At 39.9% G+C, this 61,052-nt stretch overlaps 9 protein-coding genes across 17 annotated transcripts in view; 3 read left to right on the top strand and 6 right to left on the bottom strand.

The window, feature by feature from the left end:
* Positions 1-3,835: 3,835 nt before the first annotated feature.
* ift46 (intraflagellar transport 46 homolog (Chlamydomonas)) lies at positions 3,836-7,756 on the bottom strand. Of its 2 annotated transcripts, none has more exons than XM_030793066.1 (12): positions 7,730-7,756; positions 7,142-7,238; positions 6,986-7,062; positions 6,648-6,784; positions 6,116-6,190; positions 5,828-5,921; positions 5,583-5,711; positions 5,305-5,423; positions 5,126-5,192; positions 4,290-4,350; positions 4,119-4,204; positions 3,836-3,928 (listed from the first exon to the last, which is right to left on the bottom strand). In XM_030793066.1, the coding sequence occupies exons 1-12, from the start codon at positions 7,751-7,753 to the stop codon at positions 3,836-3,838; spliced, it is 1,059 nt and encodes a 352-aa protein (XP_030648926.1). In that variant the 5' UTR covers positions 7,754-7,756. The 2 variants fall into 2 exon arrangements, with proteins under 2 accessions (XP_030648926.1, XP_030648925.1); XM_030793065.1 differs by having other exon boundaries at positions 6,648-6,787; positions 7,730-7,753.
* Positions 7,757-8,155: 399 nt separating this feature from the next.
* vps11 (VPS11 core subunit of CORVET and HOPS complexes) lies at positions 8,156-15,420 on the bottom strand. Its single transcript, XM_030792480.1, has 16 exons — positions 15,279-15,420; positions 14,756-14,904; positions 14,501-14,636; positions 14,176-14,339; positions 13,826-14,073; positions 13,509-13,710; positions 13,263-13,414; positions 12,645-12,831; positions 12,400-12,543; positions 11,573-11,758; positions 11,285-11,446; positions 10,841-10,974; positions 10,129-10,331; positions 9,292-9,463; positions 8,782-9,004; positions 8,156-8,650 (listed from the first exon to the last, which is right to left on the bottom strand). The coding sequence occupies exons 1-16, from the start codon at positions 15,418-15,420 to the stop codon at positions 8,483-8,485; spliced, it is 2,772 nt and encodes a 923-aa protein (XP_030648340.1). The 3' UTR covers positions 8,156-8,482.
* Positions 15,421-16,120: 700 nt separating this feature from the next.
* hyou1 (hypoxia up-regulated 1) lies at positions 16,121-25,788 on the top strand. The gene is made up of 24 exons (XM_030792830.1): positions 16,121-16,355; positions 17,421-17,493; positions 17,800-17,893; positions 18,196-18,274; positions 18,470-18,624; positions 18,749-18,825; positions 18,924-19,105; positions 19,263-19,378; positions 19,586-19,772; positions 20,070-20,204; positions 20,320-20,402; positions 20,788-20,920; positions 21,021-21,208; positions 21,305-21,443; positions 21,574-21,631; positions 21,830-21,906; positions 22,073-22,222; positions 22,356-22,555; positions 22,658-22,745; positions 22,827-23,083; positions 23,654-23,738; positions 23,864-24,128; positions 24,239-24,343; positions 24,640-25,788. The coding sequence occupies exons 2-24, from the start codon at positions 17,427-17,429 to the stop codon at positions 24,687-24,689; spliced, it is 2,970 nt and encodes a 989-aa protein (XP_030648690.1). The 5' UTR covers positions 16,121-16,355; positions 17,421-17,426; the 3' UTR covers positions 24,690-25,788.
* Positions 25,789-26,694: 906 nt separating this feature from the next.
* Positions 26,695-30,593, bottom strand: LOC115829001 (zona pellucida-like domain-containing protein 1). Its single transcript, XM_030793113.1, has 9 exons — positions 30,500-30,593; positions 29,902-30,128; positions 29,518-29,702; positions 29,092-29,164; positions 28,802-28,899; positions 28,544-28,624; positions 28,228-28,399; positions 27,451-27,592; positions 26,695-26,852 (listed from the first exon to the last, which is right to left on the bottom strand). The coding sequence occupies exons 1-9, from the start codon at positions 30,591-30,593 to the stop codon at positions 26,695-26,697; spliced, it is 1,230 nt and encodes a 409-aa protein (XP_030648973.1).
* A 2,674-nt stretch (positions 30,594-33,267) lies between these two features.
* Positions 33,268-34,306, bottom strand: hist2h2l (histone 2, H2, like). The gene has a single exon (XM_030792092.1). It carries the CDS (start codon positions 34,269-34,271, stop codon positions 33,891-33,893), a length of 381 nt encoding a protein of 126 aa, XP_030647952.1. The 5' UTR covers positions 34,272-34,306; the 3' UTR covers positions 33,268-33,890.
* Positions 34,307-34,543: 237 nt separating this feature from the next.
* Positions 34,544-35,414, top strand: h2ax1 (H2A.X variant histone family member 1). The gene has a single exon (XM_030792091.1). The coding sequence runs from the start codon at positions 34,590-34,592 to the stop codon at positions 34,974-34,976; it is 387 nt and encodes a 128-aa protein (XP_030647951.1). The 5' UTR covers positions 34,544-34,589; the 3' UTR covers positions 34,977-35,414.
* Positions 35,415-35,684: 270 nt separating this feature from the next.
* zpr1 (ZPR1 zinc finger) lies at positions 35,685-41,151 on the bottom strand. 2 transcript variants are annotated; one of them, XM_030792089.1, is made up of 14 exons: positions 40,965-41,151; positions 40,623-40,784; positions 40,310-40,400; positions 39,870-39,940; positions 39,140-39,226; positions 38,695-38,817; positions 38,107-38,172; positions 37,953-38,019; positions 37,769-37,839; positions 37,532-37,621; positions 36,788-36,898; positions 36,598-36,687; positions 36,155-36,220; positions 35,685-36,044 (listed from the first exon to the last, which is right to left on the bottom strand). In XM_030792089.1, the coding sequence occupies exons 1-14, from the start codon at positions 41,082-41,084 to the stop codon at positions 35,925-35,927; spliced, it is 1,335 nt and encodes a 444-aa protein (XP_030647949.1). In that variant the 5' UTR covers positions 41,085-41,151; the 3' UTR covers positions 35,685-35,924. The 2 variants fall into 2 exon arrangements, with proteins under 2 accessions (XP_030647949.1, XP_030647950.1); XM_030792090.1 differs by having other exon boundaries at positions 38,107-38,163.
* A 1,155-nt stretch (positions 41,152-42,306) lies between these two features.
* On the bottom strand, positions 42,307-45,258 carry LOC115828176 (heat shock cognate 71 kDa protein-like). Of its 7 annotated transcripts, none has more exons than XM_030792111.1 (9): positions 45,051-45,255; positions 44,607-44,812; positions 44,367-44,519; positions 43,728-44,283; positions 43,348-43,550; positions 42,991-43,189; positions 42,634-42,866; positions 42,405-42,504; positions 42,307-42,365 (listed from the first exon to the last, which is right to left on the bottom strand). In XM_030792111.1, exons 1-9 carry the CDS (start codon positions 45,253-45,255, stop codon positions 42,307-42,309), a joined length of 1,914 nt encoding a protein of 637 aa, XP_030647971.1. The 7 variants fall into 7 exon arrangements, with proteins under 7 accessions (XP_030647971.1, XP_030647973.1, XP_030647972.1 ...); XM_030792113.1 differs by having other exon boundaries at positions 42,414-42,504; XM_030792112.1 differs by having other exon boundaries at positions 42,307-42,380; positions 42,423-42,504.
* A 15,102-nt stretch (positions 45,259-60,360) lies between these two features.
* Positions 60,361-61,052, top strand: part of LOC115828163 (heat shock cognate 71 kDa protein) — a 4,692-nt gene continuing 4,000 nt past the window's right edge. Inside the window, exon 1 of the mRNA XM_030792093.1 lies at positions 60,361-60,444. The gene's annotated coding sequence lies outside the window, so the exon portion shown is untranslated. The remainder of the gene's footprint in view (positions 60,445-61,052) is intronic.

Here is a 61,052-nt window from a genome sequence, read left to right as displayed (position 1 = left end):
GTCTGTGAAACAAAGCAAAAGAAGTAGTTATGTTACATGAAGAAACTTTAACTGCAAATCACAGTTAGTTTGCATATTAAATATGTGAGGGTACCCTGATCGATTACTCTATTGGTTTTCTTCTGTGACCCTAACAAAACAAGGAAAGACTAAAACAGGACTTTGGTCATGAGTTAACAGATCATTGTAGGCTGTACTGCATTGTTATTAAAAGAGAATAGGGTATCTACAGACCCGAGTAAAGGTCTAACACATGTACTTGGATATTAATAAGTGACCAGATGTGATCAGGTCATTGAATGCACTGCACTGTACTGTTTGAGACTGAGACTGGGAGACCGAAGTAAGGGTGTCACGCATCCACACAAATAGGAACAAGTTTCTGTGCATTGTCACAATCACAAACGTCACTGGTCAGTTTATCTCATCCCTATTTCAGAGTAACATGTGCTGTGGTAATGTCTGCTAACATCTTTATGCCAGTGATGTGTTTAGACTCCTGCTCCAGTCTGGAGAGAGCAGGTATTACTGTACCTCTCCTTCCCCTCACAGGTATTACTGTACCTCTCCTTCCTCTCACAGGCTGTCTCTTTCTGCACACACCTGTCAACACTGATGAGACACACATGAGGATGATAAGTCCTTTTCAAGTTATTTTATATCAGATTTGCTATTATTCTAAGAGACACAATGACATACTCAGTATCACAAGAAATGATTCAAATCCTACCTCTTAGGCACTGCTGTGAAGAATGCAGTTTACAGCACAGAGACAGTGTGATCCACTGAAACCAACCACTACTGAGTTATGAACTGATTCAGTGTGATCTATTGATACCTGTAGATGATCTTTCCTCGGTAGTGTTTGCTAATACACACTATTATAATACATAATCCCAAGACACAGAGAGCAGCAACTGCTATGAAGAGAGAGGCTCTCTTGTCCAACAGAAGGGGGTTTTCTGAAGAAGTATTGCTGGAGACACATGCAGCGCTGACATTACCTGACAAGGCCACAGATGACAGATTCTGTTAGACTGTTATATAATTGAACTCCAAACTGGCTCTTCAACAAAATAGAAATTTGTCCCGTGACTTCCTGGTCAATCAAAACAATTGACAAACGCTTTAACTTCTATAATATCACTAAAATAATTAATAAGTTTGACATTTTAAGTGGTACATTTTCCCAGATATAATTCTTATGAATAAAGTAATGCAAATTCATCTTTTAGCCAGAAATTTGTCTGGATTGAAATTACAAGAGTCCGTCACTTACATAAAGAAGTACTAACATGACATGAAGAATTTCAATGATTTCAAAAGAGTATAACTAGTCAAATTGTTGTAATGCTTTAATGAAACTCTCAGGACCAAATCTCTTACCATCAATATATCTATGTGCTTGTGATGTCCCGTGTTGATTTGATACTGAACACATGTAATTGACACAGTCTGCCTCTGTTAGATTGTGCAATGTAAAAGTCTGGTTTCTCTTTCTGAAAGACAGTCTGTCATGTCCTGACATTGAGATGCCATTTCTCAGCCATTCAAAGTGCAGATTAAACCCACTGGCCTCACAGTCCAGAGTCAGCACACTGTGGGAGTAGTTGACTCGTATATTTGATGCAACTGGAAGAGCTACAGGGAGACTTTATTTTCATTTTTTTCAACATTATTTCACATGTGTACGTGTGTGTGTGTGTGTGTGTGTGTGTATGTATGTGTGTTTATTGGAATCAACCAATATATCTGAATAATGTTTATGTAAATGAAACAGAATATGAATGCTTGGAGGTGCAAAACATACTTGAAAAATTAATATTATTGTCATTGCTGTTTTTACCTAGGATATGAAATAGAAATTGTCTGCCTGTATTGAATGATTATACTTACATACAATGCTTAGAGTAATGCTGGACCTGTTGATTGACTTATTTGTAAAAGTAATTTCCTCTTCATATAAACCTTCAAACTCTGCTGTAAGATTCTCCAAAATGAGGGTGTTATTAACCAGGTTGAATAATGCCTTTCCACAACATGGTGGGAAACATTTTGTTTTACTGGGTGTGATGAATTCCAAGCATGTTTTTGCCGAATTTTCATCTGAATATTTTGTCCATTGCACTTTCTTCACTTGTTGAATATGATGCTTATCAAGGCTGATCCCTGGCAGCTCCACCTGACTGTGCAACACTCCTTCCACACTTTTCCTGTGTAGTTCTTGGGCTGTAAAAATAAAATTTCATTAGCCTATACTAACGTTAATGACTTAGGGAATGTACTACTAAGATGCATTAGCTGAATTAGTAATAAACTACTGCATTTCTTATGCTTCTAGTAATCAGTTTTTCACTAACAGAACAATGATGTGCACTCTAGATACATTGATGTTCGTCAGTCTTTAACTGAGAAGCAAGTACACGACACTTGATTACCAAAGTAACTGTACGACTTTGATTCACTTCCTGACAGAATGTCACAGATGAAGCACTCAATGAAATACTATGACAGTACCATCCAAAATCATTTACAACTTTGTTTAGTATGGAGATAAAAGAAATTGCATAAAATAAATATTAAAAGCGGAGTTTTAGCTTTGGCTGTTGTGCTAGTTAACATCAATACTAACTCATCCACCAGGACAACTCCTCCAGTTATTACTTTATTAAAAGAAAGAAAGAAAGAAAGAAAGAAAGAAAAAAGGAACAAATACACACACTTCCCATAAAATTTGAAAAACCTTCCAACCACATCATAAAATATGTGCACATTAACACTATGAATGAAAGATCAGAGATAAAAAAAAAACCCATTCATAATGGGTTCACTCCCCCCCCCCCCACCCCACAATGACACAATACAAAAGTCACCTCCATAAAGACTGTAACTCTTGTGTTTCATTTTGAAAAAAAAAGGGGGAAAAAACCCCAGTATGTTTATATTGATTTCTTACCTGGTGTTGTGCATTGGAAAAGAAGCTGAAGCAGGAGCACAACTTGACTGTGTCTTTTACACATAGTTTTTTTTTTTTTCCGGCTGAGCCGCCACCCTAAACCCTCAAAACTAGTAATACGCAATTTACTACTTCCGAAATCTCAAAACTTATGACACCCACATATAACGTGTGAAAAACAAGTTTCACTTAAAAATCTTACACTCTGTGCTCATAGCATTGAGAACTTAAACGGCTAACAGAAGAACATAGCAAGACCCTCCCTCACGCAAGGTAGAGGAAGTGAGTGGCTAGTTTTTGAGATATTAAAAGGCTGCCTTTAACAGCACCATTTACAGGTTTAGAATAGGAGAACGCTACTTATATTTCTTCACCTCTGATACACATTTAAAAACTGTCGCTGAAGTTCAATGATGGTTTTTATTAGAAAATATCATAAAAAGCAAACTGATACAATGTGCAATTTATGCAAATGTTTCAGTTCTATAGACAAAGCAAACCTGTTTAATACAATACTTTGTGTAATTCATGTAAAAAATACATATAAATAGAGTTTGAACTACAAATGCTTCTTTTTCCTTTCAGAAATGTGAGTTGATAAGGACAAAAGAGTCACCTCAGATTTCACTGCTGAATAACACACAGTCATAGACAACAGGTAACCAGACATGAAAAACAACATGAAAACAATTGTGACTTTTAAGACAGCTCATGACTGCTTATGAACAATATGACATAAAAGAAGAAAAGAAGAAAAGGATGCTCGGACAGAGAAAGATGACAACAACGTGCTTGACTTATGGTGCAAGTTACTAAAAACTGAGGTGATGACGACTGTCCTCAATCTAGAGTCAGCCTAGAGTCAGAGTTAGTCTAGAGTCAGTCTAGAGTTAGTGTCTCTGGCTCCCCAGTAGCTGCTCGAGGGACTGATGGAGTTTCAGACTTCTGGCCATCTGCTAAGACTTTGAAGTGCTAAAACCCAAAGATGGGAGATGTCAGAATATATTCATTCATTTGAAACAGACACACAAAGTCTCATTGTCCATGCTGTGTTAATGTAACTTTGTCAAAACAGGAATCGATTCACAAGCAAGAAAATGTCCAGAGCAACAAAACAGTATTTAAAGGGGTATTAAAGTCTTACTAACTGGACCATACAAACCTGAGAATTTTTAAATTCAGAGTAGAGTGTGAACAGCACATGGAGAGACTGGATGCGACTTTTGTACACAGGGATGTCTAAGACACCTACAAAGACAACATACATCAGATCTCATTACAGTCTCCCAAGAACAGTGTAAAAAAAAGAGAGAGAGGTAAAGATTTAACTCACCACATATTATGTCAATGTACTCAGCCAAATCACAGTTGATGTCCGCAGTGGGCAGGCTTATCTAAGAGGAGTGGGAAAGACAAAACAAGCCAAGTGTGTAATTTTCAATTTAGACCGTTTCAGTTAAATTGTACATCCCAAAACATTAAAGCGAGTCCATAGTGTCCTGTGAGAAAGTACGACATTAAACTCAAGTGTTTCTTCTCACGTATGATAATATGAAATGTTCTTTTGCTGATAATAACTCTTTCATTTCAACACTCAAAAGCAGCAACAAAAAAAAAACTTAAAAAAAAGAAAAATACCAATCCAGGTTCATTGTCTCGTAATTATTATTTTTATGTAAAAAGATACACACAAGAATTGGATCTCTGGAGAGCTGCCTGGCATTATCCCAATAACAAAACCACATACAATAAGTCATAGGGGGGGGGAAAAGTGGAAAAATGAAAACACCATCATACACTGCACAAAAATATGACATGTAAACCAGAAACAAAACAAATATATTAGTATGGTGCATCAGGAATCCAACAGAGGTTTAGCTGTCAGGTGACACACATACGGCACAGGCGTGATGTGGGCTCACAGAAAAGTTAGCTGTACAGGACACGCACAACACTGCAGCAGGAGGTGCTTTTGAATCTGATACTCCTGGTATTTAGACAAGTATAATTAGAAGAATGAAAACTTGCAAAGACAGGCTGAGTTTTTGGACTGTGACATAAGAGGGTGATGAGAATCATGGGGAAAAAACAACCACATTGTCACCCCCCCCCATATTGTCAGCCCCACCCCCCCCCCCCAAAAACATAGCTCAGATCTTTCAGACTGACCTTGCCCAGAAGCTCTTCAAATTCAGGTGGCCACTCCTGCATCAAAGTATCAATGTCTGGCATGGGTCTGGGGAAAAGACAGTCTCTCGTCAGCACACACACATGTATAACAGAATATTCCTCTGAGGCTAAGAGGCAGACTCTGAGAGGTGGATGAGGCAGAGCAGTTGGACCCTTGCCTGGTGTAATGGACCGTGGCAGGAGGCTTGGAGCGATGGAGCTCGCTGATGCTCTCGATCCAGTTTTCAACAGCCTTGGGATTTTTCTCTGGGTTCTCCACACTTTTCACCTTTACCTCCTGAGCAAAGTATACAGAGAGTCAGTTAGATTATTCCTCTTAACAGCGTTCACATGTGTATTCTCCAATTATATTTTCATATCAAACTGTGGATACAAAGGGTCTGGTTTCCATAGAGAGTGTGTGTGTGTGTGCGCGTGCGTGTGTATTTCCACTTACAGTTACGTTATGCTGTTTACTGTTTTCCGAAAGCCACAAGGATAATACAGTGGGGTCTGACTGTTTGGTGGAGGGCTCATCCAAAACTAGCAAGCCCAGATTATCCAGTTTCCCATCTGGCCGAGGAACCTGATGATAAGAAACGATTTTTCCGAACGGCAACGTAGTCGAAAGTTGAAATCGAACTCCTCTTGGATTAAAAATCAGTTAAGACATTCAGATTCAAAAGCTTGAGCGTGACTCACTTTGAGAAACGCGTCAATATCTCCGACGGCTGGAATGAAATCAGGGATGAAGGGCTTCAGTTTATGATCCAGGTCCACGGTCTGAGGGGTGTACCTGCAGGGACAAGCATTCATAGGACCAGTGACAGTAGACTGAACATTACACGAAAGGCAGAATACAGAGGCTTAATTAGATGTCTGTTTTTCTTCTAAGAGTGGGATTCCTTACAGAAGAATGTTTCATGAACCTAGAGGTAAATGTCAGAGGTGGGCCTCCGTTTGTGGTTTGCAGAAGGAAAATCACCTCACCTTGTGATGTACTGAAATAGCTCTTTGATCTCTGCTGAGACGAGAAGGTGTTCATAATCAGCAGGGTCATACGCTCTGTGAACGGGCACACAAATACACTATGGATTTGTCGCACTGACCTCAAACCACACCGCTAAATGCATCACTTGTCGTGATATAATCTGTACATATAAAGCATAAATATGTACATATAATCAGCGCCACATCAAGCCTCAATCTGCAGAACACTGTGCAAGTTGAGCTGACCCCGAGCCCAAGACTTTCATTACTGATAATGATGTCCGCATTGTTATCTAGTAAATGACAATAAAACTTGAAAAAAAAAAAAAAAATTACTCTAAAACTGAAGTGTCTGGCTCTCCTTACTTATTCTAAAACTCACTGTCACAAAAAGTTCTGCTCCATCACTTTAGACGTCTTAGGAAGTCTTCACGGGTCATGGGCCCTGTCGTTTGGATCATCAGTAACACAGTTTCTAAATGCTGGTTGTATCACAAACCATTTTCATGATTTTTGGCCCGATAGTTCTTACCCCTCAGGTGCGGACCCGGCCTCTCCTTCCTCTTCATCAGACTCCGTCTCATCAGAATCGTCGTCATCTTCTTCTTCCTCATCATCTTCCTCCTTTTCACTTATGTCACGCGGACCTGTGGGAAGCTCCTTCTTTTTCTGCTGTAAACAAGGTCACCTCATCAAAAGACCGTGCTGAACAGGGAGTGAGGAAATGATTTTTGTCACAAGAAGAGAGGGAAATTGTAAAGATTGACTCGTTATATGTCAAAATGAATAAAAATAACGTGCTGTTTCATGAACTTCGCGTTTGTGTGTAGTATGTTTTAATGCAGTGTAAAATAAGAGAAAATGAGATACCTTCCCCTCCCCCTCAAATTCATCACTGCTGTTGTTCGCCATAGTGTTTTGCTGGTGTCTGCCGGTCCGTCTGGAGACTAAAGAGTGGAAGTTCAGTAAAAACTAAACGTTCAGTGCCTATTTAGTGTCTTAGCAAACACTGCCCACAGAACTTACCTGTCTGACGAGGAGTAGGTGTACATACGCTAGCCACCTCCTCTGCGTCGTTTACGTCCAAACTTTCGTCGTATGGCTGGTTAGTTATCAGCTGTGTCTGAAATGCACATGCAAAATTTGTCATACTCGTAAAATACAATGTATGCTATCACAGGAACGTCGATACTGGTCGAGGTTAGCCCTTAAATTTAGTAAACTATGCTCGATGGCAACTCTTTTGGTACTCATTAAAATGTCCAAGTTAGCTCAGTAGCGCTAATATTTGTGCATCTGTATGGCTTATTGCATGAATCTGGCATGCTAGGTTACATACCACAGTAGTAGCTATTCTTGCAATAGTAGTGTAGATGTTACACAGCTAACTAACAACATAACACAGAAATAAGATTTATATAGCTAAGTTTACACACATATATGTGTATTAGCAATAGCTGCACTAGCCAATGCCAGTTAACAGTTCAAAATGGGGAAATACTATTTCGGAGATTTGCCAAAAGTTCTACTCACAATTTACCACTGTTCATAAACACAACACCCGGTAACGACCCAAAATAATAAGTTAATGTCAAAATGTTGCATATCGATTACCTTTTGCTGCTGCTTCCTCTCCATATACGCAAGACCTGTTTACTGTCACCTAGGGATACCGGTCTCGCGATACGAGGAGCCAGCACCGGGCCTCAGTGGGGGACGACAAAATGCTTGCGTCACGCAAGCATCCTGAAGGGAAATATCTAGCGAACATTCGCCTAAAACGTAGACATATAATAATAACACGAAGTTCGTAATATTAGACTGAGAGGTAGCCCCAGAATTAATACTATTATTACAATGAATTATTAACAATTCAAACAGAGAATAAATTCCAAGAATCCTTTCTCCCTGACGTTTCAAACACTTTTCAGTCCAAGCATGCAAAATTTCTGTGTGCAAAATACTGATTCATTTGTTTCAAGGAAATCAGGCAACTGCAGTATCAGTTTTGCGAGTCTTTATTATCTGTCAGTGATTAGTTGTGCTGAGAAATGAGCATTGCAACAAGCGTTTACAAGTTCTTTAGAAGTTCAGACCTTACATAGGAGCTCAAAATGACAAACACAACATTAAGCTTGCTACACATGTGGTACAAACATCCCACTTTAATTTTCCAAAAGCTGCATATTTCATTCCAGTCCTCCTTCCTGCAGTTTACAGTTTGCCTCAAGAAGAGCAGATATTAAACTTCATTCATAACAGAGCGCTTAATTACAAGAACCATTTTGCAAACCCATGATCAAAGTTCATGTACAGCTTTACACATAAGGGATTTCATTTTAAATGCTAAGACGACAGCCAGGGGGATCAGACTTGTCTCTTAGTGTGAATGAGCAGGTCTCTCTGCAGGTCTGCCTCCAGACTGCCCGCCCCCGCCTTCCCTCCTGGAGGGTCGGTGATCAACGTCAGTTTGTTGAACACTCCTCGGCCAAAGTAATCAGCGATCACGGAGAAACCATCGTTAGAATACCTCAGCTGTGGAAAAAGGAAGTGAGAAAGAAACGTCAGAGACAAGCTTACATGTTTCACCATCAAGTGAAAACAAACAAACAAACAAACAAACAAACAAACAAAAACAAGCGAGTAAAATGGGGCGGAGAGGGCACCTGGCGGTTGAAATGATCGTGCAAGTCTCTCTTTTGGTCTTGGGCTCTTAACATATCCATGACCTTGCGGTTTTCGGGAGTGCACGTCGGACACTCCGACTCGCTCTCAGCGTAGCTTTCGAAGCAGTGCTGATGGAAAGAGTGCCCACACAGGAAGTGCACTGACGGCAGCTCGAGGGGGCTGTTGCACATGCTGCACTTGGTCTTCTGAAAGATCTTTGCACTGTGAAGGAGACCTGAGCATGAACTCTCACAAAAAAAACCCCCACAGCTTACTTGAATAAAGGTAAGTTGAAGAAAGGTCAAATTTCCAGCACAGAAAGACTTTACTGATAACACCTTGTTACTATAATTATAACATAAGTATGTTAATGCTGGACTGATGTACGCGCGCTCCTTAGGAATGAATGTTTTATTGCTGGTCCTGTCTTAAAAATGCAAAAGGCATCAGGCATCACAGATACGGCCCATTCATGGATCACAGACATGTCCCGTTCGCGAGGGCGTCACCTGGTTCTTAGCTCCTGAATCTCGGAGCGCAGATGGGCGGTCTCTTCACGGTACTGCCGAATCTTCCGTTCGTCGTCCTCAATCTGCTGACTCTCTCTCTGTAGCTTGTTTATGAGGTAGTCCTTAATCACCGACAGTGTGGCGGTGGAGTTATGAGCTAGTGTTTGAACCACTGCGCAAAAAAAAAAAAAAAGGGAAAATCTTACCGTACATAATATTTGTGAAATGAGAACGTTTTGGCATGAGTCCTCATTGTACAAAGAGGACAAAAAAAAATAATATATAAACCCTAACTATAAAAAATGAGGAGATTCAGGCATACGCCAAGACTATAAAGTGAGAAAATCTTAGCACAGCAATATTTCCTTCAATATAGTTATGCAAAAAAAAAAAATTTTTTTGGCGTATGCCCTCAGGATAAAAATCGAAATTGCACAGATTGTAAAATGAGAAAATTATGACAGATCCTGACTGATCTATGAGATCCAAAAAATAAATGTGAAAATTCATATATATATATATATATATATATATATATATATATATATATATATATATATATATATATATATATATATATATATGTATATATTCATATATATATTCATATATATATATATATATATATACACACACACACACACACATACATACACACACATATATATATATATATATATATAGGGAGAGAGAGAGAGAGAGAGAGAGAGAAATTACTTTAAATAACATCTGATGTCACGGAGTGAAAAGAAAAACGGAGACATTGTTTCACAATGACAGGTGCAATAACCTCAAACAAGTCATAGGAAAACAAGAAATGAAGTGAATAAAGCGTACCAAGAAGGGGCGGCATTAGGTTATTTTGGTCAATGTGTTGCAAAACTTCACTGATGTAGGCTTTGCAGTCCTCCTCTTTACGTGCAAAGTAGCCAAGAGCCTGCTCCCACAAACAAACCTCCTGATCCCCAAAGCGCTTGCAGGCTTCAACCACTTTTCCATACTCTTCATTCTGCATGTGGTAGTGCATGATCTGTTGGTAGCTACAGAGAACATTGTAATTCAGACAATGAAATCAAACGATTTCAGAACATCAATGTCAGAACAATGCTTTTTGGGCAAGCTACCATTGTTATGAAGCTTGGAATGTGTTTATAACCAGTTTTGTGCATTACATTGGTAAGTGATTCAAGCAAGTTAAAGGACAGTGGTTTACAAATAGCATAAAAATATTAGAGGATAATTTCTTGTTTGTATATGCAAATCAGGAGATATTATAGCGCCATTGTGAACAGCCCTCGTTTGTTTGGCTCTGAATATAATAAAACTACTTGGCATTGGCTCTTGGATTTGACAAACTTAGAGTAAAAGAGAGAAATTGGTATAAACATTTATTAGGTCGTAGTAACACAAACTCTGCAACTGCCTATTGATAAAAAAATAAAAAAGCTTTGGAGGGAAATAAAATACATCTTCACTATGTTATTGTGGGTAAAAGATGCACGCACGGGGTGTACCAATCCGTGGTTTATAATTCAGAAAACACACTTACAGTTTTGCCTTCTCATACAGGTAGAGCACTCCCTCTTTAAAATTGTGCATTTGACACAGGACAAGAGCCTTGTCAAACACTGTGTTGTCACTTCTCAGGAGTGACAAGGCCTCCCCCTGCAGGACCTTCTTTTTCTGTAAATGCACAAACGACAGACCCATTCAGCCCGACTGAGGAGACAAGTGACTGACTCTACCGAAAAGAATGACATTTTCTGCGTTGGTCACGATTCACAGGAATTCATGTTTTACTGCATTCATGCCACCTCTTTTCCCTACAGATCATTTGTGATTTTAAGCTCTCCATGCTAAAATATACAGCTATGATATATTATTTACATACAATGTAATTTATTCAGTATTCCACACATGCCTGTATATCATTTCTATGGTTAACATACAGAATGTGCAGGAAAGTTGAATTCATGTCTGTAAGTGGGTTTACCTCTGTGTCCTTTTCGTGTGCCCAGTCCTGCAGTCGTAACTCCAACAGTGTGTCATATACACCCTGAGGTGAAAATGGCTCGACCTCAATCATGTGCTCCAGGAAGGCCCTAAGCTCCCTGGGGTTGTTAGCGAAGATAGGAATGAACTCCTCCGAACTGGCCTGCGTTTTGGGGTGAGGGACGGGACGAGGTTAACGTGCTCTTACACATAACCCCCCCCCCAAAAAAAAGAACTGCAAAGTAAACTGGAGGTGGTGGTCAGATCCATTCATTACCTTCTTCACCACATTTCTCTCCACGCTCTCCCTGTCGGCAGAGTCCTGGCTGGGCTGGTAGTCCGTGCACAGGCCCTTCAGCAGGAGAGTCGTGGCCTCTGGAACGTGGTGCATCAGGGTCTTACCATAGCGCTTCATGTTGCTCTCTGCCTGGTCGAACGGCAGCCGCCCGATATACCGCAGAGCCTCCTGGTAGTTCTGACACAGATCATAATAAATGGTTACACTTTACGAGGTTCCTTTTTCGTACTATTAGCTAAACCCTGTGACTACTGTGAGATCAACTGACTGTTGTACACAGAGGGGCCGTGATGGTAAGGTTAAAAGACAAGTGAAGGAGCCATTTTAGGGGTCTGTTCAGTTTCTGTTATTGTCCTTAACAGGCATGTCTGCTGTGGATTTTTTATTTTCTACAGAATGGAAATGATTAAAAAAGAAGTTATAGTTTGTTGGTTTTCAGTACACTGAAGCACCACAATGGCTTTTCAGTTATCCTCGCTTTGAGTTTGAGTTGATTACTGCTTTAAGTTCAGCTACGGGCTATTCATCACCTCATCCAGTAAAATAATGACTTCACCTCCATGAATCTACATCAACAATCAGTCATGGCTGATAAACAAAACTTCGGAGAAACATTCAATTGCATTCTTGTTTTTAACGAGGGGCTTGTGGAGCCCTCTAATGGCATCTAAATGCAAGTGAAAAAAAATGTACAAAAAAAAAAAAAAAGAAAGGTACAGTAAAGTCATTACAGTCAGTAAACATGAGGGATCCTCATTCAGGCAACAATACACCTTTTCAGCACCCGTGATGAGGAGTGTGAAGGAGAGCTTACTAACCTTCAGGTCCTCCAGCTGGATCTTCAGGTACCACTCATGATTCATGTGCTTCTCAGCCAGGAACACAGCATGCCTGTGGTATCCAGCTTGGCGGAGCACCTTGATGGCTATTTCAACATCAAAATGGACCTCGCTCTCGCTGCTCTGTGTTTAGCAGGGAAAAGGAGAAACGGACGCGAGTCAAACTAGGGCCATAAACCACAGACGTGGAAAAAGTACGGCTGGAGTTTCACAGCTGCACAGACCTTTATGAACTCCTCAAGCTTGGAGCTGTCCTTCAGCTTGGTGTAACAGTTAAGCAACAGCGTAGTGTGGTCAGCATTGGCCAGGGACTGTCTGTGTAGAGCCTGAAGGTACGCGGTAAGGTTGTGGATCCTCTGCGCATCCAGGAACTTGCGGATGACATAGGAGGGTTCGAGCTTCCCAATGGTGCTGAGGAAGACAGAAATAAAGAGTTATAATGACGTCCACGCAAACATGTACTGTCAAAGGCGGCATCGGATATATTTCTAGCAAAAGCAAATGTCTCATACAACTGAAAATTAGCAAAGGCTTTTACATTTTTCACAGTTTATAAGAAACAAGATGCTCAAGAGAACAAAAGGCACATCTAAACACATAGAAATTAGTCTTAGTTACCCAAACTATTACTCCTAATGATAACAATAGCAAGGAGACATGATTTATGATGATTTATCTCATACAATGTCAAAATATCAATCACTGAAAATTGCATAAAAATGTACAAATCTGCTAAAAATAAGTGAAGAATTACTATAAACACACATTTTCCATGGCTTAACTTTGTGTATTTTACTAAAAAAAAAGAAAAAAAAAGAAAAGAAAATCAAAGCAAATGCTACCGAATGTATTGTTGAATAGCTCCATCATGATCCCCTTTGAGATACAGATGGTCTCCATACTGCCTGAAGATCTCAGAGAGACCATCATTATCCAAGTGCTGGCTCTTGGCCAGGTTGATTGCCATCACAAAGAGGTTCTTCTTAAAGAGCATCTATGGAGAAGAGAGGGAAACACAGTGGTTACTGGTGCTTCATCAGAACTGCACTGTTCACTGAACTTTAAGAAAAATTCACAGCTGAGCTCACCTCAAGCTTGGTCTGAGTGTCTTTCTCCTGCAAAACGAACATCCGTCCATCATGCATAAGGATGTAGAATGAGCCCCACTCCGCTAAAACATCAATGACGTTATCAAATGTAGCACTGTAGGCGATGAACTTGTTGTCCAGGTCATATATCGTTAAGATCTGCTTTTCCGAAGGTGATGTCTCCCTGCTTCCAAAATCTGGCCTAAATAACAAAGGAGATTTTTTTTCCATAAACAGAGTAGAAAGCTGATCATTAAAAAAATGATTGACTTAAACGGCACAATGCACAAACGGGGCCAGATGCGCGCTGCTCGTACTTGTTGGGCGATTTTGTATCTCGAGTAAGAAGCAGAAGATAACCCCGGTGCCAGTGGGCCAGGATCTTGTGTCCATCGAAGGCAAAGCAAGGCCCACGCTCGTCAGGCTGGTACAGATACACGCACTCATCCCCAGCAACGATAAACTGGGAGTCCTGGGAAGGGTCCGTAAGCGCAGAACAGCGCAGCGCACAGCCATGTGTGTCCAGTTCCAGTCGAGGGTACTCCTTCACGGACAGAGTGTAACACTGCCAGCGCAAAGGGAAAAAAAAAGTAAACAGCCGAATCCTTTGTGCTTTAGTTCAAAACCAGACACAAATACAAATTTAGAATGTGAGAATGCTGAGTACCTGGACTTTCTCTAAGGTGGCGACGAACAAGTGAGTGACCTTTCCACCCTGACGAAAAGCTAGTCCTGTGATTGGGCAGTTTCCCTCGTGAAGGGTTAAAGTTTTACTGTGTCGGTCCCTGGTGATGTCTCCTTTTGTCAACACCACACTTCCATCTGTAAAGCCTAAAAAGATAATACGGCAAATAACGATAATGATCGTATCACAGAAAATAATATCAGTGGTACCTCATCCTGACAACATTTTTTTCCCCCCAAGCTGATTGTATGTTGTACCTATAGATGGATACAGACAGACAATAGAGTTTATGAGACATGCCACACACCTATAGCCATGAAGTTAAGGTTTTCATGTACACTCAGACAGGACACTTCTGTGGGTTTGTTTCCAGGAATGGCTGGGAAAATCCGGGTACACAGAGGGTTCCCACTGTCTCTCTTGTCTAGATTCCATACTTTTACCTAAAGCACAAGCATTTTTTTTTTTCAAAACACAGTTTAAGTGTGTGTCTTGTAATCAGTTTTCAGGTCCAGATCATCTGCACACACGTCTTTTCACCATCCAGTGACACAGTTCTTACCAGTGGATTTATTCCAGGTTCATCTTGGCCTACTGAGACCAGAATGCTATGTTGTTTCAGCTGGTACAGGTGAGTCACGCGGAGTTTGTAGGCTTGGAAAGATGTCAGCTGCAAGGACCGAGTCAAAAACCAAATCTGACCATCCATATGTGAATCGTCTAAATTAAGGAAACAACGCCAGTTTTGACAGGTCTATGATTTATGATTCCCCATAAGAATCATTTAATGAGTTTAATGCTTGATTAGGAGATAACGACTGAGAAGAATGGACGATGACAGAAAAAAGATAGAAAGTAAAGAAAAAAGAAAAGAGCAATAGAGACGAGGGTGTGCATCATCTTTGCAGTTTGCAAAATGTCCAAAATGCGAAACCAGTGCGTCTCTGTGTAAATTAAAACAGATATTATGTCAACACCCACATAACTTAATAACACTTATCTTTATCGAGTATCAAAATAGCGAAGTCTCACGATAAATGACAGAAATTTTAGCGTTACAATACACTGCAGCAATGAAAGGATATCTCCGAGAACAATGTGCCCCCGACCTGAATCACAAGCCGATATGCCAACTGGTAATGTGAAATTTTTCCCATTTTCTCCGGGATCCTTAACTGTCTCTTTATCAAAAAACACAAATCGTCTCCACTGTAAAAATGCAGCCATTTTGTCACTTGTTCCTGTTTACAAGATCATGTGACTTGTGATACGGATCATGTGAACCTTGCTCTCGGAACGTGGGACTGTATATGAACTGATTGAATTTACATTAATGAAATGAAAATAAAGAACTTGGAAATGTCACCGATCAGAGAATGTGCTTAACTGCTCTTTAAGTCAGTTAAAGCGTCACCATAAAACTAAATATGTGCAAAGTTATCACACAGAATTGATTAAATATGAGACAGAAAACTCCCGTCTACTCTATCTGAATTTAGCGTGCTTTTAACATAGGTTTTGAAACGATTATTTAGACTGGGCAACCATAAGACCTAAATGAACAATGCTGTGATTGAACAAGAACAGTCTGGTAACAATTATCGTCAAACTTTGTGTCTGAGTTACATCATATGCAGCGTGAGCGCTGTTAGCTTGCTTCACAAGACGCACGAATTTGAAGTCATCAACTGAGACTGTTTGCCTTTTAACCCCCACGCCTATTTATTTAACGTGGACCAATCGAAAACTCGAATACTTGGAAGACGCACCTCTCCGGCTGTGGTTTAGCACGTGGACCTATCACTGGTAAGTATTTTGAGGAAAAGGGGCGAGCCTTGACGTTTACGAGTTCAACGTTTTACTCGCGGAACAAGGAGCTGCGTGGATCCAATGAGATCACGCCGCGTTCAGGGCCCAATGGCTAGAACAAGCCGGTGACTCCTACAGCGACATCAAGCTATTCTAGTAGTGTGGCTAAAAAGCATTGATAGCTCACTTGCTCTTGTCCCTAGTTAATATTCTGACACGTAGTATACGTCAGAAATAACCAGTCGCTTGGTGTATAATTGCACGCACGGCAAGTTTTTAAAATTGCTAATTCCTGTAGTGTTAGGCACTGGTTCACTGTTAACAATCAAATTAAACTTCTCTGCTGACTGAAGGTAAGTTCCGTTATATTTCATTTCAGAACATGCTGTACATTTTCAGCTTCGCGTTTACGACTTCAAATGCACAATATTGTTTGTGTTCATAAAGTCATGGTGCGAGTATGTATACTTCTCGATTGTCTGTGGCTAATAGAAAGCACCTTGCTATGCTTTGGTGGCTCTAGCTTTTCATTTAGCCAGTAAGCAACATACTGTTCTCTTTGATTAATTTAGACCTACACATAATGCCCAACACGTAGAATTATTAATCCATTTTACAACTGTTTTTGGTGAGAAAATATGGATTTCTCTTTACGTTTTATAGTGTCTAAACTGACAGCAGCTGAGACCATTCTACCACAGCCTAATACGTCACTAACAGCCCAAAGGCAGCCTGGAAGTTTCCACATTTTTAATGATCTTACGGAGAATGCTTACAGTGAAGCGTTTGCCATGAGTTTTACTTTTATATTCACGTTAACAGTATTAGGTATCTCAGTCTCAGCATTTTAGTCAGGAAGTATCTGATAACTGCGGTAACACCTGACCTGACAGGATATGCTCATCCTATTCATGCTTAATCAGAGTAACGTTGCCTTTGTAATTAATGCCACGTGTGTGCAAGATTGAATCCACACCGGTGGGTGGGATCGGTCTAACTAGAAAGCTACTTCACGTTACGCGATTAAACAAAGCACCTGACTGTACCTGGAGAAACGAGCCCGGTTGTCTCCACCCATAGGTTGACGTATGGCATTGTACACATTGGCTGAAAGACAGCGAAGCCAATGTCAGTATTTCTGCACAAGTCAATGTTTGATTTTGTTTTTTTTCCCCCAATGCGCACACGTTTAGTACATTTACTGTCTTAGTGTCCCAAACATTTGTACTCCGATGAACCCTATCCAGGATTCTGATACAAAGAATCAGAACCTTGTGTTTCTGTAATACTGATCGATGATGAGACGGTCTGTGGTTATTAAAGGGTTGATGTGTTTCATTGTTTTGTTTGGCCATTCATTAATGTTTCATAAATGTCAAACACTTTTTTTTAAAAGAGCTGTTTTGGCATTTTTATAGGTCACGATGAGGAGGGAACTGTCGTTATGGACATTCTGTTGCCTTGTTGTAGCATTATTGCCTTCTCAAACAGGTGAGTAATTTGTGATTTTTAAATGCTGTATTTTGATGTACCCTTTTTTGATGAACCCATTATTGCCATTTAGATGTTCTAGTTTCTGATGAAATACTTACTGATTTACCTTTTACTAAAAGGATTTAATACAAATCATGGTATTTTGATATTGCTATTGAATTTCAAATTAGAGTCATTACATTTTGTTCAGTTATGTGTGATATTGTTCAGAGAGTTAGTGTCTGTAAAATTCGCCATAACAAAGGAGGTTAAAAAAATAGACTGAGTGTTGTGTTGGCCTTATGGTGTTCTCTGTCTCCACAGCCTCCGTTGCAGTCATGTCTGTCGACTTGGGCAGTGAATGGATGAAAATAGCTATAGTCAAGCCTGGTGTGCCAATGGAGATTGTCCTGAACAAGTAAGAACGTAGCCTGTTTTTGCTTTTTCCCTTTGGGCCGAAAAACACATTCTGTGTAGTTTGATGCGTGGCCATTCTATTTTAGTTTTCCCTGGAAAATGCACTTACAAAGTGATCTTTCAAATGACTGTGGCTTATATTTGATTTTTAAGAGCGAAATAACCTTTAAAGTTTTTTTGCTTAAAATAACCTGCAACTACACATGCAAATTTGTCTTACAAACACGCATAAACATCACAACTCTTTTTCACTGTTTTTCCCAAGATCCCTCCCAGTAACCTTTACGTTTTTGTTTTCCCCAGGGAGTCAAGAAGAAAAACTCCGGTAGCTGTGTGCTTAAAAGAAAATGAAAGACTTTTTGGAGATGGTGCTCTTGCAGTGGTATGTATATAATTTCATGCTCGCTTGCTGAATATTTCTATTTAGTTTAAGAAATCATGTCATAAACATATGCTTACTGTAAATACCCCTCTATTCTAAATAGTTTCTTTCTTAATTTTGCTTTATATTGTTTTAGCAGTGCAGAGCTTCATCATTTTAACATTTCTGTACCTTTTTTTTTTTCCCCCCTTGCAGTCTGTGAAGAACCCCAAATTTGTTTACAGATATCTGCAGAACCTCCTGGGGAAGAAGGGGGATAACCCCCAGGTCGCACAATATAAAAAATATTTCCCAGAGCACCAAATAGAAACAGACGAGAAGAGGGGGACAATTTATTTTAAATATTCAGAGTGAGTCTTGTTTACCAAATATCCATGTTTATTTGTGAGACTGCAGGGTTTTTTTTGTTTTTTTTTTTAACACAAAGGTGTGGTCCTCTAACCAGTGCTGTTTGCCTGTCTGTTTGTCATCTAGAGAAATTCAGTACTCTCCAGAGGAAATCCTAGGCATGGCTTTGAACTACTCTCGCGGACTGGCTCAGGACTTTGCAGGTTTGAACTACATTTCTGAAGTTTAAGTGGTAATCTTAGTCAAATCTGCCAAACTACCCCAGAAATCCCATTTTTATGTTTTGTTTTCCTCTCCGCAGAGCAGCCCATTAAAGATGCAGTAATCACCGTCCCAGCCTACTTCAACCAAGCGGAGCGTAGGGCAGTCTTAAACGCCGCCCAGATGGCAGGTCTTAAGGTTCTTCAGCTTATTAATGACAATACTGCCGTAGCTTTGAACTATGGGGTCTTCAGAAGGAAGGACATCAACTCAACGGCCCAGGTACTACATAAGCACTACTCACATATTATCCAACCTAAAGCATGTTCAAGGGCCTAGTGTAAATTTCAACCAAAGTTAAAAACGAAGGTCTCAGACTTGTTTTTGTAACGTTCGCCCCCCGCTGTTCTTCTCTCTCTCTTGTTTTCACGTTTTGAAGAACGTGATGTTTTATGATATGGGCTCTGGCAGTACTGTGGCCACAATTGTCACTTACCAGACGGTGAAGACGAAAGACATGGGTACACAGCCACAGCTGCAGATCCGTGGAGTGGGGTGAGTCTCTGCCTTCAGCATGTTGACTTACTTGGGGATGCTCCAATGTTTAAAAATTAATTAATGAATTAATTTTGTGTGTGTGTGTGCGTGTGTGTTATTAACAGTTCAGGGCAGTTCCCTTGGTTTTGGTAACTTGAGTTAAAGCATTCACAGTGGAGTGGAACAGAGATTAAAGTCGATCTTTCTTTTGGGGGTGGGGCTTAGGTTTGATCGGACTCTGGGTGGATTTGAAATGGAGCTTAGGCTTAGAGACTATCTGGCCAAGCTTTTTAATGAACAAAAGAAATCCAAAAAAGATGTAAGAGAGAACCTCCGTGCCATGGCCAAACTGCTCAAGGAGGCCCAAAGACTTAAAACTGTACTGAGTGCCAACGCAGAGCACACGGCTCAGGTAAGAGTAAAAACCAAGTCATTTCTCTGCTTGACCAGACCCAGGCTTATATTGATTTTCAAGTTTCTATTTTACAAATAAAGGAACATTTTAGGGCTGTTCCTCAGAGTATTTTGTGTTTGTTCAAAAAAGAGCGCTGTATCATCTCCACATATGTTCAATAATCGCTAACATATAATTCTGGAATGGAGTGACTAATCAAAATATCAACATTCTGAACAACTCGAATCAACGTCCCATAGAATCTAACAGGGACAACGGAAATGTTGTTGAAAGCGCTTTGAACTTGCATTGTAGGTTGAGGGCCTCATGGATGACATTGACTTCAAAGCCAAGGTGACTCGCACTGAGTTTGAGACTCTGTGTGCAGACCTGTTTGAAAGAGTTCCAGGGCCGGTGCAGGCTGCGCTGGGTTCAGCCGAGATGTCCATGGTGAGTATCGCTCTGCCGTGGAATTCCAACTCGGCGCTGAAATGCGCACTCTACCAAGATGACAAAGGGGAGAAATGCCGCTCACCTGTTTGTTTTTGGTATGTTCATCACGCAGGATGAGATTGAGCAAGTCATCTTGGTGGGAGGATCAACCAGGGTACCCAAAGTGCAGGAAGTACTGCTGAAAGCTGTCGGAAAGTAAGTTTTTTTTTGTTTTTTTTTTGTTTTTTTTATGAATCAGTCACAGAAATATCAAATAGTTATGTAGTACTGTACATGATATCTCTTACCCAGGAGATATTTAAAGTCAAGAACAGGTGAGAGCGCTTGCAATAAACAGCCTATGTAATGGTCAGAGACAAATATATTGGCATACAAATCCAGCAATTTGGACTTTTTTGCAATTCGGCTTTGTCGAAGTGTGAAGACCAAGACAATGGTCTCCTTGCTTTGTCCATAATAATATAATTTGGCTTTCCCGTTTCTGTGTGAGTATCTTTAGAAATTTCTGAGACAAGGAATATTTCCATAGGCAGCTGTTATTTTTCTTCCTTCCTCTTAACACTCACGTCCTCACTTTTAGACCAGAACTGGGCAAGAATATTAATGCTGATGAAGCTGCAGCAATGGGTGCTGTGTACCAAGCTGCCGCCCTCAGCAAAGCTTTCAAAGTCAAACCTTTCCTGGTCCGCGACGCCGCGGTGTTCCCGATTCAGGTAACCAGGCGACGGATGCTACACTCCAAAACCGAGTATGTGCTTTTTTTAACGCTTGCTTGGGTCTAACCTGAACGTTCCTCCAAATCCCCCTCCTCAGGTTGAATTCAGTCGCGAGACTGAGGAGGAAGATGGAACAAAAAGCCTCAAGCACAACAAACGCATTCTGTTCCAGAGAATGGCTCCTTATCCCCAACGGAAAGTCATCACCTTTAACCGATACACGGGCGACTTTGTCTTCTACATTAACTATGGAGACCTCAGCTTCCTCGGTGAACAAGACCTCAGGTAAAACGGGAAGACTGTGGACGTCGAACCTCGACGTCTGACGTCTGAGGTTTTGGTCTGGTGAAGTGTTTGTAAGTTTATCTGTTGGTTCCGCAGAGTGTTTGGCTCTCAAAATCTGACAACGGTTAAGCTGTCTGGAGTGGGCGAGAGCTTCAAGAAACACGCAGACGCTGAATCGAAGGGAATCAAGGCGCATTTTAACATGGATGAGAGCGGAGTGCTGCTTTTAGACAGGGTGAGTTCCCTACAGTCTGGTGTTACTTTGTGTACTCCTCGCTTTGATTTGGTGAGATGTTTTTGTTGTTGTTTTTTTTGTTTTTTTTTTTTTAAATAAAGTTGTATTTAATCGACTGAATGTATTCCAGGTCGAGTCTGTGTTTGAGACTGTGGTGGAGGAGAAAGAGGAGGAGTCAACACTGACAAGTAGGATTAAACATCAAATTATTTATTTATTTATTTATTTTTCTGCTTAATTAATATCAATTTTTTTTCTATGTACATGGTTAATGGATAGTTGCACACTTGCTTTGCTTGTTTATTTTGTGTTAGTTTCGATGGCTTCGTTTAAAGTGAGATGTTAATTTTTTAACGTGTTTGAAAATGTCTCTCTTTTGATAAAAGAACTTGGAAACACAATATCAAGCCTCTTTGGAGGTGGAAGCTCAGAGCCTGCCCAAAATGCAACAGAGCCGGTTCAGGTAATTTTGTGTTAATCTTTTCAAATTAAGTTTTAATTATTCACGTCATAAATATATATGTGTGTGTGTGTGTATATATATCTTACTCTATCAGTGACAGTAGAACATGACAAAAGCATAATGAATTCACTTTGTGTTGATCATATTCTTTGAAAATGCCATTTAGGATGAAGAGGAGGTTCCACCAGAGGCAAGTAAAGATGAACAGACAGAGAAAGGTGAGTCTGCCAGTGAGAAGCAAGACGAGAAGCCAGAAGGTGAGCCTGAGGAGAAGAAAGCAGGTGAAGACGGGTCCGACAGCAAAGCGGAGGCCCAGGTGAGGTTCTGACTTAAGGTTAAACTTAATGACTGTACAGCGGATAATGTCCGTAACTGCTTCAAGCGACTTCTTGGCATTCAGTGACCGTTTTTTTTTTCTTCTTTTTTCTCCCTCGGCTCTTATCGTTTAGGGAGAAAAGGAGGCGAAGCCTGAGAAGACAGACGATGGCGGAAAAACGGGGGATAAGGAAGATAAAGAGGATAAAGAGGCATCAGACAAGAAAGCCAAATCCCAGAAAAAGAGTAAGATATCTGAAGAAATAGGGGTGCAGCTTGAGGTTAATGACGTCCCTAATCCGAGCCCTGAGGATATCGACGTCTCCAAAAAGAAGTAAGAATCTCTTACGTTGCGCTCTTTATCTTGTGAAATTCGGGGTGTATGGTGTTAATAACATGGCCAGAGCAAATATTGACCGATCCTCCTCCAAATCAGGCTGCAGGATCTCACTAATCGTGATCTGGAGAAACAAGAAAGGGAGAAAGCCCTCAACAGCTTGGAAGCGTTCATCTTCGAAACACAGGTAAAAACATTCCCACCCTCCCGTTATTGTTGTGATTTGTATGAGTCTTGTGACTACTTTTCTTTTTTTTTCTCCTCTCAGGACAAGCTGTACCAGGAGGAGTACCAGGCAGTAGTGACCGAGGAGGAGAAAGAGGAGATCTCCGGGAAGCTGAGCGAGGCGTCCAACTGGATGGACGAGGAGGGGTACTCGGCAAACACCAAGGAGCTGAAGGAGAAGTTGTCGGAGCTTAAGAAGCTGTGTAAGTCCATGTTCTTCAGGGTGGAGGAACGTAAGAAGTGGCCTGATAGACTGGCAGCCCTGGACAGCATGCTCAACCACTCCACTGTCTTCCTCAAGTGAGTTCATGTCACTTCAGTGCAACGGAACGCCATGCGTTTGCTAGCTTGTGCTGCGTATTGTCGCTGTCAGTCGTTCGGTGCATGATTGCATGAGTCTTTGTGGTATTATGCTACAGCTCGCTATTTCTTGTACGGCTTTGCACCGTAGCATCGGCGCTGAGTGTTACTTTGTGTTACAATCACTCCCCTCAGGAGTTTTGTACCTGTCGGAACCTGGGCTATGTTATTTAACCAGTTAACTGCATGTGCTTATGTTGATTGCTCTCAATAAGAATGTCTGCAGAATGATCAGGTAGAAATGTCCTCACACAGGCTACTAACCAAAACAGCTTTCTCAGAAAAATGTATAGACCTGTTTTGTTGCCCCACCCCCAAACTGTCTCTATATAATCTGTCCGAAAGATTTGCTAATAAAGTCTGTTGCAAATTACATGGATGCATGTGTCTTCTGTGAAAGAACTGATCTAACATGATATAACTGGAATCACATCTGCACACTGTGAACAAATCGTAGAATTTGGAAAAACATTATGGTTGCCAAATGGTTTTTTTTTTCCCTCCACACAGAAGTATGAAACTCCTTCCAGAGGACGATCAAATATTTACCGAGGTAGAGATGAAGACTTTGGAAAAAGTTATTAACGAGACCATGGTACGTAATGACTCCGTCTACTGTGCAGATCATTCATTTTGTACATTGTGTTTATTGTACCATTTGGCACCGGATTTATTTGTAAATTTATTCAACGTGTTTGACCTTCTGTGACCTTTTTCTAGACGTGGAAAAACGACACGGTGGCTGAGCAAGAGAAACGCTCTCCCACAGAGAAACCGGTTCTGCTGTCGAAAGATATCGAGTCCAAGATTTCTCTCTTAGAACGCGAGGTCAACTACCTCCTGAACAAGGCCAAGTTCACTAAACCGAAGACTAAACCCAAGGCCAAGGACAAGAACTCCACCAACACAGAGGGCAGCAAAGGCAACAGCAGCTCGGCGGACTCGGAGAAAGTCATTCCTCCCAAGGACGAGTCGACGGATAAAGGTGAAAATGAACGACGTGTTCCGGTGCCTCAGAGTGACGTCAAGCTCCTTTCGCTACCAACAGCAAACGTATGAAAAATGTTTTTTTTTTTTTTTTTTTTTAAATTGCAGTTGATGGTGAGGAGGTGAAGCCAGCGCAAGAGCCCCCCACTGTGGAGAATACAGGAGGAGAATCTGAATCGGAGAGCCAGCCAAAGCCGACTGATGAAAGCACAGGTATGCGTCATCTCACTCATCTTAAAGGGACATAACTGAACTGAATTTTGCTTTCAAGAAATGCACTAATTTTGTATGTGAAAATATCCATTATGACTAACACTTTTATGACGCATTATGACTAACTCCATATTCTCATCTGGCTGCTCTCCTTAGTAATTTGCTGAAAATGACTGCATTATTTACTATAATTTTCTGTATTTACTGTGAATTATGAATATTAAATTTGCAGTCAAAAATGTAAAAAAAGTGTGTATAAATATGTGTGTAATACTTTTTCTCTTTCCAATTTCCAGAGACATCCGAGAACGATAAAGCAGAAAACCATATAGGAGATGAATTATAACAACTGGAACTCTTGGAATTTTTTTTTTTGCTGTATTTATTGACTGTGTTTAATTGTTTTTTTTTTTTTTTCTTTTTTCTTTTTGTTAATCTGTTCTCCTTCATCAAACGCAAAAAGTGTCATACGTTCAGCTCAGATATACGGGTTTTACATTTCAGTGGTGTTGAAATGCCCCCCCCCCAAGGTTTCTTTCTTTCTCTCCCCCCCCGCCGACTTTAGCATCACCTTCACACCCCCCATGGCCACACGCACCTTTTCTCTCGTCATGACAACGACGCGTATAGTATGTACAAAGACAAAACAACAAGCAACTTCACTCTAACCTTAGTTTGTCTTGATTCTCTGCTTCAGTAGTGGTTTTTTTTTTTTCCATTCGTCCTTTCAGATCTTTAGCCCACTGCTTTGCCCATTAGCAGACAGGCGTAGGCACTTATGAATCATAATGGGTCGTGTCGGACCAGATCGAGAACGTTAATTGACGTCTTCTGACCTCAACATTGAATCACAGGGTTCCGTGTCAAACCTGAATGTGCTGATTCTCTGTTTTATTGAATTCGCTCAAATTGCGGCTCTTGTTTTTACTGTAGGTTGTTCGGATTCCGTGTTAAATTCTCTCTGAGAAGCCCGTTGGCTCTCCTTGCATTGAGAAACAAAAATGCCTTCGTCATTAAAAACCCCTGATGTATATTTCACACGCTGATCCCCAGCACTGACTTCTCCGACATACCCAGTCCACAACATGTGACGTTCAGTCACGCTCATCTGAAACATTTAGCTGACTTTTTTTTTTTTTTTCCCCCTTCTTTCCTCGGATTCCGGTGTGTATTTTAAGGCCATTTGACTGCACTGACATCAGAAGAATAGCCTGGAGGGTTTTCTTTTTTCTTTTCTTTCTTTTTTTTTTTTGTTTTCTTTCATCAATTCACCTGTTCTGAAAAGAAGAAAGAAAAATAAGACCAGACCTGACGTGAAGTTTGGAGACGTGTCTATTTTTGCATCGTCCTGGTTTTGAGGGATTGAGGAGAAAAGATTACAAATGGACTGGGAAAGGGAGACAATTTTGTTTCTAAGCTGTTAATAAAGTCTCTTTTTTTTAAAACCCGCTCTCTGGTGTGATATGTCATATGTTTCCTCCGGAGTAAGGGATACTAAAGGGATTAGAGTATGGAACGAACCATTTTCTTATCACCATATTTTTGTTCTGTGAATAACAATCCAACCGAACAGTGAAATTAAGGAGCACAATTGCTGCAGAAAAGTTTTATTTAATAATTTTATATGTACATATATTAAAAAAGTTGTAATACGCATAATGATAGTTTGGGTATGGTCTCCATGTGCTTTTATGTAACATGAGCAAGGGCATGAAATGCACTCCAGTGAACATGAATAACAATTTTAATGAGGACTACTGTAACCCAATGCCAGAAATATTTCATTTTTAGGCTATAATTTGAAATGTTTTACAATATTTGGAGGAGCATGTGTGAAATGTACGCCTGTCATAGCGATGGAGATTATTCTTGTTGGGGAGATTAAATAGGTTGAATTTTACGCATGCAAAAAGGAAAACAAACAAACAAACAAAAAAGGAAACTTACACCACAAACTATGCAGTGGTACACGATATACAAAAATGCAGAGAAAGCAGAGGATAGATAGTAATAAGTGCCTTTGTTTCCTTAAGACATAACCAAAATCCTGGTATTAAGTTACCCTTCTCTCACTTCCTGTCACATGACACATTTGACATATTAACCCCATTTCAAAATTCTGAAGGGCCTCCCTCCCCTTGTTCACTCCCTTTTCAAAAACAGCGACTGATGTATCAGCTGGACAGGTGGAATCAAAACGACGGCCATTCTAGCAAGATCGCTCCCATCCATCTGTTCTTCAGGAGGATCAGTACACCTATACAGTTAAGGAAAATATATTTAGGGAAACCTCCAGGGAGTATTGAAATCAGGACCTTGCTTTGCCCGTCAAGGACGGATTTGAACGTGACTCAGTGGAAGAGGACGCTCTTGTCTGTGCTCCAGCTCTTAGTCCAGTGCGCGCGGTTGATAATGATGGTTACCATGACAACGCAGAGCAGGCCTAGAATACCTGCAGCCACAGACACTCCCACCACCACTGCCTCACTGCTTCTGGATTGGCCAGAGACTGTACAGAGAGCAAGAGAGAGAGCAGAGCAGAGAAGCTTCACTCAAGTGTGGCAAAATAAGTCCTGAGAATAAACTGACATTAAAAACTGAAGAACAGTTACCATAAATACTAGCATGCCCGATGCTGATCGGAGGTATAGTAAACATAGCCAAATAAAATTACAACTCTAAAATTGTGGATTTGCTGTGGACATTTCTCTGTCCAAAATCATAGCCTCGAAATGGGTTGTAATACACGGAGAAAGAAAGAGTTCGAACAATATATGGTAGTTGAAAAAAATGTGTACATTTCCAGAGCAGCATCACCACCCAAAATCTCAACATAGTCATTCACAATAACAATACCTTCAGAGGCAGACTCCTCCAAAGCACCTAAAAATATAAAGCAGAAGTTTAGGAGTCTGAAACCGAGCTCATAAAATTACTTCTGTTGACCACACCCTTAGAATTCGCATTTAGTTACTTTGAAAAGAAAACACAACACACTTCAGCATACAACGTACAAACACTGTACACGAAAACACACACAGACACACACGCACATGCAAATGCTCACAGATACACACACGCACACATACAAACACTCACAGATACACACACAGACACACACACAATTATCTCACCATTATCCACTACAGTCCTGATTGGCCCAGACGTAACCATGGCCACATCAGTCACTGAGGTGCTTTCAGCAGACTGGGTCTCTCTCTTTCTCCTAGAACCATTTCCTGAGCAGTTCTGGAAAAAAGAAGTTACAACACAGTTATATACTTATAGACACAGTTGTAGACATAGTTACACAGTTACATATGAACAAGACATTAGACAATGCATATGTATAACTTGATATATAACTATTCATTCATATTTGTAAAAAGAAAACACTGGAAAAGAGTCTTCTGAAACGCAATACATCAGTATGGCTTCTTACATGAAGCCCACTGGAAATATTGTGTGAATACTAATCATGGACATGAATACGTTTTTGGTTTGTAAGTTCAGACTCAGTGGAGCTGTAACATGGTAATAAGATACTAATGACATGTATGTAGATGTAGAGCAGAATACAATTACAGTTATCCTATAACAGCAGAAAAAGAGCAGAGCATGTTAAAACAAATGGGCCAACTGACATCTTGCAACTGGAAAGGTGTCACGTAACAGAGTTTCATGTAACAGTGTTACTGACGTCACTCCACACATGTCAAATGCGTAAAAGTGTCGAGTGTTTTATATCTCACCCTTGCCAAAGATTCTTACGTGAATCTTATCTTGCCTAAGTGTGAGAAGATGGCGTACTTTAGGTCGAACTGTTCCTCTTTAGATTAGAATTATCCCCCTTTTCCCGAAAAGTTCGAGTGTACTCGAGTTACCTGATGTAAAGAATTGCAGAAGGTCCTCTCACATAGCCTGGTGGCACAATGCAGGTAGAAGGTGGAGACGGTCTTATTCTTGTGTTCTACAAAACGGAATGCCTCGAAGGAGAAACGGGCCACCTGACTCTCTCCGTTCAGCGCTATCACTGTCTGTCCGTCGCGATTACACCTAAGAGTCGAGACAACAGAACCAATCCATGGAAATTACACTCCTCTACCTCCTGACAACCCCTTAAGCTCATGTATCTCTGTGAATGTCCGTTAAATAAAGAAAAACGTTTGAAAAGGTAAAATCTTTACGTAGTTCACGCACCCAACAAAGAGGTCGTAGTAAGTGCTGTTAATTGGGTATGGGCTTGTAGTCGCGTAGCATCGATCCAGCAGGACATTGAACCTACAGAGAACATTTCTGTCAGTAATCTCTTTCGAAGATTACAATTGAGGATTCTTTTTCTTTTCTTTTCAAATTAAGAATGACTGACTACAGACCTGCATTACTTTGCACCAAGTCCTCATTCAAAGCAATAGAAAGAGTACGCTGCTGAAAATACTGTAGATTTTAAGAGTATACCTCTGTGTGAGGTTTGTGGCTCTGACTTCAACAAAAATCCGAGTTTTCAGCCTCAGGCCGTTGTGTGGGATCTGGAGTTTGGATGTGTACGAATTGTCCTGCGGGGTCAGAGAAGTGAAAAAGAGCAAAGAGAAGTGTTTCAGTAGATCTTAAATCAAAGATAACAACAGTGATTTTATTACAGTTTAAAAAAAAAAACACGATAGAACTTGAACAATCATATGTTGTATGTGAAGAACTGCAGTGTGAATTTAACCAGTAATAATTGTAATATATCTTTTGAAAAATACCTCATAGAGTTGCATGCTCAGAGTGCTGATAAAACTTCCATTGTTGTATTTGATGGCCAGACTCACACCTGATCTGGATTTGAAATGAGAATAAGTCCAAAAATGTTTTATGTAGAGCAAAAAATAGTCACAGTTTTAAACATGCAAGTCTGCATTGTCTCCAGACAACCACATAAGAGGTTTGTATTCATTCTAATAGAGGGGTCAGCATATTTTTAGCTCCTTTGTTTAATCATAAATGAGCAATGAATCTTTGAACGTGCTGTTTAACTGTGACCCACAACAATTAACCATCATGGCCTCGACCTCAATGAGCATATCCAGAAGAACATACCCCAAAACAAATCACCATGAATAAAATGTTTGATTATATATGTTTCCCGTGTGATGAGTTGAAAGGACCCAAGTCCAGATCATATCACTCACACGCTCATCTCGGTATTGTTTATCAGGTACTGTAGTGGATAGCGGCAGGAGAAGATGTACATTATTTCCTGGTGGTAAGTAATGGTGCCCGCGCTGGGATCGAAAGAGTTGATCATTCCGGAGATATTGACAAACTGGATGCTGGAAAAATCTGAGAACAGTCCAGTGCCAACCTCTTGAGTAATCTGCATGTGTGGAAATGGGTATGATGGAAAATATGAGAAGGAGCACATGCATAAATATTTTGTCTCTCGCTGAGATCAGATTAATAATGCAAACCATTTGATTTCTTTTTACTTAGTCCAAACATCTGAAATGACGATGAGGGAGTTGACTAACACTCATACATAACCACATAATTGGCTACGGATTCAAATCTGATACCATGAGCTTGTTGGAACAAACTGCAATAGCTTCCTCGGTGAGAGAGAAATTAAATTTCAGCACAGGTGGGTCGACTGTCCAGTCAGGGGTTCCTTTACACTCAGGTTGGTTGTATTTTGCATTGAGCGCCATAAGAGATTCATTGTATCCGCCAAAGTATACAGGACACAGCAAAATCTCCAGCATCATCCGATCAGTGCCACACGTAACGGTAACATCAGAATTGGCTGTGGAATACAATAAATAAGTAAGTTAGTAAATAAATAAATTTAAAAACGCTTCTCTTAGGGCGAGGGAATTTTGTCATAGTGTATAATAACAATGAGATGACAACAGAAGGCTTTTACCGACTCAGTGGTTATAAATCTAATATCAAAAACCAGATTGAAGCATATCAGCTTTTCTAAAACAGTCCACACAGGTACTCTGGGTCTTTAGAAACAAGAAAAAAAACAAAAAAAAAACACCCTTATCAAATTGCTGGGTGGTGGTCCCAGATTGCTTATTGGGTTCCACAGAGAGAAAAAAGTGAGAGAGATCAGGTATGGAAGGGGCATGTGTAAGAGTGAGGTGATGGAGTATATCTACTCTTACTGACCCGCCTCTCTCAATGTAGGGTGTGTGCTGCACACATTCTGAGCTTCACTGGGAAGAATCAGGGCAAGCTGATATAGAAGCAAGCCCAGCCACATTGTCCCGGACCTGGAGGGGAAATCCGAGGTATCAGACCACTCACCTTGACCCCATTTCACAAAACATTTCACAAATCCTCACATGCTAAAGGAAAAAAAAAAAGTTATTTGAACTTAAAGTTATTTTGAAAATCTCTCTGCTTTAATACATATTGACATTATAGAGATGAGTGAGAGTGGAAAATGCATGTTGTCTTAGTTTAAAACGAAGGAGTCACGTCATTCGGACAACACTAAAATATAAAGAGTGCGACATGTGCAAATGCTGTTTGTATCAAAACTAATTTAACTCTTAAAACAAATTAAATCATTAATTACTATAAGCTGAAATCCATAACTGAATACAAGCAAAAAATAGCAACATTTGAAGATCAACACACAATATATTGGCTTTAACATTTTCTTGTCAATGGTATTTAATTGCTATTCGGTATAACATCTATAGGATAAATAATGAATGTGTTTTAAGTGCATGTGTGTTACCTTTTATAAGTATACCTTCCTTCCCCTCTTCTCTTGTTCTGTTGCTTTCTCTCTGGTTGAAACACAGCTATTTATACTGGCCTCCTTTCTGACAAATGGGTGTGAAAGAAGGCACCGGAAACAAAACAGGGGCTTCTCAGAAGAAAGGGAAAGCCAAGAGAGTGACAGGAGCAGCTCAAACACCCGTAGTATATGGTCAGTATTATCTAACATGTCTGGAACACTAAGTTGATATCTTTTGTATCTGGTTCCCAGTGCAATCGTTAGTGTTTTGTGAATTCTGCTCCTCTGTGAATGCATTCTGTCATCTAATACATGTTTGGGCCACATTAACGCAATATCGCAGTATTACGTAATTCTTATGAACCAACTCTGCTCGTTAAAACACAGAAATTTAGAGGAAATATCACATTATGGTTAATAATCACCTTCATCAAAATGGAAATTTTAAACTGCTTAATGTTTCTTTATTTCGATTTGTTTGAGTTTTTCTTGGACAATGCAAATCTTTTAACAATTCAGTCAATTAGCTAAAACATTCAAAATGACCTAAAACACTGGTTTAGGTACAAAGATATATTAAGTCGTTTTATGCTCTAGGTAGCAAATTGTAGCAGCTGTGTCATTCAGATTGAGAGGATTTGCTGGATCCCAAATGCTTAATATCTGTGTCCACTGTAAAAAATGATTTGATCAATAAGTTATGCTAACATCTTTCTTTAATTCAACTTCAACAAGGTTTTTAAGTCAGTACAATGAAATGTAAATGTGAAGGTGCCAAATGAACTAGTAAGTCTAATTTGATTTAACTTGAAACTTTAAGGCAGTAATTGAACTTAAGTTTTTAAGTTGAACCGGTGGACATTTTTCACAGTGTTGTGACGTCTGTGAACAAATAGGAGGCTAGGAAATATAATTTATCTGTGTCTGTTTATAATTAAAAAATTATATTAATCATGTTCACTTCTTAACATTTTTGGTACTCAAGCCAGAATGTGTTGATAAATTTTTCAGTAGGTGTTTTTTTGTGTGTGCGTTTGATTGTTTTTTATATCAGTCATTATGAATTGACGGTCATTATCCAGTACTTAATATGTAAATACCACAGAAATATTGAGCGCTGTCAACTACACAAGGTGTTGAAGTCTGATCTGCTAAACATTTCACGGAGCACACGTCCAAAAGATGTTATCTCAAGCCCTGTTACCTTCCTTCAGTAGTCTCAGATTTCATTTTCTCTTCTGCTGATTCCCTTGTGACAAAATGAAAATATCATATATTCAAACTGTATTTAAATGGCAGCTTCTCCGTGGGGGGAATGAAATAAAGGAGTACACAAAAAACTAGGCTATTACAGCCTCTGAATAACAAATCTCCTTTCATCACTGGATTATGTGTGGATTATATGTTTAATGAACACCAGCTTTCAGAAATTTATACTCTGAGTGAGAAAAAATTAGGTCTCTTCAGCGTATCAGCTTATAAAGATAGATATTACACCCATTCAAAGAAATCCCTCCATCTTAGAACGTCATTTGAACAAAGAACTTCTCTTTTAAACATCATGAAAGACGAGTAAACAATGCTTTACACATGATCCCTCACAAAAGTCTGCCTCGTGATCAAGTATCTCTGTACAGCTATATTTCATACTACCTGTCCTGGCGTATAGAAAAAAAGCAACAACAACAACAACAACAACAATAATAACAAACAAATCATTAATTGCAAAGTAGCCCTAGCAGCATGTTTTCTTTTCTCAGTTCAATTTTCCGTGTAAAATACAGTAGTCGTGTAATGTCAGTTTATTTCAGGAACGATATAGCCTATTTAGGCACAAATTAATAAAAGGAACTCCCTTTGTGGTTTTCTGTGGTGCTGTTTGCTTATTAAAACGGTGATTGCCAGCAGTCATTACCGACTGTGGCAGTGCTACAAGTAATATTATATTACGGCAACTGACACTCTCGGTCATTCAGAGAAAGGTACTTCACTTAGTATTGCTTTCACTTCCCGAGGGCACGGATCATTAATATGCGGCAAAGCCGCGATCAGGCCTTATCCCTCATTATATTTTTGGTAATACAATCTGGATACATCACAGAGAACAAATTGTACTTCGGTCAGTACAAACGAGCTGTTTTAAAGATGTAGGGGATTAGCCTGCAAAAAAGGAAAAAAAATAATCATACACGCTTACATCTTTATTGGCGCAAAGATTCCGGTTTAAAGCCAACCGAGGTCAAAAATCATGATACAGGAATTATAACGTGGCATGAGCCTATATGTTTATTTCTTCTATTCGATATCATTGTGCACAAACATTCATGATTAAGACATGAGTGAGATTTGTTATCAGAACAGTGGCCACGCATCTTCCACCAAGCCATCAGTAAGGTTACAACAGCTGCCACCTGGAAATTTACACAGCGCACCCCCCCCGCCCCCGATACTGAAACAGCTCTGCTGCCATTCAGTAAAATTGGAATATATTTAACATGATGGAAACCCACTTGTGGTTTAAAATGAGAACAAAAGGCTTTCACACATGCAAATGGTTAAAAACCTTTTTTTTAAAGAACATTCGACATTAACAGGAGCGGATCACAATCAAAATAAACTGCCAGCCTCAACTGCAACACATCGCACTGGTTTCGTTTTCCTTTCGTAAAGCAAGCCGTATATGCACAAAAATGCACTGAGAGTTCAGAGCAGAGCTGTTAGACGATATCAGTCAACAGTTGATTGATTGTCATCATTCTCCTTTGCGAACACTGAAGTTGAGTGAAGCCAGTCAATCTCGTGCTCCTTCATTCACTTGGAGCTCGTATATTTCGTCACGGCTTTAGTGCCCTCAGAAACGGCATGCTTGGCCAGTTCTCCCGGTAGCAGCAAGCGAACAGCGGTCTGGATCTCCCGGGATGTAATAGTAGACCGTTTGTTGTAATGGGCAAGGCGCGAGGCTTCGCCAGCGATGCGCTCGAAGATATCGTTAACAAATGAGTTCATGATGCCCATTGCTTTTGAGGAAATGCCTGTATCAGGATGGACTTGCTTTAGAACTTTATACACATAAATGGCATAACTCTCTTTCCTCGTCTTGCGTCGCTTTTTATCTCCTTTCTTTTGCGTCTTGGTTACAGCTTTTTTGGATCCTTTTTTAGGGGCCGGGGCGGACTTTGCGGGCTCGGGCATCTTTATTTCCTTATGCGTCGACCTTACAATGTCCGGACTCAGTAGACAATATGAGATGTCATCCGTCCTGTATTTATAGTGTCGGCATGCAAATCTAAGCGAAACCATGGATCGGTCCTATTGGAGTTTCCGTTGATGTCGCGCAACACATGACTTCCTCCGATTGGTTCGCTCGCTGCGATTTAGCTCATCCAATCAAGACAGGCTTTGGGGTATAAATATCAAACCCTGCTTACATCATCATGGAAAAGCTTATTGTCAAGTACGGGGATTCCCAGTTGCTGAACGTGTAATACTAAAACAAAACAAAACAAAACAATGTCTGGTAGAGGTAAAACCGGAGGAAAAGCCCGAGCAAAAGCGAAGTCTCGCTCGTCTAGAGCTGGGCTACAATTCCCAGTCGGACGTGTTCACAGATTACTGCGCAAGGGAAATTATGCCGAGCGCGTAGGCGCTGGCGCCCCTGTTTATTTGGCTGCAGTCTTGGAGTATCTGACCGCTGAAATTCTCGAGTTGGCCGGCAATGCTGCGAGGGATAACAAGAAAACCAGGATCATCCCCCGTCATCTTCAGCTCGCCGTCCGCAACGACGAGGAGCTAAATAAGCTTTTAGGGGGTGTTACTATTGCCCAAGGTGGAGTACTGCCAAATATCCAGGCTGTGCTCCTACCCAAGAAAACCGAGAAGCCAGCAAAAAGCAAGTAAGCGGCTTACAGACCCAGGACATCAGACAAAGGCTCTTTTAAGAACCACCCATTCTCATCGTGTTTTAAGATATTTCTCGTTCTTACACTGCGTTATTGTCCTCGTTCTCGATGAAGGAGAAAAAAAAGGTGTAAATCTGACTTCGCCACGTTCGCTATCGTTGGACTGTTTCCATACCTAAGCCAACGCACTTTGACGCACTCCATATCTTCAGATGCGAGCCACCAGCATCAGGCCTAATGTTAGTGGACTTGTTCATCTGGCCATAGCGGTGGACTGTCACTCAGACTACAAGTTGACTCATTTGTTGGTGAAGTGAACACCACGTTTCATTGTTTATGGACCAATGTAGGTTGCCTCTCATTGTTTCTGAATGCGTGTACATCGTATGGTCAACTGTTTCTGTTTTAAATAAATGCTTTGCATTTGTACAAAGTGCTTCTGTCTGGACGCTGTGTGTTGTCTTTCATACTATGTAGTATAGCAGGATCAAACATTAGATTGCTTCGAATTGTGTCTTGCAAATCAAATACGATGCGAGATCTTCGTACAGTTTACTCCAGTATTACAACTATGTTATGTATAGGTTATAAGGCTTTACAATGACACAGAATCAACTCATTTTCAAGTAAGTGCGTTTATTCAGCCTGCACTACCCAACAAAGCAGGTTCTACATACATACTATGCATTCATACATGGGCATTTAGTCAGTCTGAACAGCAATCTGCTGTGTCCACGTCACTGTATTGTAATTATACTCACAACTTATATACATCCATGGTTCAAGTGTTGAACCATTCAAAACCTTATGTAAATGAAAGAAACTAATTATTTGAATGACTGCGATCCCTGACACAGACATCTTGATCACTCACACTTGTATCAGAGCAACTTAAAGGTATCATGTTTTTAAACAGGTTCCCTGTCAGTCATCCACATTTTTCACGTTAACTATTTTCGTACCCTTCTGTTTTCATGTCATTTAATCCCAATTCTTCGTTTTGCTCGAATGTTCTCGTGTACTTCTCGATCTTCATCTCTGGATCAGGGTCAGGGGCATATACATTCTACAAAAAAAAAAAAAAAGCGTCACATAGACGGTCAGTCTTCAGTGAAAATATCATTAAAATACTTTTTTTTTTTTTTTTTACACTGAGCAAGAAGGTGCTTGACTTACTTGGAGATAACTGTTCCCAGCTGGATCATCAAGAATAATATGGGCATCTATTTCGCCTGCCATAAGCTATGAGACATTTTTGCAAACAGAGAATTCAGCATAGAATGTAATAACCCATTGTACCAAAAATATCATGATGAATTATTGAAGAATGCCTTGCATTTAAATGGTTTCAAAAGAACAAAATATGAACTGTTTCATTTACACAAAAACATTTCAACATACCATGTGGGTACAGATATACAATGTTTTAAAGAAGAAGTAAAACAAATTTATTAAAACTACTTTTCATATCAAACTGACATCTAGGATATTTTGACCAAAAATATTTTGCATCTACCTAGCCATACATTACTTGAGGTCACCACAGCCTGACAATCACGTTGGAAATATGTATGTCTAATGTAAAGGGACGGTTTAAAATAAGAGAATGTTTCCCAAACCTGATCAAGCTTTTTCCCGAAGAGCTGCAGTTTCTCAGTTCTCTCAGAGGTGGAACTGTCCCCGCAAGTGAAGGGGTTTTTGGAAACAATCTGCAATGAAATCGAGACCAATGAAAGCACCGAGCCGTTTCGTATACAAGGCTTCCGTGTCAGAGGCCTGATGATAATTTCGAAAAGCGAAGATGCTAACCAGATCTTTGATGTCTTTGAGAAGTCCCTCTAGAGTGGTGAACTTTCCCCCCAGTGCCGCCATCCCCAGCTCAAACTCCAGCTCAGGAATCAGCACTTGACACGTCTCTGACTAATAAAACACACATGAAGATCTCATAAAAGGTACAGTTACAGAAAAAAAAAAACCGTAACGACACAAGAGCAAGACTTAGTATGTTTCTTTCGTGTGTTATGTTATAGGCAGTATGTTATTACCACGAGCTCAACTTATGCAAACACATTCCTTTCTCTACCAACTGTTTTGGTAACGGTGTTGTATTCTATTCTGAATTTTCATGAATATAACCAAAAGACACATTAACCTTATGAAAGAAATTCCTGTGCTGTGTGAAGTTAACAACGCATTAGAATAAACATTTCTAATGGTTGTTTTACTTACAGGACTCATATACAGGACGTATTTTTGAGGTCATATGAATGGACCTCTATGACCACAACTCATGTCACTGCACCAGTTTTTTTGTTGCTACAGCCTGAATGTTGGCTTTACTTTGAGTTTTTTTTTTAATACAAAAGGAATAAATGGAATACCTATTTTTCCCCAAACACGGTACATTTCACCAACTCTGAGTTGTTTCAGCCTAACTGTTACTTTATTTTACCTTTCCATTTTATCTTTAAAAAAAAGAAAAAAAAAGAAATGTAATACCTCTTCCTGTTTTTTCCCCCCCCCAAACAAAACACATTGGAATGCTAAAAGTACCTTGAGCAAGTCTCTCGACATGTCTGAGGGATCGGTAATATGAAGAGTTATTCTTGTGCCCTGCTCCTCAGTGGCCCCTCCTGATTTGACCTGTTCAGTGAATTACACGGCATATAGTAATCACACACTCAACAAAACACGGCTCCGTCGATTTCGAGTTTTCACAGAATATCGAGAAGAAGCGTGACATTCCGAGAGACAACAGCAAGCCATCTACCATTGAACTGAGACACAGACCTCATTGGTCCGATGCCCACAGCTGTCGCAGTTGGTGGCCATGATAATGACTTCCTTGAAATGCGGGATTTCTGATGTATAGTCAAGGAGGGAGTACGATATAATGAAACAGACTACGCACAAATAAGTCTTCTCACTACAGCAACTCCTGAGAACATTAAACGCTTTTGACTTTGAAGGATACGGACAAGCTTCATGTTCGTAGAAGCCGGGGCGTTACATTCCGGACAGTTTGTGTCAAACACCAATACCTGAGAAAGAAATCATGAAGTTAAATCAAACGACCAAACAAAATGGTAAAAAAAAAAAATTAACTTTAAAACAGCTAAAATATACACCTCATTTCTCATGGTATCTATATCATCGCCGGATTTTTCTTTGTCCTCCTCGCCAGTCTGTTCATCCTGCATGCAAACAAGTGATCAAGTCAATATAATGCCAGAAGCCACCAGACTGAAAAGAACAAGCAGTCATGCCTCGACATTTACTGGACAGCGAAATTCCCTTCTAAGGACTTCTGAAAGCGACAAATACTTTTGCCACAAATTAATCACTTGGTCATGGCAGAGTAAAGTTGTACAAGTTAATGAAAAAAATTGTCTCAGTTAGTAAACTGCAGGGCTGAAACATGTACAAGACTTCTGTGAAAAGTAATCAGATGTCTCATTAGATAAAACAAAGCTACGAGGCACGCTAAAATTTGTGTTGTAAATCATTATCTGAGATAGCTTTAATTAGCACACATCGCATTAGCACAATCTGAAGTTCAGAAAATGTCATTTTAAAAAAACAAACAAAACAAAACCAAAAAAAAAAAAAAAACCAACCAGAGGTGTGCATTTCATAAACATAGAGAAGAAGAACAAATGAGGCGTCAGGGATTTGAAGTTTCCCTTTTGAGTAATGTGTGACTATGGAGTTCTCACCTCTATTCCTAGTGTAGCATTCTGCTGAGCGGTCCTTTTGTAATGGCTTACAGACAGTGCTACATCTTTCTGAGGTGCATGTGGATTTTCTACAAAACTGTTCCCAGAGGGATCATCAATAATCTAGAGAAAACGAAAACACTTGACTCAGTAAAAGATACATTATGTACTTAAATGAAAACATGGGTAGTGTTATTTTTGGATTTAAATGCTGAAATGTGTGCGAGATTATTAAAATGACCAGCTTGATATTACACAAAAATCAAATGAAATATACAAAAAAAAGTTAAATGTGTAGTTTTAAGTCCATTTCTGGAATGGTGACACTTAATGAACCCTAGTGTGGAATGCAGATGAACTCCTTGGAACCTTTTCAAATAAGGGTTCGTTAAACTTTAAAAAGTTTCTCATTTCAAATCAATAGAAATTTTTTTTACAGACTCACCAATGTAAACTCTTCTTTGACGTCTTTCAGTTTTTTCAATTTCTCAATGAATTCCTCTATTTTTTCTGCGACAGCAGGATCAGTAGCCTAAATCACGATGAACAACAATAAAAGATCTTTACAAAACTCAACAATTCACTTATCAGTGAGATATTAACATAGATTTTTTTTGTGAAGAATGAGAAAATACAAGCATGTACGTGTATCAAAAGGGTTTAAGTGTTGTAGCTGTGCAGTACAGTATATTCAGTTAAGTATGAGTAAGAATGAATTTAACACTGAACACACGCAAAGGGTCCTTATTGGTTAACACTGAACACACACAAAGGGTCTGAGAGTCATGTTAGGTTCACATGATCTGGTTATTCAGATCAGGTTATTTAGACCAGTGTTTCTCAAACTATGGGCTGTGGGCCGGCACCGGTCTGCCATGAGGAAACTGCCGGTCCGCAGAGCCCTGGCGCCGCGCCAGTCAAATTGTGCTCGGTGCTTCTGTCACTCACAAGGTGAAAATAGTAACATTTTATTCAAGATTCTAGAATGTTAAGCAAGTTCTCACGGGCAGGAATGCTTAACATTCTAGAATCTTGAATAAAATGTTACTTTTTTCAAAGCAAGAAGTTCAGTCAAGGGGGCGGGGACCTGGCAGTTTCTTCAGCGCCGGTCCACGGCCCATAGTGTGAGAGACACAGATTTAGAACTTTGATGAAATCTGCTGAAAACTCCTTACCCTTCTTATTGGTTGGTCTTGTTCCAAACCTGCCACTGCTCTGTCAATGAGGCCTTCAATAGTTGACAATGCTGGAAAATGATTGCAAGAACATTAAGAACTGCGCAAAACATTCACTGAAATTTGAATGATCCATTAACAATATCTGGTCAATTTGGTCCGCTTGCACATGAACGGATGTTGCTTTTACTTGAGTGCATAGCATTTAGCATAAGCAATTCAGGGGAGCTATCATAGAGGCATAAGCTATGGAATCACTGCAGTCTTTTAAAAAGCAAAAGCTCGTATTTAAGGTGAACCTGACCCACAAATGTACATATTACCCATGGTTCTTTGTTACATGGAGTTATATAGAGCTCCAACTTCAAGACTATACAAAAATGAAATATCATTGTCCACCCAACTATTTAAAACACACACAAAAAGGTGACAGAACTTACAGCCCTTCTGTGTAAAGGCAGGGATTTCAAAGTCCAACTCCGGTATTCTGACAGTTGCACTGTCAGCCTTCACTACCTCACGATTCATATCCTATAGACAAAAAGGGCGGAAAAGCGGAAGTAACACTAGCCAGAGTTCTGGATTTATTGGCGTTCGATGCAGAAGATCAGACAGCTTAGATTCCATGTCCACTCCGGGGATGACAAAGCATCACTATGAACCTTGATTCCGCCTAAAGCAAATTATGTTTCTGACGCATTTGATATGCATGACATATCTCATAAACGTGCCCACTCCTGATCCCTCCCGTACCTCTTTTGACTTGACTCGTAGGGAGTAAGTGACGCCCTGTTCTTGTATGCGGCCGGCGGACTGTATTTCGGTATTAGACCAGTGACAGTTGGCACACGTGAAGGAACTGATGATAATCTCTTTGAAGAAAGGAATTTTCGTGAGCAGAAGACGCGTCGTTCCCTTGGAAGATGAAACAAGAGACGTTTAAGCTTCACATGTTTATTATACCTACGATGACAGTATTACAATAGCTAAATATGTTTATCTGCAACTTGAGCTTGATGAGGGAATTATTCTCTGCCGCAAAAAAAAAAAACGCATTAATGAGGTTAAAATACCCAGCTGATTGACGTTACTTACATTCTGATAACAGTTCATACACAAACTCTCTAGAACTGTTGGTTGCATCTCATCGTCGTCTGCACTTATGTCCTTAAAAATTCCGCCACCACGTACATGCTCCTCTTCGATCGCTGACATCTTTTCTGAAGGTTTTAGCAGTTAAGGTTGAAAAAGCTGAGACCTAAGAAAACGTAAAATTACTGCCTCCGAACTACTCGACCATACGTCTTACTAGAAATTTCTCAATGATTACATCCAGCACATTGGCGTCTGCATGCTTGAGGAAGTGAGAGTGCACGTGGACAATATTTACCGGGTCAAAGTTTGAAGGAATATCAAATTAAAAGTCATTTTGCCTTAACGTACCTATTACTGTACGAATGCCACGTAAAGTAAAAGCTGGGTCTACCAATGTTTTCTGATGTGCGGGTTTTCATGTGTCGACAGGTTGTACAGTCAGTTTAGACAAGGCCATGGTAAGCAGAGATTGATTATTAATGATCTGATCCTTATAGCCACGGTTTATGTCTTATATTTAATTTAATATTATTACTTTTATGGAGAAAAATACATACGTTACTTGGTGAAATGAATTAGGTACAACAGGTTTTACTTTCTATCAGACAGAGTGAAAACCTTTAATAGATATTGTACTTAGTGAATTGTGTGTTTTTGTAGTAGGTTTTGTCGTTCATTTAATTATATTGTGCCAAGAACGTCAGTGCCAGCACCACAAACTACCATCAGAACCTTATATTATTTTACGAGTTTTTTTTGCAAGGTAAGAAAGGCAACTTAAAGTATATAGCACTTCTGGAGAGTTTCCCCCCATCTTTCCTACATCCTTATTCTTTCTTCCATTCTTTATTACCTCAGAACCGAAATGAATGTCTGTTTTCAAAGCAAAGAATAGATCATCCCAATATTTATGAGGAAATGGCCATACTACCGCAAATATAGCATCTTAAAGCATTTTTATATTCACCAACTTACAATACAACGTATAAAACAGACTGATGGTACACCTCTCTCTGTGTGACTCTCTGTGTTTTGGATTTTAAACATTCTTGGGCTCATTACTCGTTTCAAATCTGAATCTGTTTGCACAGCGTAATAGTAAAACAGGAAACAACCCAACAGAGGACAAAGGACATTGAAACATTGTTATTTTTATTTCGGCAAGGCTCAAAATTTATTGCTAACTTTAATTCACACGTTACTTTCACTTTGTTCAGCGAATAGCACATATTTCAAGTTCTCCTAAGATAGCAGTCTTCATCCCTTTTTTATTATACATTGCATATTCATTAGGCTCATGGGATACTTTACTTTATTATTTTATTCATGGATCATCATTTCTTTAATCCACTTCTTCAATTGTTGGCCCAGAGGATCCACCTCCAGCAGGAGCTCCACCAGCTCCTGGGAAGCCCCCTGGCATTCCTCCTGGCATCCCACCTGGCATGCCTCCAGCACTCTGATACAGCTTGGTGATAATGGGGTTGCACACCTTCTCCAGCTCCTTCTGTTGATGTTCATACTCATCCCTCTCAGCGGTCTACAAAACGAAAGAAAATGTGTTTGAAATGGAGACCTAATGACGAAGTGGAAAAAGTTGAAATAGATGTCGACTAAATTTAAATTGACTAAACTCTTTGATCTAATTTGTGAAGCAAATCTGATGTACCTGATTCTTGTCAAGCCAGCTAATGATCTCATTGCACTTTTCCAAGATCTTTTGTTTGTCTTCGTCACTGATCTTGCCCTGTAATTTTTCATCTTCAACAGTGGATTTCATATTGAAAGCGTAGGACTCTAGGGCATTCTTGGATGACACTTTATCACGTTGGAGATCATCCTCAGCTTTGTACTTCTCAGCTTCTTGCACCATGCGCTCAATGTCCTCCTTGCTAAGACGACCTGTTCAGCAAACATCAATATTTGGTGAAATGAACTTGAAGCAGTTTATAGCTGACAGCAATACTGGAACAGTGTTTTAAGAAGACCGTTAACAAAATGGAAGGACTCAGCATTGTAATTATACCTTTGTCATTGGTTATGGTGATCTTATTCTCCTTGCCCGTGCTCTTATCAACAGCAGAAACATTGAGGATGCCATTGGCATCAATGTCAAAGGTGACTTCAATCTGAGGGACACCACGGGGAGCTGGGGGAATCCCTGTAAGCTCAAACTTTCCCAGCAAGTTATTATCCTTTGTCATTGCTCTCTCACCTTCATAAACCTGTTGGAAACATTTAAAGTTAAACGTATGAGCTCTCTATTTTATCATGTTCAAAATAATGCCTGAAAAATGATAGTCTTTGGATGTCATGACCCAAACATGCTACAGTTAAACTGAATCACTGTAGCGAGTCGAGACATAAATGAACTGGATCTGACCTGAATCAGCACACCAGGCTGGTTGTCGGAGTAGGTGGTGAAGGTCTGAGTCTGCTTGGTTGGGATTGTGGTGTTACGCTTGATGAGCACAGTCATGACCCCACCAGCAGTCTCAATTCCCAGGGACAGCGGAGTAACGTCCAACAGCAGCAGGTCCTGCACGTTCTCAGACTTGTCACCAGACAGGATAGCAGCCTGCACGGCTAAGAAGTAAAGGAGAGAAAAAAAAATGAGAATACAAATGCAATTCTGAACTATTACTACTCAAACATCAAAAGAAGGTTCTTGAGATTTATTTTGTCTTACAGTATATGATATCACGATGGTAATTCAATTACAGTCGTAAAAAAACTTAATAAAGCTACGTATTAGTCACCAACCTGCTCCATAAGCCACAGCCTCATCGGGGTTGATGCTCTTGTTCAGTTCCTTGCCATTGAAGAAGTCTTGCAGCAGCTTCTGGATCTTGGGGATACGAGTAGAACCGCCGACAAGGACAATGTCATGGATCTGAGACTTGTCCATCTTGGCATCACGGAGTGACTTCTCAACTGGGTCCAGGGTGCCGCGGAAGAGGTCGGCATTGAGCTCCTCAAAACGAGCCCTTGTAATGGAGGTGTAGAAATCAACACCCTCATAGAGGGAATCAATCTCGATACTGGCCTGAGTGCTGGAGGACAGGGTGCGCTTGGCTCGCTCACAGGCGGTGCGGAGACGGCGAACGGCTCTCTTGTTGTCACTGATGTCCTTCTTGTACTTGCGCTTGAACTCAGCAATAAAGTGATTCACCATGCGGTTGTCGAAGTCTTCCCCACCCAAGTGAGTATCGCCAGCTGTAGATTTGACCTCAAAGATCCCATCTTCAATGGTTAGGATGGACACATCAAAGGTTCCGCCACCAAGATCAAAGATCAGAACGTTCCTCTCAGCACCAACCTAATTGTTCAGAAAAAGGTTTAAGCTCACCTGCTAGCAGCTGAAGTGACAACACTTCAAAATAAATGGATCATGGACCTCACCTTTTTGTCCAAACCATATGCAATTGCTGCCGCAGTTGGTTCATTAATAATACGAAGCACGTTTAGACCAGAGATTGTTCCAGCATCCTTTGTTGCTTGGCGCTGAGAGTCGTTGAAGTAAGCTGGTACTGTTATTACAGCATTTGTGACAGACTGAAACAAAAAGCCCAAGAATTAATCAAAGGCATCTGATTTGACTTAATCTAAAATAATAATCTCAGTCTTTGTGGGAATACTCACTTTGCCAAGGTAAGCTTCAGCAATCTCCTTCATTTTGACTAATACCATAGATGAAATCTCCTCAGGATAAAAGTTCTTAGTCTCCCCCTTGTACTCAACCTCAACTTTAGGGCGCCCATTGTCACTGATGACTTGGAATGGCCAGTGTTTCATATCAGAATGAACCACGGGATCTTCAAACCTTCTGCCAATCAAACGCTTAGCATCTGAGACACAAATAGACAGATAGATAGATAGATAGATAGATAGATAGATAGATAGATAGATAGATAGATAGATAGATGCATACATATGTTACGTACGTATATACATCTGAAACATATATGCATACATAGAAAAAATGCTTTCATTTTGATAGTTCCCTGTTGGCAGGAACCATAGACGGCAAAACAAAGTAGCCAAATATTTATTCTGGGAGAAATTTTCAGGACTTTACATACTTACCAAATACTGTGTTGGTGGGGTTCATTGCAACCTGGTTCTTGGCTGCATCCCCAATCAATCTCTCTGTGTCTGTGAATGCCACATAGCTAGGCGTAGTCCTGTTGCCTTGGTCATTGGCAATAATCTCAACTTTGCCATGCTGGAATACACCTACACAGGAGTAGGTGGTCCCAAGATCAATACCCACTGCAGTTCCCTTCGACATAATCTGTGTGTCAGAAATAAAAAGACATAAGGTGTCAATTACCCCGCAGTTGGCAGATACAACTACTCACACTCCAGCCATACAGATTCTGAAGCCTTTAATTGGTGGCTAACTGTGCAATAAACTCGCAAATTACAATTCAGGGTTATGTTGATTGAAAACATATTCATTTTAATAACCACGCATGAATGGGCTAATATATGCTCAGAAATAAAACAGATTTGTAGCATTCCCTTAAGCATTTGAAGGTCAAGCAGCCATTTTACATTCAAGTAAAACGCGCTATGAGTTGGGGTCACTGCAGCTACAGTCAGGAGGGCAGAGCTCTTTGCAGCATTATGGTTATCATCAAACTTTTGTGATAAAACGTCAGGACTACATTTAGGGACTGCAACGTGTATTTATTAGAAAAAAATAGGCTTACTAGAATTATTTATATAGCCTACAACACGATATTTTTCCGTGCCATAACTGTATTTTTCCGAATTACTGCTTTATATGAACCCAAAACACTTTAATATAATAGGATAAAGGACAATGTTCACTAAATCGCATTTTGTATAGATGAGATCATTTTAAATATAGCAGACATGGTATAATACTGTAGATGCTTGGTTGAAATTAGCGCACGTGCATAAGGCGCTTTATCAAGTATGATCCTGGGCAGTCGGCAAACCGCGCGTGCCTGCATCCGCCTTCCCTCCCCCCTGCTCTAAAACACGAAGCTGTTACTGCTGTGCGGAGAACGACCGGCGAGAATACAGCATCTCCTGAAGAGATGCTGGATTTCTTGGAGTTAAAACGAATTAAACGTTCGATATTTTTGAATAAACGCAGTGAATCTACTTTTCTGAAATCCGTCTCTTTCTGACAGAACTATTATTTTTCTGGACTGACGATATTAAAATAAAGACAGGCCATCATCCCTCACATTAAACGCAGTTATTATACCATTAAATAAATATGCTTACTTTAATCTATACCAAAACAAAGACATACCTAAATTAAGTGGGCTGAATAAGTAAATTCATACTACCTGAGGAAACGTAGCCTAGATTTCGATTACAGGACTGTCTGTTGTATCCGCAGTAAAGCGCACTGCAGGGAGCGAATGTTCACCCAGACCTTGCGGACCTCAGCTTTTCAGCGAACCAATCACACTCCACGTAGCCACAAGGATTTGCTAATTTTACCTGCTGTAGAGACAAAATAGTCCTTCCAGTATTTTCCACGCTAAAACTGACCGCAGATTAACAACGTTAGACCTGCACGTTTTTTTACGTTTCCTTCGTTTATATATCAGACCTGGGCAAATGTATAGTATTTGAACGACTGGGCCATGTCCCAGTGTTCGTAAGACTGACCTTGCTCTTTTGAAAGCATGCATTTTAAAAAAGATAATTTTAGTAATTTAAGTACAAAGAAAGACATACGATAAAGGAGCCATGTAGGACTGCTGGAACAAAACCTGATCCCAAAATATTTATTATAATATTATTATTATGGTAAGAAATACTTTAAATGATATCACCCCTTGCATTAATTCTGTGGGAACAGGGAGTGAGATTAAGAACAGAGACAGTGTGAGAATATTCCGCGTCTTTGTGCAGTAAATCTAATTAGGCCTAAATTTAAATATGTATGTTCTAAATATTAATGTTAAATGTTTTAAACTATCATTTTAATTTATCAAGCCGATCTCAGGGAAACATTAATTCAACAACACAACAGTTAGCCGTTTCCTGTATTTAATCAGTTCACTAAAGAAAGGCGATCAAAGTACCTCGAACTAGTGGCAGATCTGCTATCTGGCAGTCTGAAGACCACCCCCTAGTGGTGACTTGCATCGATCTGAGATACTGTACTTGGTTGCAGATTGAAAGACACAAACTTTGTGTAGATGGTTGCTGTTCATTTCACGAAGACTCTGCGCCATAATTTATAATACAATTTTTAAGGTTCTCTGAACATACTAGAGCATTTATGTAAGTGATCTTGTGAAAGATGACGCAAGTTTAAACTGAGTATTGTGTCTCAGTTTGCATGATATTCTCACCTTGTTTAATGTGAAGTATGCCGGTGAGTGGTCAAAAAGCTATTTGGTAAAATGTGTTTGATGGTAAACAGGCAAACAGAAGTGAGACATGCGGTTATATCATGTAGGCAGAGACACCTCATGTAGTTCATGACATAAATAACTTTTAGAGTTTTTGCGTCATCCCCCAGATGGTAATGCTACAGCCGCACACGCAACACCTTTGAATAGCTGTAATCTAAATTTAAAACATTATAAATTCAACAACATTAAGTGCTTTTTTGTAAAACAAACAAACAAACAAAGAAAGTAAAACTTGACCTACGCGTTTCTTGATTTGAGTCGAGGGTGAGGTTGTTTTTTTGGCTTTATAAACATTATACGTGTATTAATGTCATCACATGGATATTCTTCAAGCTGTTCATGTATAGTAATCATTGACAGCGATAGCTAAGGCATATCTCATGGAATTCTGAATTCTTTTTTTCTCACATAGTTATAAATAAGTGACGTGTTTCTTCTTCTTCTTCTTCTTCCTCTTTCTCTTCCTGTGTGGACCTAAATTGACCTAATGAAAACAAAGTGGTCATACAGAATGCCCCCACAACTTAACACTTTCAGTACTGTGTGTGGAAAGCCCATGACATTTGTAGTGATGTCATGGAAGTCTGATACGTTTAAATATGGTGAGAGAGGAAGTGGCCCTCAGAAGTCTTTCAGCATGGAGACGGCGAGACACTTGTGCTTATACTTTCTACTTTTCATTTCTAGAGGTAAGTTAGATTCTATATCCTACTGTTATTTTAACTGTTAACGGCGAAACATTTCCACTTCATAATGAAAATAATCTTGTTGTGCTAAACGTGAGATGCTTTGGTGGTTCTTTTATAGTGCATCTTGGCAGCTGTCAGTGCTTTTAGTCTTGTACTGAGCCAGAAGTACACAGAAGCTTAAAATATGGTTCAGTAATCTAAAGGATTCACAGTGATTAAACTGCTGATAACACGGAACAGAACTTCCCTGCTCACCAGTTTGAACAATGACAGACTTTTACATATGTTGTCTTTTGAGTTAAACATCAAACGTACTGACGGCAGTGTTAAACATCAAAATTGATCTGTACCAATGTGACTACATCTGTGTTAGCATGATGGTGTTGTAGTGTTTCAAAAATAGGTTTTCACAAAGATAGTCTGATGATACGTGAACTGACTCAAAAGTGTCATTTCCTTTTCTATGGTGTTTATTTTGATAACAGCAAGTACGAACTTAACATTTAAGTGTATTTGAGATCAGTAAAATAAAACAATGCAAAAACAGATGTACAGGGGGAAAAAAAATCTTGAATTGTCACTGGGTGACATTGATCTTAGATTATTATCATTTCCACGTCTCTTGTCCAGAGTACTGTTCTCATTCCACCCACGGAGAATGTACATGTCACTTTGCAGAGGAGGTGTTCATCCTCCAACGTTTGTTTCATAAAGTCAAACTATCATCATGAATAATGAAAAAAAAAAAAATAAAAAGAGTGGGACTTAATCTACTTGAGAACTGTCCTACGCTATCTCAGAGATCATGTCATATCTGTACATTCACACTGTTTTTGTGGTGAGTGTCTGTGTACTCCATTTGTTTCCTGCCGCAGCTGTAGACTGCAGTCAAAACGTGTCTCTCTGGTTTGTTTCCCCTCTATCTGCAAGATCAGACCACAGACAAATTTAACCACTGCTTTAGAGCAGACATGCTACTTTTATGCCCCTGCAGTTTGCCTTTACTTTCCTTTGCAGCCCCCAAAGGTTAACGCCAACACCGTATGAGTCAGTTTAGCACAGACCCTGGTCAAAAGACATATCTGTTTACCCCACTCTTTTTCCACACAGACTATATTTTAAACCATGCGTTTGACCCACTTCGCATATTGCCTTTCTGTGGTGACAGTAGCAATTTAGATGTACTTTAATTTTTTTTTTTAAAGCCCATTTAGTATGACATACGTAAAGAATTAAAGCTCGTCCTGTGGAGTGTGCTGGGTTGTTTGAACACCTCAAATATGTTGGCAAGTATAAATACGGTATATGTGTTCATTTTTTCTGTAGCTATTACAGAATCCTTGGGAGCAAAAGACATATTGGTGGGAGAGGGAAAAACACTACGTTTGATATGTAAACTCAGACCTGGGACTCGCCACGTGGAATGGAAAAATCCTCGAGGGTTTTTAATGTTCTTTGACCAAACAAAAGGTGAGAAAAGCAACGCGGTTTTTCAATTTGATATTCAGGCCAAACAGGATTAGTCCATGAACCCGAAGCTTGAACAATGCAGAGCTGTGCGAGTGTTGTGTACCAGCAGACATTCAACCAGACGCTTTTTTAAAACTTCTGTTTGTTCGTCTCTCCCCCATTAACTCAAAGGTGTGAAGGATGATCGCAACAGGATTGTTACGAAGACTGAAACTGAATTTACCATTGAAGTATCTTCTGTCACATACCAAGATCAGGGTGCGTACAGATGTTCACAGTACCAAGAAAAAGTGACAACTCAAAGATTCAACGTTGCAGTTCTAGGTGAGTCATTATCTCCTGTAATGTTATAATTTCATTTATTATGAATAACATACCATGTAAATGTTTCTTTGTCTTGTATTTTTATGGTGGCTAACCTGTCGGTTCGGTAAATGCATGTATCAGGTGCACCAAAAATGGAAATGGTGGAACATGACGGCAAGACACTTATCAAGTGTTCTGCTGAAGCACATGGGAAGCCACCCACACTGTTCTGGCTCTTTGAAAGTGGACTACAAGTTCAAGGTAAGTCATTTCTAAAATGTCTTATTACTTTTACTTAGGAAAGAAAATGAAAAGGAGCAGTCATAACGGCAAAAATATAATTATGTCATAAATTGTGATTATTTATCTTCTTGAACAACTTCACTTACCTATATAAATGCAGCAAAGAATGCCTACACTCTCTAGATTTGTATAATTTGAAAATTCTTCGTCGCATAGTGGAAATAACCACCACAATATGACCTAATTCCAAGCTACTACCTTTTAGAGCCTTTACCAGTTTCAGCTGACCAGTATGTGGTCTTTATGATAATCCTTCAATTTGTCTAGTTCTTTGTGGTCAGCTCAGTAACAGTGCGACCGCAGTAATGTAACAGTGTCAATACAGGGTCACTGACTAAGGTACTTCAAAGATGTGTTTCTCCCAAATATCCTCTGCATGACTCACACAGCACTAATATAATACATGACAAAGCAAAAGTCCCTTTCTCAGCTGTGACCAACCCTTCTGAATGGCTATATTCAAGCAGACTAAAGCAACATATATCTCTTGTTTTGCAAAGAGGAGGAGGGGGGGGTTTCTTCTTTTGTCTGAAACGTAGGTGTCTCGTAAAAAGAATGTTCCTTCACGATTAGTGTACTTTGCACTTATCTAATTAAAACAGACAAGAGAATGTTTAGATGGAACTTTGATTTGATCCTTGATCAATGATGATGCGTCTTATAGTGCCACTTCATAATTTCGTTTCAAATAAATAGCCACGCCAAAAAAACACTGAAATATAAGAGAACTGGAAACTTCCCCAACAAATCCCCCTTACATTCCACTTATTTCACTGATACAGAGGAACAGAAACCAAAATGGTTAACCAAAGACAGTTGCTAAAAAAACAATCCTCTGAAAACACAGTGTGCATTGTTGATGCTATTTACTTAATACTAAAGGGAAAAAAATGTCCATTTGCTTTTCAGCTCATCCCAATATGATGATTTCATCCAACAACTTCACCGTGTGGGATAACATACTGGTCACGACCCACAGAAAGCGAGTCACTGTGAAATGCTTGGTTCACTATCATGCACCGAACCTCTCATTAGTAAACTTCGTCACTTTAGTAAACCACTGTAAGTAAAACCACAACCTGTATTCAGGTTCAATTTCATACTTCTCTGTTAAGCATCTCTGAGAACCAGGAAATGGAAGATATGTCTCTATTGTTTGGCATTTGGTAGAAATGAAAGTGCAACTCAACATGTGGGTGTTTTCCTCTTTATTACAATCCACACTTTACAATACAACTCCCCATCATATGACTTTGACCTAGAGTTTTGGAAAGTCAGCACATGATTTCCCTGAACAAGTGTCTGATTGACCAAAGGGTGCCCAATACATAAGTTCAAAGAAAAGTTCTCCTTTTTTTGAAAAGTCAGATATTCCTGGGTAAACAAACTATTTTGAGATTCAGTGATAAAGCTGCTAATTGACAGTTCCTCTCCTTTATAGCTGCGGAGGACCATTCTTCAACAACAAGAGCAACACCACCACGCCCAACAACAACTACAACACCACCAACAACACCACCACCACCAACAACATCATCACCACCAACAACAAGAAGAACAGGAGCAACAAGACCAACAAAAACATACTCATACACAACCGGTGGCTTAACAGTAACATCCGTGGCATCACCTTCAGTCTCCCCTACAAACAGTAAATGTAAGTGGAATCACTGGTTATTCCAAACACTTTAAAAGGGTAAATTAAAGACCATAAAATCATAAATATATGGTAATATTAAAGGTGGAGAGAAGGCCTGTTTGATGCTTTTAGGATTTGTGGGTGTTCTGATGGATGAGCAAAGACAGTGACAATAAGTCATCCTTAGGAATGTGAGGTTCAATGCTGAGCTGTATATGAAAGCTTGAAATGTGGGTGAAACAACTTGGAACCTAAAATTTAAACGATTTGTGCTGGCTCCTATTAACCACCCACACACCTGTTAAAAAATGACTGATGGTACAACTCACATCTGAATGATCACACATATAAAGAGTATGAGGACTCATATTAAATGTGTGTTCTTATTGTATATGACTTGAACTGAAACTATTCTGAATGACTTTTAAATAATGAATGGGCTCACTCTCTCCACCCACCGGTTTGTCTGGCATGGCCAAACAAAGTGAAGGCCGTCTTTTGCTGTCCCTGTCAAAATGTGCAAGAGGGTGTATCATGGCTGACATTCATAAAAAAATCATTATCATTTACAGCTTATGAAACCACAACCACAGTCTCAGAGGCTACCGGATACACTCAAACTAGTGAAGGTACTTCTCTTTTTTTTTAACATTTATCTTCAAAATGATAACACGGTTCACTGATAACAAATATCTTGACAGTGAATATGCAATGCAACTGAACAAACATTTCATCTTTTTAACTGACATGTTTTGATCCTGATAGATAAGACCACAACACCATTTTCTGAAGTAACTGTGTACAGTACAGCAAACGTCACCACCAACTCATCTAAGGAGGGTAAGGGACAATTTCATTCTGTCCTTTTGTTTTTGTCACTGCGTACACATTCACAAATAAACTGATTCAGGCTGTTTGTATGGAATATTATATGAAATTGGTCCTGTTAGTATGTATACTTATACACACACACACACACACACACACACACACACATATGCACACGCACATGAGTAATTTTGTGATGATATTGACTCTTATAGGATCTGAGAAGACTGAAGTCCAAATCGGCAAAAAAGGAAGTTCAGCATTGCTGATCTTCCTCGTGACATGTCTGATTATCTGTTTGCTTGTGATGTTCACTTTCTTCGTCATCAAGCTTAAAAAGGCACATGACCACTGGAGAAAAGGTAAATACATTCCACCTCACACTTATTTCAGTGAAGATAAAAGTAGAATGATTTTTTTGTGTACTGCAATGGGAAAATCAGGAACAATCCCTATACAGCAGTCAGATTTTACGTGGACATACAGACACGGAAATCAAAATTTACGTTTAATGACTGTGTTAAACCTTTTCTGTCTCCAGAAAATGAAGAGTCAGATCAATCGGTTGAGAGCGGCAAATCAAAATCAAACCACGAGGAAAAGCAGGCACAGCAGCGCAGAGGGCAAGGTAGAGTTCCTGCAAAGTCGCCGCGGAAATCAAGGGCATTTGCCGAGAGTGTCTGTGTCTACCGTCTCTAACTTTCCATTTTTGCTCCCCTCACTGCAGGTTTTGGTAACAACCATTTCACAAAGTACACACGTGAAGATTCTGTCGAAAACGGGACGGCTGCGACAAACGTGAGCCAGAGTGTAACTCAAACTCCTGTAAAGACCTGCAACGTGCAGATCACTCCGGTCAAAGAGACTGAATTATAGTTGAGGTTTCAGTGGGATTTGTATTTCCCACAGTTGTCTCTCTGTGTTTATATTTGTGTTTCATTTTTTGTGTTTACATGTTTATTTTTATGTGCTCTATTTTTATATTTTTGTAATACTACAGAGAAGTTTATTTTCTTAAGAAAATGTGAAATGAGATGTGTGGTCAGGAATAAACTGTTTCCATGGATGCAAATGTTCGTGATGTTTCATTTACACGATCTGTCTTTTATATGAAACAAATTAGCATAGTTTGGGATTTCGTAGCTTTAAGCCATAGACGTAACCAACCAAACAAACAAACGCGAGTATAATCGCTGACAGTTTAAAGGCTGTAAATACAACAGGATGTCTCCTGGGCTACAGAACCCCATATCTGAAAAGGTGAGAAAACACACAACACAATTTTACCGTTTTACCGCATGCTGTGTAAGCCATGACATACTAGGCTAAATGTACACATTTGGATTTTGTTGAAATTTGAAGGAAATAAATTCACCTTGCACATTTTGACTTTAAGGCTTTTTAGTCAGAACGAGCACGGTGACAAAAAGCAATGCGGGGCCGCGGCCACGACAGAGTGAGCACTTTCACTTTCAGACTGGTACTTACTGAATGTGTCTCTGTCATAAACGACAAATGGGCACTTTGATTCGTCACAAGCTGGCAAATGAACACTGTTTATTCCCATATTGTAATTCAGTGCTTATCCCTCTGAGAAAAGATTAGCTGGCTGTATCAGCAATAGCCAAAGATAATATTAGAGATTATGTATGCCAATAGCTGAATGTGCCACTCCCAGGAAAAGAGTGTGTAGCTGTAAAAGAGAGTATCTGTGACCATATAAGGTGACTAGAGGGGAGGAAATACAGACAGATGTGTCGTAGACAAAGTAGGGGGAAATTTAAGAAGAAACTGCCACACGTGTAGAGATGTGCTTCAAATCTGAGTTCATTCATTTATTCATTTCACAGTCTTTAAATGGTTCTAAAGTTGTTCACGTCATCAGTCACTTCTGCTAAATGGTCAAAACACAATGAAATATCCATCATCCATTTTAACTCCTGCTACGTGACGAGGTGTGTGTGTGTGTGTGTGTGTGTGTGTACATACATGCACACACATCCACACTCACACACACACACACACACACACACACACACACACAGAAATTTCCTGACGCTTAACGCAGGCAAAATGCTGGTTATTGGTCCCTCTATGCATAAACATCTTTTTTAGTGATCTTATTCTAAATTTTGACAACTGCATCATCTCTCAAAACTCTACAGCTAAAAACCTTGGTGTGATTTTTGACTCTAGTTTCTCATTAGTCACTCGTATCAAAAACACAACCAAAACTGACTTTTATCACCTCTGTGATAAGTTGTAAGTATTTGTAAGTATGGCTGATGCAGAAACCATTGTTCACGCATTCATCACGCCTCGCCTCGATTACTGCAATGTTCTGTACTCTGGCCTGCCTGCCTCTATTACCAAAAGTCTTCAGCTGGTCCAGAATGCTGCCCAAATCCCAATCATAACAAGGACGCTTGACCACATTACACCTGTCCTTGCTCCCCTTCATCAGCTCCCAATTCACGCAAGGGCAGATTTTAAGGTCCTCTTATTAACACATAAAATTCTACATGGGCTTGCGCCAGCCTACCTATTAGGCTTGAGCGGTATCTATTTTGTCATACCTTAATACCTTTCATTGGGGTATATGGTATATGACGGTATTTGTGTTAAAAAAAGAAAAAAAAAAGGTGTAAAAACTGAGCTGCTGGTGATAGAAGTCGTGTGGCATGTATGACATTCTCTAGACTACAATGCTGTGTGTCTAATGTGCAGTTAGTCCTCTAACGTTTTCCCCACCACTCACAGACACCATCTTTCTCACAAGTACACTGACATCTGGTGGCATGTGCTGTGTGCTATAGTATGTCACCTCAGTATAGCATCTCTGTGCCAGTTTAATAGCAAGAGGAGCATCTATACTTTTGAGGGTACTGAAAATCATACCTTTGGGATTTCTAAATACCACAGTATACCGTAATACCTTGATATTGCCCAGTGCTACTACCTGTCTGACTTAATTACACCCTATAATACCCTGTGCCCTCAAGATTCTGGACTATTCGTTGTTCCAAGAGTTAAAAAGAAGTCTGCTGGCTACCAAGCCTTTTCCTACCACTCTCCCTTCCTATGGAACAGTCTGCCTACAGAAATTAGGGAGGCATACTCTCTTAGTAAATTTAAAAGCAACCTAAAGACTTATCTATTTTCTCTAACTTATGCATAATATAATTTTGATTTGACTTTGTTATACACATATGGGCCTATGTATAATGCACATCTTAAATACTGCTACATTTAAAATAATTACTGAAAGTTTGCTTAAATAAATGATTAATGACGTAATGCCCAGACAGTATGTGCCTTGCAAAGGTCAACATTAAAATTAAAATGAGGATAAACATACAGTGATGTTTCTGGAACTCGCAGCCATTATGACAATGAATTTGGAACTTGTATTGATGTCATCACAGGGTAAACTGTGCCAAGCCTCTGTTTAAAACCAATAGTTCTAAAACCAGTCTTGCAGACGTACACTTAACTTATTAGCTTGTTTTGACCTTTTCTCTGGATCTTTTTTTTTTTTAATCAGAATGAATTTTCTGGAGCAACATGACAAATTAGAGGTTAGTCTTTGCATATGCTAGTTGTACTGGTTATGTTAAATTTATGTTTATTCAGTCTAGTGTGGGTCATAACTCAGCATAATGACACTCTTTGCAAAAGCTGTAAAACCTGTGAATGTACCCTTTCCCTTCTGGATATATCTAGAGCAGTCATGTAAAGGGGGATGGAGCACAGCTCAAGCGAATGCAGCAGGTTCACCAGGGGAGCCTGGGTATCAGGGGAGAAAGAATGAGCATTGCTGAACAGAAGCAAGAGGCTGCTCGCCGCAAGATCACCGGCTCCTGCCGGCGCCTCATGAAATCCTCAGCTCAAAACGTATGGCTCCCGAAACCGAGGAGTAAGCTCCCCCAAAAACACCAGCCGTTTCTCAAGGTGGGTGCTAAGAAAATGATGGGCGTGGACAGAGCATATCCGCTGGCGCCCATATATCATTCAAACTCCTATGAGGCCTCTGCCTGTCTTCCTTCATCTACTGGCACTGTCAAGAAAGGGAAGATGGTAAGACGGCATATTAAGACCGTGAAAGTGAGGGATGAGCAGAGCCATTCTCCGTCTGACTCAGAGGATGGTACAGGGTTGAGTTTGTATGACCGAATAAGGTTAAGAACACGCGGTCTGCGTGATGAGGCTATAAAGGTGTCGGAGGAACTGAAGCAGAAGGAGGGATGTGGGAGTCCCATGAGGCCGGTCATCCAAGGCAGCACCCTCGTCAGCCTCAGCCCCGTCGACCTAAGCACCCCCACGGAGCTTCGCGCCCTACCTGCAATCTACACCCCTACGCTCCTGACACAACCTGTTCCCATTCAGCACGAGAGCAAACTGTCTGGTATGAAGACGGTGGCCAAGCTCACTATGGTTGGAAGTACCATTGCCAAAAGAGCAGGTCAGTCCCTTTCGGGTACACAGTAGAGATTAATAAGGAAAAATCACATCTTATCAGAAAGGGGTGAGAGATGTAAAGTGTCAGGTCACAGACCAAGAGACATAGACATAGGAGGTTAGGGACAGATCATCAGCACTGAAGGGGGATGAGATAGTAAGTAATGGATAAATAGAGACAGAAAGGGTTAAGAAAGAAACTACTGGTAACTTGGATCTCTCGGATAAAGAAGGGCCCATTATCAGGAAGAAGAAAATGAGGCAGGTCCAGGAGCAGCCCAGCGAGCATTCCTTGTCCAGACCCAAGACGGCCCTAATGCAGCTCCTTAAGCTTTTCTCTGCTGAAGAATGGTATGCAATTCAGACTGAGAAAAAAAAAATCACGTATAGATGATTAGATATTAGACACTGTCTAGATGAAATTTATCAGAACAAAGCTAGGTAAATCAAAGAACATCATTTCGGCATCATTTATGAAAGCTGACCATATTTGTCTACCTCGCTATAAAAAAGGGAGAAGAAGATTGAGGCTTTGACCAGTGTTCGGGCTCTGGCTGAGTACCACAGAGATGTTCTCTTACCCAAACTGCATTCAATCACTCTGAATGTAATGAAAGAGGTAAACTCACATTCTCTCACTAACGTGACTTGTATTTTGCATCATGGTGTAGGCCGTAACCTTGTGTGAACAACTAATACACTACAGAGAGAACTAATCAGATCTATGGGCACTATTAAGGTGCAGAACCTTCGTTCCGCTGTGTCCCGCGCTGCTATCGCAACACTGGGCCACATGTACGCGCAGCTACAGACTGATATGGACAGACAGGTGGAGGAGACCGCCACTGTTCTTCTTCACAAGTCAGGTGATTCAAGTGCCTTCATCCGCAGAGAAGTGGATGTCGCCCTCGGTCACATGGTACAGAGCTGCACTCCCGTCCGTGTCATGCACGCCCTCATTGCCACAGGACCTAGGTGAGGACAGTGCCATTCATTTTTTCTCAAAAATTAGAAACACATCCCTATTACACAGAGAAATCATTGACAACTTGCGCAAATAGTTTGCGCTTCATTAATTTTTGTAATGTTAATCTAACAATTTGAAATCACAATCAGTTGAGAATATTCAGAATCTCAATATGCTATCAAGGCTACTATTAAAAAAAAAAAAAAACCAAACGGTTAAGTGCTCTTGTAAGATCCACACAGTTTTTTTTTTAATAAAATACTATGTAAATCTTTCCCATATTAAGTGAATTCTTGTACACCCTTGGTTAACAGCCACCGTAATGCCGCAGTGAGAAGGTGCACAGCTTTGCACTTGGAGAAACTGGCTCAGATCATGGGGGCATCTCACATACTGTCGGGTAAAAAAGATTTGACCGACTGCTTCTTGGTTGCCATCGGTAATCTGGCTCTAGACTCCGCAAAGGAAGCCAGGTAAACCCAGTTAGTTCTTCCTAACACCTCTTGGATCCTGTTATTCTTGCTTACTGAAGAAGAGGAGCTAAATTACTTTCTCTCCGCAGATACCATGCTCAGAACACACTGAAATACTTAGCCAGCCATGAGACTTGTGGCAAGATGGTGGACAAATTTGTGCCTAAACGTAATAAGGCATTCATAAAAGATATCATCAGCAAACCAAGGTACAGGTAACCCAAAGAAAGAGAGACCACTGTCTGTACAGAATGGTGTTTCCTCTGTAGATGTAATGGTAGTTTGCTGTCTTCTCTTAGCAGGAAAATCTAAAAGGGGTCATACGGAAGCAGCAAAGTGAATGAGTTCAACATCTTCAGTGACACAAACACCAATAGTATTTTATTTTGAAGAGGAAATGCCCCTTGATGGCTATGCTGTCAGTCTGACACTGTTAACAGTTCTTCCACTGATTCATATTCAATTTCAATTTTATTAAAAAACTTAATGCTATTAAAATGACATTACTTTTCATGTTAACAGTGTTTGAATAAAATTTATAGTTACGTTTTCTTTTTTAACATTTCAGTCTTACGAGATATATTATTTGTACATTCTGTAAAAAAAAAATTGGGGGAAATGTAAATTGCATATAATTTAATAGTGCACATAATTTTTATTGAATATTACAGAATGACTCAGTAGACAACAGAATTACAATGACTGTAAATAGAAATGTTCTGCATGAAATTTCAGTTACTTAATTAAATTCAACAAAGATCAGTAAACACACAGCATTGATTATGCTTGGGGACTATGGAAAAGCTCATCAGTAGAGGGTGACCAGATTTTTTAAATCTCGGCCAGCGACACCTAGTGGTGTACGATGAAAGTAGAGGAATCACCTTTAAAAATCACTATAGCAGAACTGATTGGATCTAGCAGAATCCTGAGTAACAGCTACACGTTTATGTACTTGAAATTTGCTGTAATGCCTGTAAATAATCATTAATTTTATCATACTGGCTTCATTTAGCTCCTCCGTACTGAACATTACTTGCGAAGTAAGATCTACATATCGCTTCGCAAATAAGAATAATATATTTATTGATTCTTATGTACATTTATTTCTTGGCCTGCTCGTTTTGAAATTTGCATTTCATTGGAGTATCACATATACGGTACATATTGTACTCCCCGAAACCACCCCGTGAAAAAAAATCCTAGCACGGACCCTGAGTACTAAATGTATTCTGGCAAGCTTGACATGTAGCTCGAAAAGTTCATGTCGGGCAAGACTAGTTTGTGTTATTTTCATCATCAGAGGTACGAACGGTCATTCGGAATGTTTCCAAATGAAAAAATCACAACTTTTCCGCCCTGAATCATACATTTCAGGACTATAATACTTTCTGAGGATCTAAATCCCAGGTCTAATATGCTTTCTAAGGTGAGACACGCATCCTTGGTTTCAATTTCATTATTTTCAGTCTGTCCAGTTTTACTTTTTCCGCATTTGAAACCTTTTCCCGCCTTTCGTGGTACCGCCCATGGCGTTACGCAATTCCTTTGCAGTAGGGCATATGATCTACCCCTATCGCAGGATCGCTTTTATGATATGAACCGTTGATAATTTTCCCTTTAAAATGAGTTTGAGAGAAGAGGGATAGAGACTGCTTCCTGTCCTAATGAATTTCTGTTTAAACTGGATTTCATTGCGCTGCTTTCATAGCCTGTAACCATAGCGGAAACACTTTGGGGGAGGGAAGTAAATATTTGAAATAAACCCATTGGTTCGTGAAGTCAAGATAGGATTCTTCAACATGATTGGTTGACTCAGAGGGGATATAAACCTTCTAGAACCTTCTCGCGTTCTCTTTGCAGCTGCAGCATATAAGAGGAGCCGGCATTTTACACCTCCTTTAGTCATCTGCATCGACCAGAGCTACATCAGTCAAGTAAGTTTAAAATATCTGTTCTGATTTTTTCCTAAATTGTCACGTATGATATAAGTACAATTGACAACGTTTCGTGTTAAGGGAAAACATGCCGTTCCTTAGTTTTCAAAGCAACGAAGAAATGCTTTCAGTAAGCTACTTTGAGTAATCTCCGCTTCCATTGTTTAAAGCGTAGTGAGCGCGACCTACTTCGAGGCGTTTTGATCTGTATCTTAATGTTTTAGGGTTAGCCAGGAAAAAAAATGAAAAGCGTGTTACCTTTTCAGTAGAATACAGTCAAGAATTTGATAGAACGGGGAATTAAATTTAATTTGACCTGATGTGATTCTGATAAACAGATTAACCCGATTTGCTGTTCAAGGTACCAGCATTAATTTTACACCCGAAGAAATGTAGAATCAAAATTGACTTTTTAATCGCAATTGGTTACTCCATGGAAGTCGACTCCATAATGTATGGTGACCTCGACAAGCATTGATCCATTTTGACTTCAAGTGAGAAAATTTGGAAGAACGTAGATTTGATTAATTCGGTTGCTTAAGGTGCCTTTATAAAGGTGTTAAGCAAAATGTACGGCAGTATTATCGTGCGTGTTAATGTAAGCAACG

This window comes from Chanos chanos, chromosome 15 (genome assembly GCF_902362185.1).
Source record: "Chanos chanos chromosome 15, fChaCha1.1, whole genome shotgun sequence".
Taxonomy (NCBI): domain Eukaryota; kingdom Metazoa; phylum Chordata; class Actinopteri; order Gonorynchiformes; family Chanidae; genus Chanos; species Chanos chanos.
This window is presented reverse-complemented; position numbering and strand designations above follow the sequence as displayed.

Bases quoted from the DNA above. Each gene is read 5' to 3' on its own strand.
- LOC115828176 (XM_030792117.1), bottom strand. From the start codon at position 45,255: ATGTCGAAGGGAACTGCAGTGGGTATTGATCTTGGGACCACCTACTCC. The intron at 44,284-44,366 runs GTGAGGTCCATG...CTGAACAATTAG, and splicing joins CATATGGTTTGGACAAAAAG to GTTGGTGCTGAGAGGAACGT. The intron at 43,190-43,347 runs GTCAGATCCAGT...TGTTTCCAACAG, and splicing joins AGCCTGGTGTGCTGATTCAG to GTTTATGAAGGTGAGAGAGC.
- LOC115829001 (XM_030793113.1), bottom strand. From the start codon at position 30,593: ATGTGGCTGGGCTTGCTTCTATATCAGCTTGCCCTGATTCTTCCCAGT. The intron at 28,625-28,801 runs GTATACTCTTAA...TGTTCTCTGTAG, and splicing joins GCCACAAACCTCACACAGAG to GTTCAATGTCCTGCTGGATC. The intron at 27,593-28,227 runs GTAACTCGAGTA...TCTTTTTTCCAG, and splicing joins TCTGCAATTCTTTACATCAG to AACTGCTCAGGAAATGGTTC.
- hist2h2l (XM_030792092.1), bottom strand. From the start codon at position 34,271: ATGCCCGAGCCCGCAAAGTCCGCCCCGGCCCCTAAAAAAGGATCCAAA.
- vps11 (XM_030792480.1), bottom strand. From the start codon at position 15,420: ATGGCTGCATTTTTACAGTGGAGACGATTTGTGTTTTTTGATAAAGAG. The intron at 12,832-13,262 runs GTAGCATTTGCT...TGTCTTCCTCAG, and splicing joins GCTATTCAACAATACATTCG to CACCATTGGGAAGCTCGAAC. The intron at 12,544-12,644 runs GTCTGTGCAGCT...TGCTAAACACAG, and splicing joins AGCTTGAGGAGTTCATAAAG to AGCAGCGAGAGCGAGGTCCA.
- zpr1 (XM_030792089.1), bottom strand. From the start codon at position 41,084: ATGTCAGCGATCGAAGAGGAGCATGTACGTGGTGGCGGAATTTTTAAG. The intron at 39,941-40,309 runs GTAAGTTCTGTC...ATCATTTTCCAG, and splicing joins TGCCTTTACACAGAAGGGCT to CATTGTCAACTATTGAAGGC. The intron at 38,020-38,106 runs GTGTATATTTTA...TTTCTTTCTCAG, and splicing joins TAGATACCATGAGAAATGAG to GTATTGGTGTTTGACACAAA.
- h2ax1 (XM_030792091.1), top strand. From the start codon at position 34,590: ATGTCTGGTAGAGGTAAAACCGGAGGAAAAGCCCGAGCAAAAGCGAAG.
- ift46 (XM_030793065.1), bottom strand. From the start codon at position 7,753: ATGGAGAGGAAGCAGCAGCAAAAG. The intron at 6,788-6,985 runs GTATCTCATTTT...CCTTGTTTACAG, and splicing joins AATTTGAGGGGGAGGGGAAG to CAGAAAAAGAAGGAGCTTCC. The intron at 5,922-6,115 runs GTGAGGTGATTT...TTGTCCCTGCAG, and splicing joins CTATTTCAGTACATCACAAG to GTACACCCCTCAGACCGTGG.
- hyou1 (XM_030792830.1), top strand. From the start codon at position 17,427: ATGAGGAGGGAACTGTCGTTATGGACATTCTGTTGCCTTGTTGTAGCA. The intron at 17,494-17,799 runs GTGAGTAATTTG...CTGTCTCCACAG, and splicing joins ATTATTGCCTTCTCAAACAG to CCTCCGTTGCAGTCATGTCT. The intron at 21,907-22,072 runs GTAATTTTGTGT...AATGCCATTTAG, and splicing joins ATGCAACAGAGCCGGTTCAG to GATGAAGAGGAGGTTCCACC.